This window comes from Bos taurus, chromosome X (genome assembly GCF_002263795.3).
Source record: "Bos taurus isolate L1 Dominette 01449 registration number 42190680 breed Hereford chromosome X, ARS-UCD2.0, whole genome shotgun sequence".
Taxonomy (NCBI): Eukaryota; Metazoa; Chordata; class Mammalia; order Artiodactyla; family Bovidae; genus Bos; species Bos taurus.
Window position 1 is genome coordinate 117,833,214 of NC_037357.1, and position 72,089 is coordinate 117,905,302.

The 72,089-nt window shown below is 41.4% G+C and overlaps 1 pseudogene; it reads left to right on the forward strand.

Moving 5' to 3' along the window:
* The first annotated feature begins 28,975 nt into the window (after positions 1–28,975).
* Positions 28,976–29,347, forward strand: LOC100295855 (60S ribosomal protein L31 pseudogene; annotated as a pseudogene).
* Positions 29,348–72,089: the final 42,742 nt, after the last annotated feature.

The window sequence follows — 72,089 nt, forward strand, 5'->3', positions numbered from 1 at the left end:
CACTTATCTCAATGTGGTCTTCCTTTCTACTTCCTCCATCCAAGGGGCCAAGTAAGATGATCTGATCCCAGGCTCCTTCCTCTCTCCCATGCCCCTCTGGCACTCTCCTGCAGGAAAACCCTCTTACAGCCCCACTGTTGGGAGGGTTGAGGGTTTCTCCTCCTCCTACAGGAGCACCAGTATAATCAAGAGAGCCCACATATTTAGAAAGTCTGGAGACTTCAGGGGTAGGTAAATGACAGGTGCATCCTCCACTACTTAAAGAAGCCAGCTTTGCAGGTAGAAAACATGTATCCAATGGGGAAAAAAAGATGATTTTCATAGTCTTTTGTTCTCTGGAGCACAGCCTCCTTAGGAACCTCAGGGAGGAAGGAATTGTCCAATTATGAATGAAGGCAGAATTCTAGTTTTGCCAATCTCCTTGGCTGTAATGCCATCTAATGAAACCAGGTCGCATCCTTACTCTTCATAAATAAAAATGAGGCCTCCTTTGTGAAGACCACCCTTAGCATCTCCCCTCCCACTAAAGCCTACACCCTACCTGCTCCCTGCCTGCTCCCTTGGACCTTGTGCACATCTTATACTCCAATGTACTTCTTTCTTTTACATGACTATCTCCCCCAACAGACTGCAAGGCCCCCCAGAGGGGGCTACACTGTGATTGGCACAGGTAGGAGCTCTATAGTCTCTGTGAAATATCAACAGAATTGAATTGAATTGATTGTAGTCATGGATAAAATTTCCAAATTTTCAGGGCTTCACTGGTGGCTCAGTCGTAAAGAATCCTCTGGCCAATGCAGGAAGCATGGGTTCGATCCCTGGTCCGGGAAGATCCCACCTGCTGTAGAAGAAGCCCGTGTGCCACAACTCTTGAGCCTGTGCTCTAGAGCCTGGAAGCCGCAACAAGAGAAGGCACCACAATGAGAAGCACACACACTACAACTAGAGAAAAGCCCACTCAGCAATAAAGACCTGGCACAGCCAAAAATAAATAAAATCAGGTTTTAAAAATTCCAAATCTTCAAAACTACAAACAGATATGCTAGTGCAGCTTAGAGCATCTCCACAGGTGAAGGGAATTTGGGCAATATCGCTGGTGCTGCATAAACTACCCAAGAGAAGAAGACTTTCTGGGATGTTCCAGAGAGACTAAAATTCCCCCTCACCTTTCATTTTACTAGAACAAGTTTCTCAGAGAGCGAGAGAATGTGAATGAATGAATGGGAGTGTTTGTGTATAAGAAAATGGATAAACTTTGTGATTAATAAACCCTTAAGGGATTTCCCTGGCAGTCTAGTGGTTAGTACTCTATGCTTCCACTGCAGGGGGCCTGAGTTCAATCCCTGGTCAGGGAACTAAGATCCCGCATGCTGCACGGCATGGCCAAATAAATAAATAAAGCCTTAAAATAAGCCAGATGTCAATGTTCATTAGTGATTTGTCTTAGAAATGTTCCTTTCTGATATCTGGGTTATAAGAGATGTTTTATTTAACTGTGCAAAGGGCATTCCCTGAATAATTTAGATTTTAAAGGTTCATATACTTAAAATTGAAAAAGAAGAATGCAGCTGTTGAGAATTGCCAGGAACAGAATGGATTCATGAATATCAGCGCCAAAAACTCAAGTTTGCAATGACTAAGGCATGAGAAAAAGGGCAAGAAAAGACAAACTACATCCTTAGCATAGAATTCAAATGAGTAAGGAAAATCTCTCAATTCTTACATTAGTTGCAGCTTTTCCATCATAAAAACCACCATCAAATTAGAAAGAGTCAAACAAACTTCATTTAAAGGAAACTGAAGGCCAGATAAGAAGTAAGAACAACTGTAAATGGATATGTGTCTCCAGGCCATAAATAATTGAATGCAGTACAGGGGAGAATGGGGACAAACACTTATTAGGCATGTCCTTCATTCTAGGATCTCGTCACTCTAAATGTGGTCCATGGACCACTAGCATCAATACCACCTGGGAGCTTTTTAGAAACAGAATTCTGGGCCCCATCTCAGACCTGCTGTATCAGAATCTGCATTTCAACATGACTCTCAGGTGATTTTTCATGTACACTAGATTTTAAAATACTGGTTGAAAAACCATGTTGGGAGATTTATATATACCATCTCATTTAAAACTTTATAAAAACCCTATGAGGCAGATTTTAATTCCTTTTATTATAGATAATATATTGAAATATCTTATCTATATCTTTATAGATAAGATATTAAAATATCTTATCAAGCTCAAATAAAATAAGTAATTTGCTTTAGTGTCAGAGTCAGTAAATAATGAGACTAGGATTCAAACCCTTGTGGAGTCTGGCATTTCCAAAGTTCATGTTACAACCAGGACTTTGTAATGTAATGCTTTCCACAAAAATTAAGGCATAGATATAGACATGTAACACTCCCACCTTCAGTTACAGTTTACTCCTGGAAAACATGAAGAAAAGTCCAAATGTGCCCCAAGATGCACTTAGGATTTTCAAGAAGAAAAATGATCAGTTCCTAAAATCCTACAGAATGAAAAGCACAATATCCATTAAGAAAGGGCTGAGAAGAATTATAAAACATTTCTAAGTTCATTCAAAGCTTACTGATCATGTGCCCAGCAGGCACGAATCTAGGTACCTGGGCTACATTAGTGAACAAAATAGGTGAATAGTCCCGTCCTCACTGAGCTCACACTCTATGGGTTGTTGTCAGAGGGGGAAGGGCAATAGACAATGAATAAGTAAATTAAAGCATAAAGCGTTAAAGGGAGAAATCTATGACGGGGGCGGTGGGGGTGGGTGGTGGCAAAGGGAACTGAAGCACAGGAAACAAGGCAGTGGGCAGTTTGCAATAGGAAATAGGATAGAAAAAGGTGGGCATCATTGAAAGGGTGAGATTAAGGGAAAGTGAGGGTGGAAACCAAGGAGACTCCTGGGAAAGAACATAGTTTCAGGCAGAGAGACAGCTCGAATAAGGACCCTGGGGGGACAGCGTGTTCCAGAGACTGCAAGGCAGTCAGTGTGGAAGGAGCAGGGGCCTGGCGAGGGGGACACAGGAAGAGAAAAGGTCAGACAGGTAACCGGGGATAGATCACGTAGGGCTTAGGAGCCATGGTGAGGACTTTGTATTGCATTCTGTGTAAAATACAGAGCCACTGACAGGTTTTCAGCAGAGGAAATGACATGATCTGCCTTCATTTTTTAAAAGTGAATAGAATAACTGGAAATTAGTGCCTTTTGACCCCATTATATATGTCAATAACACCTCAATAAAAATTTTTACATTAGAATTAGCTGTAATATAACACAAATTAATTTTAACAATTAAGTTAATTGTAGCAGCCAGGTTGAAACTATTCTGTATGGAGCATAAACAGAAGCAAGAGGATATAAGTTATTGAGAGAAGAGTCACATCTTATTGGGTTTCCCTGGTGGCTCAACTGGTAAAGAATCTGCCTGCAATGTGGGAGACCTGGATTTGATTCTTGGGTTGGGAAGATCCCCTGGAGGAGGGCATGGCAACCCAATCCAGTATTCTTGCTTGGAGAATCCCCATGGACACAGGAGCCTGGTGGGTTACAGTCCATGGGGTTGCAAAGAGTGGGACACAACTGAGCAACTAAGCACAGCTAAGCACAGCACAGGTTTGAAAGGTAAAAGTTTCAGATCTTTTCACTTGTTTCATCACAACAGAACAGACACACCAAATAACTTGTGTTTAGGAATCACACTGTATGAAAAATTTAAAGAACCAATCTTTGAGAGATTCGACTGTTTCATTATGACTCCAAAGGACCCATTGTTGATGTTGTTGAGTCACTAAGTCACATCCCACTCTCTGCGACACCATGGACTGCAGCCCGCCAGGCTCCTCTGTCCATGGGATTCTCCAGGCAAAAATACTGGAATGGGTTGTCATGCCCTCCTCCAGGAGATCTTCCTAACCCGGAGCTTGAACCCCCATCTCCTGGACTGGCAGGCGGATTATTTACCACTGAGCCACCAGGGAAACCTGGTAAAGGACCCATAGAAGAAGCTATAGGATGAGAGAGCTCAGTTCAATATATGGCAGGACTTTGTGCAGTAAAAGTTTCCTGTCACTAAGAATCTTGGACAAGATTGGACTTAACTCTGTGACAGAGGCTGCTTTATTTATTTATTTATTTATTTATTTTTGGGTTTTTTTGGCCATGCCAAGTGGCATGCAAGGATTTTATTTCCCTGAACAGGGGTCAAACCCACATCTCCTGATTTGCAAGGTGAATTCTTAGCCATGGACCACCAGGGGAAGTCCCAGAGGCTGCTTTATAAAGGGAATTCAGACACGAGTTATACACGATGCCCTTTTCGTTTCCTTCCAACCTTCCAAGTGCGCCATCCTAATCCACAGCTAACTGAGTTCATTTCCAGAGTTCTAACAAGGGCAGAGACACAGGCGATTTCTCACAGAAAACACTGTGCAGTAGTTTCAGGGGATTATTTGAAAGCCATCTCCTCCTTAGAAAATGTACCTTCGCTTCCAGTCCCATGGTAACAAGCTTCTCCCAGGACAACCATTCAAGATAAATAGAAGGAGACAGAAACCTAAGATCAAAGACAGAGAGCTCACAGTCCCTGATGCCCCTTTGTGTGAGAAGTCATTATCTCTGTGCCTCTCTCCTTTGTACTTTTCTTCTCACTCCATCTTGGTTTTCTTGACAAATATTATAATATCCTCATGTCTCAGAGGGAAGAAATCAGGCTTATGGGTATATTAGATGGGTTCACAGTTGAATTAATTGGTAGTTGATTAATGGCTCCTGGCCACATAAAGTCCCCAGGGGCATGCCTATGGTTCCTAGATATGATCAGATCTTTCACAATGCTAGAAGTACATACATAGGACATTCCAACCTTTGCTTGCTGTGAGTGACAAAACTGTTCTTCCTTGGCATGTAAGTGTAAATAGAAGCCCTAACTAACAGATTCAAACTGGCATCTGAACAAGTGAAACATATTCTCTGCTTTCCTCTGTAGCATGATAGTCACTCATCCAAGAGAGGGGCTTTGGGAACCAGTGTGACAGCTGTTTCTCAGTTTCAGAATCCATGATTCTCAGGGGACATCCATTTCTCCCTGAGATCTGTCACCATCCCATTCAGGCAGTAGTTCTTAGCACTCTACATCCATAAACCAAATGATATAATTAACCCTATATGTAAGTGTGGGCTTCTCAGGTGGCTCAGCAGTAAAGAATCCGCCTGCAGTGCAGGAGACATGGGTTCAATCCCTGGGTCAGGAAGATCCCCTGGAGGAGGAAATGGCACCCTACTCCAGTATTCTTGCCTGCAGAATCCCATGGACAGAGGAGCCTGGTGGGCTGCAGTCTATGGGGTTGCAAAGAGTTGAACATGATTGAGCAACCGTAGCAAATACACAAGAGTGAATAAAAGCCAGAACAGTATTAACCTAGCAATAACTAATAATATTAAAATCCAAATATTCCAACTAGTTAAGTGGGAAAAATAACTCCAGGCCTTCATATCTCCAAAGCTCATTCACTGGTCCTCATGCCTTCAACCAGCATCACAGGTGGGAGTGAGAGAGGGAGTGTTTTAAAGGAAGGGGATTCAACTCAACCAAGAGGCCTGAGAATGTGGTAGCATGTTTGCTCCTTTCTGTGGAGATGCTGCTACCCCACTGCAGTCTGAGATTCTGTTTCAGCTTCCCATTACACTGGCAGCTTCTCTCTCCTGCTTTTTTACTTTTGCCAAATCAAGTACAGAACCATCCAGCTAAGCTCCTTCTACATCCCTAAGCCACAGAAAACTGTGAGATAACAAATGTATTTTTTTGGTTTGTTTGTTTGAAGCTGCTAAATTTGTGGGTAATTTGTTATATAACAAAATGTAACTATTGGATTAGGGTTTCAGATGGCCCAATTTGGTCAGAGTTGAAGGAATCACTTCAGATAATAATAAGGGACTCCCCTGGTGGTCCAGTGGCTAAAACTTCAGGCTCCCAATGCAGGGGGTCTGGGTTCAATCCCTGATCAGGGAACTAGATTCCACAGTGAAAGTGAAAGTCACTCAGTCGTGAGCAGCTCCCTTGCTGCGATCTATTTAAAGTCCGCTCTCCCTGGAACCAAGAGTTTGTTGCGCCGCTGCCAAGGCCGGGGAGCCCCGCCGGTGGGCTGGGCCATCCATTCCACCCTTCTTCCCTCTACGGACTCTGCCTGTCCGTGGGCGGCAGTGTCCTTGGGCCCAGTCTCGCTGGCCGCGCCGCCGACCCCGACCCAGTCGAGTGACTTTGCGACCCCACGGACTATACAAGCCATGGAAAACTCTAGGCCAGAATACTGGAGTGGGTAGTCTTTCCCTTCTCCAGGAGATCTTCCCAAACCAGGTCTCCCACATTGCAGGCAGATTCTTTACCAGCTGAGCCACAAGGGAAGCCCAAGAATACTGGAGTGGGTAGCCTCTCCCTTCTCCAGGGGATATTCCTGACTCAGGAATCAAACCGGGGTCTCCTGCATTGCAGGCAGATTCTTTACCAATTGACTACCAGGAAAGCCCAAAGTGAAAGTGAAAGTCGCTCAGTCGTGTCTGACTCTTTGTGACCCCATGGACTTAGCCCCCAAAGCTCCTCTGTCCATAGATTTCCCCAGGCCAGAGTACTGAAGTGGGTTGCCATTCCCTTCGCCAGGGGATCTTCCCAACCCAGGGACTGAACCCAGGTCTCTTGCATTGCAGGCCTATTCTTTATCAGCCGAGCCACAAGTGAAGCTCCACATGCTGAAACTAAAACTCGGCCCAGCCAAATAAATAAACAATTAGAAAAAACAGCATTAGGTTAACAATAAAGGCTAAAAGCCTTATTCCAGGGTATCGAAGGCCAGGCCAAGGGAGTTTAGACTTTATCTGAAGAGGTGGTGAGGATCCTATGAGTATTTTTGAATAAGGGAGTTATCAAAAGAGTGCGTTAAAAAGATTAGTTTAGCAGACCTGCATGGGATAGATTAGAAAAAGAAAACACGAAGGTAGGAAAGATGGATCATTCACATAAATATTCCATCCTGGTCCCATGTGCCATCTAATCATATCAAACTCATCCTGCTCTATATGTTTTTCATAGACTGAGTTAACTTGTGATGGATGGCAGGATTCATGGCCAATTCATTTTTGAATCCTCTGAACCATTTAGCACTGCCTGGCACATAGTAAGCACTTGCTAATATGGGAATCATGGAGAAAGCCTTCCTAAATTTGCTCCTCTTCCCTGCAGACAGAATAATGCCATTCCCTTAATATCTTGTTTATATAGCTAATAGACCACTTTTTAAATCTCAGTATTCCATTACTGATGAGACTTTATTCCTCTGTCTCTCCCCTACAGTGTAAACCCTTTCAAGGCAGTCAGGACCAGCTATATAATTTGCCAGGCCAAAGCGAAATGAAAATGCAGTTTCAAAAGTATCAGAAATTTCAACACAGTGCTGGGGGGTGAGGAGATACTTCTGAGCTGAGAACCCTGTGTACACAGGTCACAACCCAAGAAACTGGCCTTGATGACAATAATTCTGCCTTATGCATTGTTTTAACCATGACTACCATCATAAGAATGTTTGCTAAATCTTGATTCAATACATCAAGTAAACAGTCAAGGTCAGGCGGGTTAGATGGAAAAGAGAGGTTTACTTAGAAGTTTAACATGAGCAGAGAACATGTACAATGGATTGCTAACACATACCAGGAGGGCCATTGGCTGCCACTCCTCCCACTCCCTGCCTGGGCTGCTACCCTGGGTGTCTACACTGCAGGACTTGCTCATACATATCCTCCTATGGAAAAACCATGGCTCTGAATATTCACTGGGAGGACTCATGCTGAAGCTCAAGCTCTAATATTTTGGCCACCTGATGAGAAGAACTGACTCATTGGAAAAGACCCTGATGCTAGGAAATAAAGATTGGGGGCAGGAGGAGAAGGGGGCAACAGAGGATGAGATTGCTGGATGGCATCACTGACTCAGTGGGTATGAGTTTGAGCAAACACTGGGAGACGGTGAAGGACAGGAAAGCCTGGCGTGCTGCAGTCCATGGGGTCGCAGAGTCAGACACGACTTAGCAACTGAACAACAACAACCCTCCTATGGCCCCAAAGTCTGGTTTGTCCTTTGTTAACTCCCACTCTTGGGGTCTCTGACTTCGGTTTGGTTATTTCTTAGATTTCCCTTATGTAATGACAGTGGCAGTAATTTAATACGTAAGAAGCAAGCAGCAGAAGGAATTCTCTAGGCAGAAACAACATATTGACTAATAACATAAGACAGTAAGGGTTGGTACTCATAAAATCAAGAAAACAAGGCTGAGTGATTTAAAACATGCTGCAGACAAATCCTAGTTAAATTTTGGAAAAATAAGAAGGGCAGAAAAATGCATATTGATCACTCTCTCTGAGGAATGGCACAGACCTCAGAGATGCTATAACCATGAAGAACTGTCTTATCTATGAAACAGACAAGACAATTTATTGAATCCCTTCTTACCACAGGTGAGTATCCTACCCACAAAACACAAATGTTTATCTTTGTATCTGAACAGTGCCTCTCTGAGATACTGAGGAAAAGAAGCTACTGAAAAGAGATTAGTCCTCCCATCCTCCCCCTCATTTGAGGCAAGTCGCCATCAGGGCGCCCGAGCTGCTGGCAAAGCTTAGCTATTGTAATGGTGACCCCCAGTGGCAGCTGTTTGCAAGTGAAAGACTGGCACCGTTTCTCTGCCAAGGATGTCAATTTTATTAAAATGCTTTCTTTAAGAAGGATATTGGCAATTTTGTGGAACTGTAATAAAAACTAATTGTGTGTTAGTTCCAAAAAAATCAATATCCTCTCCTCTGCTTTATTGTCACTAGTTAAACCCATGAGTTTTCCTTTCAAAACAGACTCTTTGTAAAGTAAGAAGTACAGTTTCTGCTCAGCAATGGTGAGCTGGCAATTTTCTCCAAGAAAGAGGTGAAAAGGAGGCCTAAATCAGACCTGGGTTCACTCTGAAGGGGTTCAGCAGGAATCTCCTCCAGTGTGCCATGCTGGCTTGTGGATTATTTTGAGCTGAAGACAATCAAGGCCCAGGGACTTTCCTGGTGGTCTAATGGCTAAGACTGCGCTCTCAATGCAGGGGGCCTGAGTTTGATCCCTGGTCAGGGAACTAGATCCCACATGCTACAACAAAGACAGAAGATCCCATGTGCCACAATTAAGACGTGGCACAGACAGATAAATAAATAAGACAATCAAGGCCCAAAAGACTCAGAATTGCTTTTTACCTGTAGCACAGGGCCTGGCTCAGAGAGAGAGCTATTAGCAAGAGAGAACTCTTATCTGAATGACCTATCTGTATGGCAGGACAAACATCTGATTACCAATATCCACTCTTTTTATCATCCTGTGATTTACCCTCTTCCTCTTTGAAACCCCAGGTCCCAATCCCATAAGCATATAAGCCTCAAATGCCTGACTTACTTTTGGTCTCCTATCTTTGGGGAGCCCAAAGATGTACATAATTACATTTGCTTTTTCCCGATTAATCAGTCTTTTGTCAGTTTAATTGTTAACCAGCCAAAGAACATCGAAGGGTAGAAGAAAAAATTTTCCTTCCTCCCCTATGACCCATACCCCTACAGTGGCCACTGGGTTCTGAGAGTCAATCTTAGTGAGAATTTAACCAGCAAATGTTTATGTAAGTCTAACTGAAATTTGAAAAGATAAGTCACCAAGGGCTCTATTAGATGAAATTCACATTAGAGTACCCTTAAGAACTTTAATATGATGTGTAACTATTGAAATTGACTAAATAGATGTGTTTGGTAGACAAATTGTGGTTATCAATCTTTGCTGCATGTCAGAATCACCAGGGAAGCCTTTGAGAGTCTTGAAGTCCAGGCTATAAGGCAGACTAATTACGTCATAATTACTAGGGCAAGGGCACGGGCATTAGTATCTTTCTTTAAAGCTCCCTGATACCCAGCTACTCCCACATGCAGCGAAGGTTGACTGGCTGCCAGTGGAATTGCTGGGTTTTCGGCCAAATTCCATGGACAGAGAAGCCTGGCAGGCTGCAGTCCATGAGGTCACAGAGTCAGACACTACTGAATGACTGATCATGCACGCATTACCTAACAGGTAATTTACTGATCTTGAAAATACTGGGGACTTCCCTGGTTGTCCAATGGCTAAGACTCCGAGCTCCCAATGCAGGGGGCCTGGGTTCAATTTCTGGTAGGGAACTAGATCCCACATCCTGCAATTAAGATGCCAGCACAGCCAAACAAACAAATAAATAAAAATAAATATTTTCAAAAAGAAAATACAAGAGATTTTTTACTAAGAGTCTACTACACTATCACTTGGTGAGTCTCTAACATGTGAAATGTCATGTATGAAACGAGATGCCAGTCCAGGTTCAATGCACGATGCTGGATGCTTGGGGCTGGTGCACTGGGATGACCCAGAGGGATGGTATGGGGAGGGAGGAGGGAGGAGGAATAAAGAGAGAAGAAATTTAAAAAAAATAAATAAATTAAATTAAATTAAATTAAAAAAAAAAAAAAGAATTCCAATGTCCAGGCTGCACCCCTGACTGATTTGATTAGAATTTCTAGGGACTGAACTCTACCAGGACATCAATGTTTCTTAAAGTTTCCAGGCACAGTCAAGCACAGACAAATATAGTCAGGGTTGAGAAATACTGCATACTCAAATACTGAGAAAGAGCAATAAAAAACCCTAACTTGGCAACATTAAATCATTTTAAAGTATTCTTGTTGTTTAGTTGCTCAGTGGTGTCTGACTCTTTGGGACCCCATAGACTGCAGCACATCAGGCTTCCCTGTCCTTCACTATCTCCCAGAGTTTCCCCAAACTCATGGCCATTGAGTCAATGAGGCCATCCAACCATCTGGTACTGGAGAAGGGAATGGCAAACCACTTCAGCATTCCTGCCTTGAGAACCCCATGAACAGTATTTTAAAGTGTAGCATTTGTCTATTACTGACTGTTCTTTGAGGCTACAAGTCCCCAAGGACTTGTAAATACAGAAAGACTGTCTTCTGAAAATAAACACAGAAAGGTGATAAGGAGAGTTTTAAGTTAGTTAACTCTAGGGGCGGGAGTGGGAGACAGTCTTCTCCAATGCTCTAACCCAGTGCTTCCAACTCTGGCTACACATTAGAATCACCTAGGGAGTTTTTGAGATGTGCCAATGCCTGAGTCCCAATCCCAGGGCTTTTGATTTAATTGATTAAATTGATATATTTAAAAACTCCCCAGGTGATTCTAATGTGCAGCCAGCATTGAGAACCACTGCCCCAGGCAAACCAGGGTGCCAAAACTGCAATGCAGACTATGGCACCAGTGCTGAGAGCAGGAAGAGAATGTGGCTATTTACAGAACATCACAATGAAGTATAAATAAAGACGATGGATAAACATGAGATACCAACAATAGGTACACAGTCCTGTCAGAGCAAGTGTTTGCCAAGGGGACTTCAAGTATCCTGATTCCTATAGTAAATAAGTAAGAAGATTTGTTTCTCTATTTTAGTTGAGGGACTTTCCACGACATCATCTTTGGCAAAGAAAACTTGGGATGATGAACTGAAATGATCACAGTTGTGGATGCCGACACTGGGTATTCCTAGGGCTCGGACAGTTATTTCTCATGGGCTCTTAATTAACTGGAATCCTGCAGTGCCTGTCTCCATTTTTTTTTGTGTGCATTTACCTAAAAAATATTCCTGACCAAGGTCATGGCTAAACCCAGTCAACCTTCCCTCCTAAACACTTGGCCACTTCCACGTACAAATTTCAACATTTATAACTGCAGGCTTTTAAATAATGGCTCATGTATTATTCATTATTTTTGAAAAAATATAAATACTAAAGATTCTTATTAAATAAGTCCTTAATTTTATTCCCACAAACATGAATAATTGTTATCAGAAAACCTCCCCCCCCCAAAAAAAAAAGAAATTAAGTTGCAGGCAACTGATAATCTCTGCCCTTAATTATTTTCTATTATCTTTTTCATGCTTTTATGAATTTTTATAAACTCAAAACTTCTTATTTTGTGGAGGGAGTTTCTTTCCTTTCTACTGGCACTCTGATTAATTTTCAGTTTTCAAAATTAAAATTTCCCACCTGCAGATCTGATAATGGTAGCCATGCACAGCTTTCCTCTCAAAAGCATAAACTGGTTGTTTTGAGGGCTCTCATCAAAGCACTCAATCTTACACTCAATGTTGTCCAGCTGCTAGTTGAAACAATGGATATAAATGCAGAATATTTCTTCATATTTTAAAAAAACAATATCTATAATCTTGATCACTATCCTTATAATGTTTCAAAGCAATCACTTCTTTTTAAAATTTAGTTACAGGATCTTTTTCTCTTGTTGAACAGAAATTTCTTTCTAACAGTCATTGAAAACAGTGTCCCTGTTTCTACTGTCTTGTCTTCATTACTGGGAAACACAGAACCCTAGGAATAACTTTAAATGTCTCAGTGATTTGAGGAGTTAATGGTATATAAGGGAGTGAAACAAACAGATATCAGTAATGTCATTATGAAGTTTGGCTCTGAAAGGAAGGAGAGATTATAGTGACATAAAGGGAACAAATGGTCAAGAAAGGGTTTGGGGGTTTTATTGTTTCTAAGATAGGGCACAGGAGAGCAGACAAATATTAGAAAATGTACTTCCTAAGAGGTCAGGAGTCACTGGCATCCAGAGGATGGGTGAAAGCGTAGTTTCAGCTACAAGGAGGTACACCCTCCATTCAGACAGGCCAGAAGTTTTCATCCAACTCAGTGTGAAGCAGAAGCTGAAGAATTTTCCCCTATGAGATGCACAGCAGTAGGCAGACTTATATACAAAGTGAGTGAAGAGATGATGGAGTAGTAAGTTTGAGCAGAGTGCTGATGTACACAGATGCTGAAATGCCAAATGGGAAAGAGTCAATGTGGACAGCCAGCTAAGGATGGAAATCATGAATCTGTAGCAGCACCAAGCTTAAGGGAATGAAAGCACCTCTAGGGGCACCCAGAGGCCCAGATTTAAAGTTCCAATGGCATACAGGGACTTGCCAGGTGGTCCACTGGTTAGGACTCTGTGCTTCCACTGCAGGGGGCATGGGTTCAATCTGTGGTCTGGGAAATAAGATCTTACATGCCTCACAGTTCAGTTCAGTTCAGTTCAGTCGCTCAGTCGTGTCCGACTTTTTGCAACCCCATGGACTGCAGCACGCCAGGCCTCCCTGTCCATCACCAACTCCCAGAGTTTACTCAAACTCATGTCCATTGAGTCAGTGATGCCATCCAACCATCTCATCCTCTGTCATCCCCATCTCCTCCTGCTTTCAATCTTTCCCATGCCTCACAGTGCAGCCAAAAAAAAAAAGGAAAAAAAAGTTTCAGTGACCATAGAGAAGGTTTTTGGGCTTTTGCTTGATTAGTGTGCTTGTTTTATCCTGGTGAATACAATGGGACGATGGTACAAGAAGATCAAGAATATTGGCGAGAGAGTGGAGGAAGTGATAGTCTATGAATCAGGAGCTCTATCACAAGAGGGATGGGAATAAACTAGAAGGGTTTGTGAATCTCAGCGAGATCAAAGAAAAGGGGAGGTGGGAACATGAAAGCAGAGAACTGGAAGAACTATACAGGGTAGGATGGTAAGTTGAGGTATGCAAAAGATTTCAGAAGAGAAACAATTCTAAGTGGGGACAGGTTATCTTCATGAGAGTAGGTAGCTGAATGGGATGGAAGTGAAGTACAGGAGATCAAGATAGGAAGAGAAATCTATTTATCGTGTAGTTCATCCTTGTTCACACAATGAAGACAAGGTAGAAAATCATGCTGTGAGCCTGCCATGAAATAGTCAGTGGAAGACAGTATGGACACAGGTCCAGGAGAGCAACAAGAAAAGCATCAAGTGAGGCAGCAAAATAACACAAGCTCCAGAGGAAAAGGCACAAAAGAATTGAAAAGCCCAGCAACAGAGATCAGAATCTCCACTTAGGAAGCCAATCTCAACAGCCAACCCTTAGTGAGTAGGTAGTTGGCAAAGATACACCCACTAGGGACAAGCAATAGCTCTGGAGGGCAAAATGGATTTGCCAAGCAAGTGCTACCAGTTGTCTATGATGGGGGTGAAGAGATCCCAGTACTTGTGCCCACTGCATCTTGATATCGGAGTTATAAGGAAAGCCATCTAGTCCAGTACTTGATAAAGCAACATCTTGCTCACATAGAGCAGAGACATCAAGGTCAGCTTCAGTAGTGGGTGCCAGTTTCCCATAGCCAGCAGATTCCTCTTGGCTTACAAGTGCCCTTCTTGTGCTGAAGAATGAAGATACAGGAGTGGGGGTGGCTGGGGGACCATGTGATGCACAAGGTTAAACCCAACAAAGAGGCACACTCCGAGTCGGAAACAGAGAAAGATATGCCCAAACAAGGTGATAAGGCCATCGCAAACTACAAGGATGCCTTATCTCCTGGTAAGGAGGTGTTCCAGCCCCAAGGTCCATTATTATGTAGCTGAGTGGAGGCCAAAAGACTGCATGTGTGAAAACTGTACGTACTTGTTTTCCCAGCAAGAAGAAACATTCTGTGAGGAGATAAGAGGATGCGATGAAACAGTGTTTGGAGGGCTTGGAAGGCCACGTGGAAAGGTTTAGACTGAATAGGAGGGATGAGAGCCAAGGGAGAAGACAGCAGTGTGAAAATCACAACAGAGGGAAGGATGGAGCAGAGCAATAGAGGGTATTTGAGGAGCACTGTCAAGTTCCCCCCAACAGTAACTTCATGCTCTCTCCTGATGAAAAAGTGGTTTCTGTACCTATGCGGAAGAGTCAGCTGTGGCCATGATCATGTTTCTGAGGCGAAACTTTTAATTTTCATTCCTGTTATTGACCCTTACTTTTAATATGCCTTTAATGGTAAGCCTTTTCAAGTTCTTTTTGGAAGTATGGTAGAAAATTTTCTTTAAAAAAACAATAGACACTGGAGCAAAATAAAACTTTAGGTAGCTTAAGATTGGGCTTATTTTATAACATTATTGAATATTAATAAGAAGAAGAACAATAAGAGCTGGCATTCCCTGAATCACGCATTGGACTAATAGCTTTACGACTATTGTCTTATTTACTTCTGACAACAGTAGGAGATCATATTTTTATTCCTAGTTTTCAGAAAAGGAAACTAAGACATAAAGAAGTTCTCTAATTTATGGTAAGCCGTGCCCAGGGCAAGATCTACTTATAGGCAATGGGAGAACTTTACAAGGACAGAAAAGAACAGAACAGTAAGTAAGTTCAAAGTGGAATGAGTAATTTCAAGAACAGAGGAGGGGGCTGATGAATAATGACAGCAAATTGGGTAAGTGGTTAAGAATTGGGACCTACCCTCAGAATACTTTAAAGAGTAATAATCATGACAACTATTAAACTAACCATGAAAAGTTGGGTTTATGTGCCTCCTTCCACAGAGCTCAAAGTCCTTGAAGAAATAGCTTTTCTGGAAAGCCCACACTATAGAGCTATGTACCCTGCAGAAATCTGTTTTGAGACTGGTGGTGTCTCCTTACTTAAGTTAGAAATGCAAAGCGTAGAGAATTGATATTACTGCATCTGTTTCGAGGCTGCAAAAATGAGGTCACCTTATCCAACTGGATGGGCTTCCCTGATAGCTTCGTTGGTAAAGAATCTGCCTGCAATGGAGGAAACCCTAGTTCAATTCCTGGGTCAGGAAGATCCACTGGAGAGGGGATAGGCTACTCATTCCAGTATTCTTGGGCTTCCTTTGTAGCTCAGCTGGTAAAGAATCTGCCTGCAATGCAGGAGACCTGGGTTCAATCCCTGGGTTGGAAAGATCCCCTGGAGAAGGGAAAGGCTACCCACTCCAGTATTCTGGCCTAGAAAATTCCATGGACTGTATAGTCCATGGGGTCACAGAGTCAGACACAACTGAGAAACTTTCACTAAGCAGACTAAGCAGAATATCCAACTGGATATCTTGGTAAAAGAGCTGTCTCAAAGGACAAAGGAACAAATGGTGGCCATATTGCTGATGTAGAGGGTCTTCCCCTAATATCCTCCACAGCCATGTTTCTTTGTTTTCTCTACTTATCCCTCAGCTATTTCAAGGAAAAATTAAAATGGAGAGGAATTATTTTTAAAAAATGATATAAAATACAAACAGTAGTTGCAGCAATGTGGTCTTCTCCCTACAGTTAATGGGTGTGTTCTCTGTAGGCTCTGAGTTGGCAGCTTCTAAAGAAACATTAAAAGAATGGCCTTCAAAGACAGAAATACCTGAGGCTTGAATCTCAGTTGTTCAACCTTCTAGATCTTTAATCTTAGGGGAATTTTCCCTCAACTGTCTTGAGTCTTGGTTTCTTCATCTATGAAATGTGAGGCAAAAAATAACTTCCAAAGTTCTTGAAAGATACAGAGGGCCAGAAACAGAGGAGGCATCCATACATGTGAGAGTCTCAGATAAGAGTCTTTCTTCCATCTCCTAACTGACTTTAGAATAACAATTATTGTTCACAGTTGATTCAAACTTATTTTTGTTTTTGTTTTAGATTTGATTTTGCTTGTGGCTTTGCTCACCTCCCTGTCCTAAATTTCTATTATATATTATAAATATGTATTTATCTGATTACCCTAGAAACTTTGCAAATGTAGTTTCTGTCTCTCATTCATTTAGAGCAATTGGACATGTATAATTCCCTATACATGTGTGTGCCTAATTTGCTTCAGTCATATCAGACTCTTTGCAACCCTAAGGACTGTAGCCTACCAGGCTCCTCTGTCATGGGATTCTCCAGGCAAGAATACTGGAGTGGGTTTCCATACCCTTTACTTTAGATTGTGTTCATTATTGACCCAGATTTCTTGGTTTATCCTCTGCCCTCTAAAAATAGTTGCAAGCTTTTTTTTGCCACAGGATCCTATAAACTCTTAAAAACAACTGAGGACCTCCAAAGAGCTGTGGTTTATGTGGGTTATATTTACTAATATTGTTATATTCAAAATTAAAGGGAATTTTTAAAATATTAATTCACTTACTAAGCCCATTACATGTTAACAAAAATTACATATTTTTATGAAGAAAAAACTTAGCGAAAAGAGTGGCATAATTTACACTTTTGTAAATCTCTTTAATGCCTGGTTTAATAGAAGACAGCTGGATTCTTATATGTGCTCCTATATTCAATCTTTTTTTAAAACTTTTTATTTTATATTAGGGTATAGCCAATTATGGGCTTTCTTGGTGTCTTGGATGGTAAAGAATCTGCTTGTAATGCAAGAGACCTGGGTTCAATCCCTGGGTTGGGAAGATCCCCTGGAGAAGAGAATGGCAATCCACTCCAATATTCTCGTCTGGAGAATTCCATAGAGTCGTCTGGCAGGCTACAGCCCACAGGGTCACAAAGTGTTGGAGATGACTGAGCAACTAACATAGCCTATTAATAATACTGCATTCAATTGTTTATGATATCTATATTAGTTGAAGTATACAAAGAAAATACAGCCTCACCCAGATATGTCGTTAGAAAAGGGAGGATTATTTTGAGAATCTTTTCATATCATTGTGGATATTATTCTTTAACCCTATACCAAAAATATAGGAAAACTCAACAGATGGTAGTTTCTTAGACATTAGTTGCAATATGAAACAAAAAACTATACAGCTAAACTTATTTTTACTCTGTTATATTAAAATCCATTAGTCTATCTTGCACTTTGAATGGATATTTTACCTATCTATGATTAATATGTATCATTCATTTGAAAAACCCTGCATCAGTGAATTATACAGATTTTTCAAATGCTGACACATTTTATGATACCATATTTAAAAATTACTCATCTAAAGAGTCTTTTAAGTGTTGGGAAACTATCACCTTAGTGGATAGAAGTTTTCAAAAAATCAAAATCATACTTGAAAGCTCCAAGTTTTCCATTGGCAACAAATCTGTCAGTCATTTTCCTTGAAGTAACATGTTAAGTTCATTCATTTATGAGAAATGGCCAAATACCCAAGTCTGGGTAACCATCATTTTTTCTGTCCATCTTTCTTTCAAGAACAGTCTTCAGAGTAAAAAAAAAAAAAAGTTGTTAGTTCAGGTGGCAGCTCAACCAATAGCACCCATGCTTTTTTTCAAGACAACCACTAGACCTCAGTATGCAGAAAAAGTGTTTTATGCATTCTTCCCAGTTAATGACAATATACTGAATAGATAAGCAATCAAAGGTTGAGACTGAATACACTGCTGTTCTAGAACTTACAATCGATCATCAACAAAACCTACTGAATATTGTCTGTACAATAAAAGTGATGTAAGGGCTGTTACAAAGGCAGCTAGAATTGTTACAACATATTGACACAATCTTATAAGCTCTCAATAAATCTCCCTGTAAACTTCAGAAATGAGTTTGAGGGTCTTCCTAGGGGTCCAGTGGTTAATAATCTGCCTGTTTCTAATGAGGCGGATGAACCTAGAGTCTATTACACAGAGTGAAGTAAGTCAGAAAGAGAAAAACAAATTTTGTATATTAATGCAATACCATCTGGAAAGATGGTTTGATGAACCTATTTGCAGGGCAGCAATGGAGATGCAGACAGAGAACAGATTTGTAGACACAGGGAGGGGAGGAGAGGGTGGGACAAATGGAGAGTAGCAGGGAAACATATACACTACCACATATAAAATAGATATCCAGTGGGAATTTGCTGTATGACTCAGGGAACTCAAACCAGGGCTCTGTGACAACCTGGGGGTGGGGGGTGGGATGGGGTGAGGGGTGGGAGGGAGTTTTAAGAGAGAGGGGACATATATACACCTATGGCTGATTCATGTTGATGTATGGCAGAAACCAACACAATATTGTAAAGCAATTATCCTTCAATTAAAAAAAACAGCAAAAAAAAAAAAAAAGAATCTACCTACCAATGCAGGGGACACGGGTTCAATCCTTGGTCCAAGAAGAACCTACAGGCTGTGAGGCAATCAAGCCCACGAGCCACCACTGCTGAAGCACACCCACTCTGGATCCTGTACTCCACAAGAGAAGCCAAGACAAGGCAAGCCTGTGCACCATAACTAGAGAAAACCCCTCATACAGCAAGGAAGACCCAGCGTAGCCAAAAAACAATAAAAAAATGTCTTTATCCTTGTACCAATTAGGAGGTCTTTGGCTGCAGATAAAAATAAACCTTATTCAAAACGATTCAGATAATCAAGAAAAGTTGTCCTCTCCCAAACTGAGAAATCTCAAGGGAGGTTAATTCGGGGTCTATGGTCCCAAGATAGGTGTCACATTTCCAAAGGATTCATGACTATGCGACGGGTTCAGTGTACAATACAATGCTGCCTTTCCCTATGTGGTAGTCACTCAGTCATGTCTGACTCTTTGCAACCCCATAGACTGTAGCCTGCCAAGGTCCCTTTATCCATGGAATTCTCTAGGCAAGAATACTGGAGTGGGTTGCCCTTTTCTTCTCCAGGGAACTTTTCCCATCAGTCTCTCTATAAGAAGAAAGAAACCTTTCCCAGAGCCCGTCTAGCAGACCTCGTCTCACATTTCATACCACCTTGAACCACATGTGCACGTCTACGCCAAAGAGCAGACACAAGAAATGGGGTCTCCATAAACAGCTAAGATTAATCCAAATTTTTTTAAAAAAGAATGTCAATGTGTGTATAACTGAGTCACTTTGCTGTATAGCAGAGATTGGCACAACATTGTAAATCAACTATACTTCAATAAAAATATGCAAAGTGAATAATCAAAAGCTTAAATAAGAATGCTTCTCTTCTGAATGCCTATGATGACTTGAACCAGCTCACAAATTGGGAGGAGGAGTAATGAGCAATGAACACAGAGGGGCCTCAGTGAATGTTTCTATTCAATTAAGATTGATTCTTCCTGAAAAACCAAAGTGATCCATCTTGAAGATCAATGTTGAACGGTCCAACATAGTGTATTAAATAAAGAATTTATCGAAATAAAACTGCTGATAAAAAAGAAGAAAGATTAATCCAAATTTACCCTTGAGCTTCGGATAAGGCAAACTTCCCTAAGGGGTGAATACATGAATAAAATCAGGTTTCATTCAAGAAAGGAGAAAACAGGAGGGGGACTGGGGGTGTCCAGCCCATGGGCTCTCTTGCCTTTACATGTTAAAGGCTGCTGCCGGCAAGCCTTATAACTCCTGGCTTGAGGGCTTTTTACTGGACCTGGAGCTATAAACCACACACAGGGCAGGCCAGAAGAGTCAGAGAATTCACAGTTCAGGAGCAGCCCTCAAGCAGTGATCCACGGGAGCTGGTGGATAAATATTTGGCTTCCTGGGCACCCATCTGAGATGACTTTGATATGCACTGTGCATTCCCCACAACCAACCAGTGGAATCACTTCTACTGGCTTTCCTGGTGGCTCAGAGGTGAAGAATCCACCTGCAATGCAGGAGACCTGGGCTCAATCCCTGGGATGGGAAAATCCCCTGGAGAAGGAAATGGCAACCCACTCCAGTATTCTTGCCTGGGAAATCCCATGGACAGAGGAGCCTGGTGGGCTATAGTCCATGAGGTCGCAAGAGTCAGACACAACTTAGTGACTAAACCACCACCAACCAGTTGAATAAGCCACAGTGGTAAACACTTAAAATATTGTACTTTTTATTGGATGCCCTCCTGCGCCTCTCTCATTTCTTCTCTTCCCTTAGCAGTGTTTCATGTCATCATCTTCCTAATAGACTAATTGCAATAGCATTCTTGTCTCAGGGTCTGCTGCAGAGGGAACCCAAACCAGAAAAACAGTCCCTCCCTCAAAAAAAAAGTCCTCTACATTCAGAAACTCAGAAGCCCTTTTTCAAGTCTTTGTTCTCAGAGGGTCTTTTTTTTTTTTTTAATTTGATTTTATTTTTAAACTTTACAATATTGTATTAGTTTTGCCAAATATCGAAATGAATCCACCACAGGTATACCCGTGTTCCCCATCCTGAACCTTCCTCCCTCCTCCCTCCCCTACCCTCCCTCTGGGTCGTCCCAGTGCACCAGCCCCAAGCATCCGGTACCGTGCATCGAACCTGGACTGGCAACTCGTTTCATACATGATATTATACATGTTTCAATGCTATTCTCCCAAATCTCCCCACCCCCTCCCTCTCCTACAGAGTCCATAAGACTGATCTATACACCAATACAGTATACTAACGCATATATATGGAATTTAGAAAGATGGTAACAATAACCCTGTGTCAGAGGGTCTTTATTAGCATTCTTCTCCTATAAGAGTTCCTGCTTTCTGTCAAATGCTCAAAAATCAATAAAGAAATACTTATTCTTGTGACTCATGCAAACAAAATATCTGTATTAAGTACATAAAATTGATCATGTTGCCTGCTATACCCAGGGCACCTTCTCAGGAACCAACTTCCCCCAGTCTCTGCTCAAAGGGCAGCCATCTGTAGCTACATTTTGACCCATGTATAGCCAATCCTTTGGCTGACAGTGCCCACGTGGTATGAAAAGGTAAAAGAAGAAAATCCAATTTCCTCTCTTGAAACTTTAAATTAGGAAATACCAATACCAAGAGAATGAGGAATTTCATAGTGTGAGGATGAGTCGGAGTTATGAACAGTTTGTCAGAGCCATAAGGCAAGAAATAGAAACTATAAGGAAACCCAAACTCTGATGGGTAAAGAAACAATACATGACGGAGAGGAAAATAGTAAGCAGACAGCAGCAGTTCCAAAAGAAGTAGGCAGACTAGGAATACTTGAGTTGTGTTAATAGGGAGCTGTGGGATGGAGGAGACGCATGAAGCTGTGTCAAGAGTTGTTTCTGCACTTCTCTCTCCTTGCAATGACAATCTCCATGAGGCTGGGCACTGTTACAGCTACTGAACTGAAAATTCAGGAGATTCTGTCTCCTTATGGGCCATGTCTGTCCTGATACCAGTTCCCCGTACAGGAAGAAGCTTGAGGAAGCATCTAACAACCAATATTATAATCAAAATGCTTTTTTAAAAAAAGTTTAATCACAGAAAGAGTAGGATTGCTTTCAACATACAGTGAGATGTTTCAAACGTGGTCCATGATGTACAGCAACGAGAATATACTTAACCATTGAACTGTACATTTACAAATTGTTATGAAGGTAAGTTTATGTCATGTGCTTTTTACCACAGTATTTATATATCTCTATGAGATAATATAAAGAAAAAATGGGACTTGGTACACAGTTATAAAAGAGCTAAAATAAAGCATCTTGTCATGTGATACACCCACAAAATAATGGTATTTTCCAGAAAAACAGAATGTTACCCCTAAGTTAAGAGTCAAAGAAAAATAACCTATTTACCTCTTCTTAACCCCACAACAAAACTGAGGATATAAAAAGATTAAAAGTAGTGAGAGGAATTTGGGGAAAAAAATTGACTTGCTGTGATGGCTTTTCCCAAACCTAGAGAAAGAAATACATTGAGACCACCTGAGAAGTTTCACCTATTTCTCACAGAGGTGCAGCAACAACTGGATAAGACTCAGACTCCTCCCTAAGTGATGTTCGGGTCCAGCATCTGGCTAGTGCGCTGCTTTAAAACAGGAGTAAAAGAAAGGTCGCTTCACTGTGGGTCACATACCTTCCTGGAATAATTTGGGAGAAACACGTCTATACATGAGAGACTTAGTGTAGCTTCATCTCCCGTCTTACCCAAGAGAGTCCACTGAAGGAACAGATAGAAGCTGAAAGTGCCAGCAGATGACTAGGTGCTAAGGAAGGTGTTGCCGGTCAGCCAAGGGTAATCAGATATGCATTTGCCCTCTCAAAGGAACTGAAAGTGAGAGAGAGCCCCTTCAATGAGATGAAGAGAGGCAAAGGGCCCCAGGGTCTCTGACGAACCCAAGAAGTTGCCCCTCAAAGACTCAGCTTTAAACGCCTGCCAGATTTAGAGAGCATGGAGGCTAGATCACCAAACAGTAGCAGCCAAGCAAAAATATTCCTGTCCTCATTACCCTCTGCCTCTTCAAGCTGTCAGAGGGGTCTGGAATTTCTTTGGGGGAAGTGGGATTAACACACAAGAGAAAAAGAAAGAACAAATCAACCAGAATCCCCACCCACCCACCCACTGGCAACCAGCCTGCAGCAAGCAAACTAGAAGAAAAGAGAAGCTGCACCTTCAAATGTAATGTAGTATTTTGACAGGAAAAATTAATTAGTGACAAAAGGTTGTTTTATTACCTAAAAGTGGACATCAAAATCATTGGACTTCCCTTAAGTTTTCTCAAAGGCTAATGAAAGAAGCAGCCCCAGAGAATAAATTTAAAGAGATACTGGGAGACAAAAATAAAGTTGCTTTATAATTACACCCCATGAACCCTGCTTATTCAATGGAAAGGTTACAGATATTTAATTTTAGGAAACAGGCTGGATAAAAGTAAAAAGGGCTCAGTCTGATCATATAAACTTTACATTTTAAAAATAACCAAGGAAAATACCAGGCTTATTTGGCTAGGGACAATATTTTTTTAGCACAAGCAAAGGTACAAGAAGAATGAAAGAACATATGAGAATATATCTTGACTCAGTATCTAGATAGTTCAAGCAACTGGACAGCATTAGAACATCACACGCTATTCCTCACAGAAAATGTTGTAAATTTCTATTTTCCAAATTGCAGACCCATTATTTTGCAATGTATACCATCACGTTTCAAGGCTTAAGCCTATTCTCTTCTTAATACTATTTAAGTTTGGGTATCTCTTTCTAACATGTATAATGAAGCAGACATAGATTTTAAGCATAACAATAAAAATATTAATAAGAAGTGTCATTTATTGAGCATTCACTCCACATAGGCTTGGTGCTGTATGACTGCAATATATCATCTTCTCGTAGGTAGGTAGTTGCTACTGTTACTGCCATTCTTACAGATAAAGACACTGAGGCAGAGAAAAGTGAAGCACTTTGTCCAGAACCATGGAATAAATAACTGCCAGAGCCAAACCCAGGATCTTCACCGCTAGAGTGTTTTTCACGTTGCTGAGAAAGCATTCAGAATGATGAGAGGTGTTTTACAGTATTGATCTGTCACCAGGCTTTGATTTCTGACCTTGCAGGGGTCCTAGGTTCTTTTTAACACCTATGCCACTTGGACAGGCACAGGGGGTGTGTTTTTTCCTGACCGATAAAATCCCAGTTTCCCAGGGGCCAGCTAGTGAACTCGCTGGAAGTACTTAATCCTCTCAGCTCCCAGCTCTGTCCCTTTAATAAGTCCTAAAATTATTAAAACAAATCCTGTTTACAATTCCCATCAGCAACAAAATTATTAACAACTGAAAATGATTTCTGTATGTTCTTGGCTTCCCTTGAGACAGAATTCAACAATCTATTAAAATTACTTCTGGCCATCAAGTAGAAAAACATGCTTTCTGCAATTCCTTCATTATTATTATTATTATGTTTTGGCTGTACCTCACAGCTTGTGGGATCTAAGTTCCCTGACCAGGGATCAAACCCACACTCTCGGCAATGAAAGTGCAGAGTCTTAACCACTGGCCCCACCAGGGGATTTCCTGTAATTCCTTATTAGCACTGGACCAGTTTACCAAGCACCAAGACCTGCAAACAACCACACAGTTGTCCCCAGTGACAGCATGCTGGCACCATTTGGTCTGCTTTAAAAATAAAAAAATTTAAAAAAAAGGCATCTTCCTCATTACAACCTTGAGGCTTTCCACATTGGTAGATTCTAATATTTTAAAAGTGAACCCTCATACCTGTAGAAAGTGTGTGAGGCTTGTGCTACATCTATAAATAAATAAGATATTCTTCCTCACAGCAAGGAAATAACATACCCAAACCATGTAATCATTCCTATACACGTATTATCTTCAGAATAACATTGTTGCTTCCACTGAGATTTTTGTCAGAAAATCCAATTGGCTGATGTGATCTGCTGCATCCTAATGCGCTGAGGGTCACAGGGAGAAGCTTTCACTTCTCCCCTCACTTCCAGGCTCCAGGGTGCCCCTCTTGGAGGTCATAGCCTGCCCCCTTTCCCTGTGCTTCTCAGTCTTGTGCTTTTTTTCCTTCTCATCATCCTTCCCTGCTTCTCTTCCTTTTCGTGTCCTCATTAACTTCACTGTCCTCATCAGATGACTCAGAGTGATCACAGAGGGATGATTGGGAAATGAATTGCATTAGCAATCAGTTTACTGAAGGCTGACTCTGCCTCCTCATATGTGTGAATTAGGGAATTATAGAGTCAAGGGAATGGAGGTGGGGGGGAGGGGTGGGGAAGGAGAGAGAAGGGTGGGTGGGAACATGACATCTCAGATATTTGTAGCAAGCACTTAGAAGAGATGTTATATAATAAAATGTGTTATGTCATTCTCACTGTGATAATAGAGTTTTAGAAAATAAAAACATATTTTTGAATATATATTATTTATATTATATATGTATATGTGTATGTATAAATAATACATATTATTTTATGTATATATATGTATGTATGTGTGTGTATATATATATATATATGTATAAAATGATGCTTTAGATGAAAGCCTGGAAGAGTTTTAGGAAGAGAAATCTGGAGTTTCTCCTTGATTCTTCTACTCATAATTTTTTCCCCAAGTGATTCTGTCTCAGTTGGTACAGGGTGGAGAGTGGGAAAAAAAATATCTGGCCTTTATTTAATGTGGGTGTAGAAATTCAGGCTGGCTGTCCAATAGGATTGGACTACCTACCAAATGTGTTGGAGTATCTAAAACACTTTTTTAAATGTCTGAGGCACTTCTGGCTTGCCAACCATATGCTGCTGCTGCTAAGTCGCTTCAGTCGTGTCCGACTCTGTGCAACCCCATAGACGGCAGCCCACCAGGCTCCCCTGTCCCTGGGATTCTCCAGGCAAGAACACAGGAATGGGTTGCCATTTCCTTCTCCAATGCATGAAAGTGAAAAGTGAAAGGGAAGTCGCTCAGTCGTGTCTGACTCTAGCGACCCCATGGACTGCAGCCTACCAGGCTCCTCCATTCATGGGATTTTCCAGGCAAAAGTACTGGAGTGGGGTGCCATTGCTTTCTCCATGCCAACCATATGTTGAACCACAAATATTTACATCAATGTGATTCAGGAAAAATAAAATGACTTGAAACAGATATTCTTTCTCTACAGATAAAGTGGCCTAGAGAGTCTTGCATGACGTTGGTGAAAGGTGTGTGTGTCACAGACTGAACTGTGTCCTTTCAAAATTCATATGCTGAAGTCTTAATTCCCCAGATTACCTCAGTAACTGGATTTGGAGACAGAGCCTTTGAAGACATGATTATGGTAAGATTGTATGGTTAATATGACCAGTATCCTTATAAGAAGAGATTACAACACAGACAACCATAGAGGAACACACCAAGTAAAGGCCCAGTGAGAATTCAGTCATCTACAGACCAAGGAGAGAGGCCTCAGTAGAAATGAACCCCACCAATACCTTTATCTCCAACTTTTAGCCTCCAGAACTGTGGGATGACAGTTTTGTTGTTTAAGCCACCCAGTCTGTGATACTTAGAAATGGTAGCCTGAATCAACTCACACAGCATGCTACACAGATCCCAATCCTTATCCAAGTTCCTCAAGCTCAAAGGTCAGAGACTGGGCTTGTTTAACCACAGATATGGTAAGGATATGAATAAACTCTGAAACTGTAACATGTCAATGAGAACAAAGGGTAAACTGATGCACAAATATCACATTTTACTATTCTTTACCAACTCTGATGGTTTTTCCAGTGGTCATGTATGGATGTGAGAGTTGGACTGTGAAGAAAGCTGAGTGCAGAAGAGTTGATGCTTTTGAACTGTGGTGTTGGAGAAGACTCTTGAGAGTCCTTTGGACTGCAAGGAGATCCAACCAGTCCATCCTAAAGGAGATCAGTCCTGGGTGTTCTTTGGAAGGAATGATGCTAAAGCTGAAACTCCAGTACTTTGGCCACCTTATGCAAATAGTTGACTCATTGGAAAAGACCCTGATGCTGGGAGGGACTGGGGGCAGGAGGAGAAGGGGACGACAGAGGATGAGATGGCTGGATGGCATCACCGACTTGATGGACATGAGTTTGAGTAGACTCTGGGAGTTGGTGATAGACAGGGAGGCCTGGCGTGCTGCAATTTATGGGGTTGCAAAGAGTCGGACACAACTGAGAGAATGAACTGAACTGAACCAACTCTAATAATGGGTGGTGAGTTACAGGTTGGGGTCAACAATATTATGAATATTAGAGACCGAGAAAAACAAAAAGCATAGCCTTTTTGTAATTTTGATTTATTTTTCTAGAACACAGAACATGAATTCTGGGGTTCCTTTGGGATTTGGGGGACAAGAACGATAGTTAAAGCATGGAGATGTCCATAGGCAAATAAACTGCCTGGTCTTACAACATGGCCTTCTTATTCCATACCGAATAAATGCCTTCATAAAGAGCAAGTGTAGTAGGATTCCCTGGTGGTACAGTGGTTAGGACCCCAGGCTTTCACTGCCAAGGGCCAGGGTTTAATTCTTTGTGGGGAACTAAGATCCTGCAAGCTAGTGGTCAAAAATAAATTTTAAAAACCATAAGGGTATTTTTAAAAAAGAGCAAATATGTTGCCTGATAAGTCACTGAAAACTGAGAGGAAATCAGGAACAAAACTCTCATTAAAACATCTATATTTCAGTCAAAGAAAGCATGATGCATTATTTTCCAAATCACAAGAGGGTGTTTCAATATTAATAGTTAGAACTCTCCCATTTGGATACAGGTATCTTACTATAAGAATCAGCTTCCTCCATTATAGCCACCTTTGTTTTTTTACTACTACTATAAGTACTTTTACAATTACTTATACTAATTCACATTTTATGGAATTAGCTATCCTTTCAACTTGATGATGTGTTTCATTATAGAAGTCAAAGGCCCGGTATGTGTGTGTGTGTGTGAGTGATTGAGCCTGTTGAAGTGAAAAAGACACTCACAGGAGTTCAGACACTGTGCAAAATAAAAATGATCTATTTGGAGGAATGTGTAACTATCTCAATGAAATTTTAGATTTTCACTAGGGAACAAAGACAAAATAGCTATCCTAAACACTTAGTGGTTTCTTGATGTTTTTTCTTTTCACTTTTCTTTTTCTCCAAGCTGCTTATCTATTTTTAGCTCTTGGCCTCCATTGATCTTTACCGATTCTTAACCTTCTGTAACTCCACTTCATTTCTCTAGAGGCAGGTTTGTCTACAGGCCTCATTTCTATGATTCTGTTGTTATTAGCCTAGTAAGTATTCTCCCTCATGCTCACTGCAAAGTGGTTTTCTAACACCACAAACAAATAAATGAATCAATAAAAAAAATGGGACTTCATTTGAAGCATGCAAGATTTGTACTTAAAAATAAGCAGCAGTTTTTATTTTCTATGCTGGTAAGAAATTTGCAAATCCATCAGGTCAAAATAACCAACACATGGAAAATGCCTGTTACTTACCATCAATTTTATTTTTAAGTGACATTCGAATAGCTAGAAGAATTATCAATCTGTACATTTTCCTTTGATTATATAGGAGACAGCCTGCCATTATACCATAAATAGTTAATATTACAGCAGTAGGCAGCCCCAAAACATACAACTCCTGCTTTCCAATTTGTATTTATTTGAAAAAGGTCTAGGCAGTGTAGTTTATGCCAAATTATTTACGAAGGTGTTGTATGCTTAAAGCCAACTTTTATTACAATCTTAGATTAAGATCTCAGCAATTATAAGATTTCTTTACTGCTAGGAAATGTTTCTTATGTGACTTCTACAAATACATCTGGGCTTTTATTGGTATCTAATATATACCTATGTGCTCACAACTGTTGTAGGACACACACGAAATACAAAGAACCCCTATGCATTTTTAACCTGGACCCAGCAGGATGGCTCTTGCAAAGAAGTGGAGCAGGAAGGGCCATCTTGCAATGAACAAGATAGTGACCAGAGAATACACCATCAACACACACAAGTGCATCCAGAGAGTGGCCTTCAAGAAGTGTGCTCCTGGGGTACTCAAATGGATCCAGAAATCTGCCATGAAGAAGATGGAAACTCCAGATGTGCACACTGACACCAGTCTTAGTAAAGCTGTCTGGCCCAAAGGAATAAGCAATGTTTCACACCATGTCCACCTCCTCTTGATCAGAAAATGTAATGAGCATGAAGAGTCACATCAGCTCTATACACTGGTTAGCCATGTACCTCTCACTACTTTAAAAAACCTACAGTTAATGTGGATGAGGACTAACCAATGACCGTCAAAGTTGTGAAACCTCAAACACACACACACACACACACACACACACACAGAAGATATGATTCTCATATTAAGTTATGTACAATTTAACTGAACAGAAGATTAAGAAACGAACAACGCAAGACTAAATGCAACTACATCCGAAGGATGAGTTCTAAAGAGAGAGGAGGAGGGTTCAGGATGGGGAACACATATATGCCTGTGGCGGATTCATTTCAATATATGGCAGAACCAATACAATATTGTAAAGTTTAAAAATAAAATAAAATTAAAAAAATAATAAAAAAATAAAGAGAGAAACTTGAGTGAGAATGGAAATAGATAATGAAAAGCTCGGAAAGGAGGTTAATGGAACCTAATCTTTGGATCCACTGACTGATGACTTTCTTTCAGAGGACATTATAATTCACATTTTCTAAATTCATCAACTGTCATTCTCAGCCATGCTTCCATTATTTATATGTCACTAGAAATAACTGAAATAAAACTAATGTACTGAGCACATACTATGTGCCAGGTATGATATAAAGTCTTTTACACGGATTTTCTCATTTAATTCTCAGAATAACTCTGCAAGTTATGTTATAGTGCCATCCTTTTTCATAAATTTTTTAAAAATTGGCACTTACACAGGATTAAGTCCCCACTAAAAGAAACTGGAGTTCTTGGAAGAAATGGCTGATCCAGGGTAGAGGAAGGTAAAGTAAAGAGTGTACCTGGAATATTTTCTGAGGCAAGAAAGTAAGGAAGCACACAAAATCTGAAAAGAACATTGGAACCAGATTAAATGGACTCCTCCTGGAAACACTGGGGACAATTTTGGCATCAAAATAGTGTCAGAAATGGTTGATAAAACAACTGAACTTTTCTGTTTGTTTTGAAAAGTCATTTTTTTTAAACTTTTCATTTTGCATTGGGGTATCAGTTCAGTTCAGTTGCTCAGTCGTGTCCGACTCTTTGCGACCCCATGAATCGCAGCACACCAGGCATCCCCGTCCATCACCAACTCCCAGAGTTCACTCAGACTCATGTCCATCGAGTCAGTGATGCCATCCAGCCATCTCATCCTCTGTCGTCCCCTTCTCCTCCTGCCCCCAATCCCTCCCAGCATCAGAATATTTTCCAAAGAGTCAACTCTTCGCATGAGGTGGCCAAAGTACTGGAGTTTCAGCTTCAGCATCATTCCTTCCAAAGATATCCCAGGGCTGATCCCCTTCAGAACGGACTGGTTGGATCTCCTTGCAGTCCAGGGGACTCTCAAGAGTCTTCTCCAATATCACAGTTCAAAAGCATCAATTCTTCAGCGCTCAGCTTTCTTCACAGTCCAACTCTCACATCCACACATGACCACTGGAAAAACCATAGCCTTGACTGGATGGACCTTTGTTGGCAAAGTAATGTCTCTGCTTTTCCATATGCTATCTAGGTTGGTCATAACTTTCCTTCCAAGGGGTAAGCGTCTTTTAATTTCATGGCTGCAGTCACCATCTGCAGTGATTTTGGAGCCCCCCAAAATAAAGTCTGACAGTTTCCACTGTTTCCCCATCTATTTCCCATGAAGTGATCGGACCAGATGCCATGATCTTCGTTTTCTGAATGTTGGGCAATCACAACAGAGTGCAAGCTTGGACTTAGTTAATCAGAGCAATATACAGGCCAAGAGTCAGCCAAACAGAGCAAAGTACGGGTTAGGAGTCACCCAACCAGAGTAAGGTACAGGCTGTGTTGTGTTTAGTCACTCAGTCCTGACTGACTCTTTGTGACACCATGGACTGCAGCCCATCAAGCTCCTCTGTCCATGAGGATTCACCAGTCAAGAATACTAGAGTGGGTTGCCATGCCCTCCTCCAGGGGGTCTACCCAACCCAGGGAGAGAACCCAGGTCTTGTGCATTGTAGAATTCCACCAGGGAAGCCCAAGAATACGGGAGTGGGTAGCCTATCCCTTCTCCAGGGGATCTTCCCAACCCAGGAATCAAACTGGGGTCTCCTGGATTGCAGGTGGATTCTTTACCGTGAACTATCAGGGAAGCCCAATGTACGTGCGGCAAGACATCTAATCAGGGCAACATACTGGCTAGAGTTCAGGCAATCAAGAAAGGTACAGGTTAAGAGTCAGCCTGTCAGGGTTAAGCGCAGGCTCGAAGTCAGGCAATAAGAGAAAATTACAGAATAGGAGTCAGCCAATCAAGGAAAGCTCTTCCCTGGTGGTTCAGACCCTTAAGAGTCTGCTTACAATGAGGGAGACTCAAGGCTAAGAAGCAGGCAAACAGTGCAATGAGGTGCTAGGAGTCAGCCAGTCAGAGCAAAGTATAGACTGAGTCACCCATCCAATCAAAGCAAGTAGGGGATAGGAGTCAGCCAATCAGGGTAAAGTACAAGTTCAAATCAGCCAATCACAGTATGGTACAGTCTAGAAGTCAGCGAATCAGAAAATGCACAGGCTAGAGTCAGAGAATCAAAGCAGAATACCGGCTTCAAGTCAGCCAATCAGTGGCAGATAGAGACATGGAGTCTGCCAATCAGAGCAATATACATGCTAGGAGATAGCCAATCAGAGCAAAGTACAGGCCAGGGGTCAGCCAATAAGAGTAAGTAGAGGGGATAGGAGTCAGCCAACCAACGTAAAGTACAGGCTCAAGGAAGCCAATCACAGTAGGCAGTCTGCTGCTGCTGCTTAGTCACTTCAGTCGTGTCCGACTCTGTGCGACCCCATAGACGGCAGCCCACCAGGCTCCCCCATCCCTGGGTTTCTCCAGGCAAGAACACTGGAGTGGGTTGCCATTTCCTTCTCCAACGCATGAAAGTGAAAAGTGAAAATGAAGACAGTCGTATCTGAATCTTAGCGACCCCATGGACTGCAGCCTACCAGGCTCCTCCGTCCATGGGATTTTCCAGGCAAGAGTACTGGAGTGGGGTGCCATTGCCTTCTCCGAGGTACAGTCTAGGAGTCAGCAAATAGACCAAAGCAAAGGATGGAGTCAGACAATTGGAGCAAAATACCAGTTTCAAGTCAGCCAATCAATGCAAAATACAGACTTGGAGTATGCCAATCAGAGCAACGTACATGCTAGGAGTTAGCCAATCACAGCAAACATAATTCAGAAGTCAGCCAATCAGAGAAAATTAACAGATAGGAGTTAGCCAATCAGAGCAAAGTACATGCTAGAAATCAGCCAATCAGAGAAATGCACAGGCTAAAATCAGCCAATCAGGACAAAATAAAGGTAAGGAGTCAGCCAATCATGAAAGAAAAAGGCCAGGAGTCAGCCAATCAGAGCAAAGGACAGGCCGGATGTCAGCCAATCAGAACAAACAACCGGGTAGGAGTCAGCCAGTCAAAGAAAAGTACTGGTTATAAGCCAGCAAACCAGACCAATATAAAGCCTGACTTAACCAATCAGGACAGCATGCAAGCTCTGAGTCAGCCAATCAGTGCAAAAGTGCAGTACGAGTCAGCCAATCAGGGCAAAGTACATGCTCGAGCCAGCCAATCAGAGCAAGGTTTGGGCTAGGAGTCAGTAACTCAGACCAATGTAGAGGCTCAAGTCAGACAATCAGAGCACAGAGCAATTTCAAGTCAGCCAGTCAGTGCAAGGCAAGGCCAGGACTTAGCCAATCAGAGAAAACTACCAGATAGGACATAGCCACTCAGCGCAAAGTACAGGAGTCACAAAATCAGAGCAATGCACAGGCTAAGGATCAGCCAATCAGAGTAATATACAAGTTAGGAGTCAGGTAATAAGGGCAAACTAGAGCCTACAGTCAGCCAATCAGACCAAGGTACTGGCTAGGAGCCAGACAATCAGCGCAATGTACATGCCAGTAGCCAGCCAATCAGGGGAAAAGACAGGCTAGAGTTCAGCCAATCAGAGAAATATTCAGGTTAGGACTCAGCCAGTCATGGCAAAGTACAGACTCCGGCTAGGCCAATCAGAGCCAAGGACAGGTTAGGAGTCAGTCAATCAAAGCAAAGTGTTAGTTAGACTTCAGCCAATTAGAACAATGTAGTGGCTAGGAGTCAGCCAATCAAAGCAAGGTACAGGCTAGAGTTTAGCCAATCAAAGAAATGTACAGGCTAGGACTCAGCCATTCAGAGCAAAGTACAGGCTCGGACTCAGCCAATAAGAGTAAAGAACAGGTTAGGAGTCATCCAGTCAGGGCAAAAGACTGGCTAGAGTTCAGCCAATCAGAGAAATGTTCAGGTTAGGACTCAGCCAGTCATGGCAAAGTACAGACTCCAGCTAGGCCAATCAGAGTCAAGGACAGGTTAGGATTCAGCCAATCAAAGCAAAGTGTTGGTTAGACTTCAGCCAAAGAGAACAATGTAGTGGCTAGGAGTCAGCCAATCAGAGCAAAGTAAAGGCTAGAGTTTAGCCAATCAGAGAAATGTACAGACTAGGACTCAGCCAATCAGGGCAAAGTACAGGCTCGTACTCAACCAATAAGAGTAAAGAACAGGTTAGGAGTCAACCAGTCAGGGCAAAAGACCGGCTAGAGTTCAGCCAGTTAGAGAAATGTTCAGGTTAGGACTCAGCCAGTCATGGCAAAGTACAGGTTTAAACTCAGCCAATCAGAGCTAAGGACAAGTTAGGAGTCAGCCAATCAGAGAAATGTATAGGCTAGTGTTCAGCCAATCAGTATAAGGAACTGGCTAGGAGACAGCCAATCCGAGCAAACTACCTGATGGGAGTTAGCCAATCAGAGCAAAATACAGGATAGGACTCAGCCACTAAGGGCAAAGTAAAGGCTTGAACTCAGCCAATCAGAGCAAGGAACAGGCTAGGAGTCAGCCAATCACAGCAAAGTACAGGTTAGAGTTTAGCCAATCACAGAAATAAATGTACAGGCTATGACTCAGCCAATTAGGGCAAAGCACAGACTTGGACTCAGCCAATAAGAGAAAAGAACAGGTTAGGAGTCAGCCAATTAGAGCAAAGTATAGCCTAGAGTTTAGCCAATCAGAACAAGGTATTGGCTAGAAGTCAGCCAATCAGAGCAATGTACAGGCCAGTAGTCAGACAATCAGAGCAAACTACCTGATGGGAGTTAGCCAATCAGAGAAAAATACAAGATAGGAGTCGGCCAATCAGGGCAAAATGTATGCTAGAGTTCAGCCAATCAGAGAAATGTACAGGCTTGGACTCAGCTGATCAGAGCAAAGAATAGGATAGAGTTCAGCAAATCAGTCACCTGCTGCTGTTGCTAAATTGCTTCAGTCCGACTCCGTGCAACCCCATAGACAGCAGGCCACCAGGCTCGCCCGTCCCTGGGATTCTCCAGGCAAGAACACTGGAGTGGGTTGCCATTTCCTTCTCCAATGCATGAAAGTGAAAAGTGAAAGGGAAGTTGCTCAGTCGTGTCCGACTCTTAGCGACCTCATGGACTGCAGCCCACCAGGCTGCTCCATCCATGTGATTTTCCAGGCAAGAGTACTGGAGTGGGGTGCCATTGCCTTCTAGTGCTAGCAACCATTAAATGTTTTAACTACTTGATCTCATTTAATTCCCACAGTAACTCTGTGACAGGGATTCTATAATTAATCCCTCCTGGTGGCTCAGATGGTAAAGCGTCTGCCTGCAATGCGGGAGACCCGGGTTTGATTCCTGGGTCAGGAAGGTCCCCTGGAGATGGAAATGGCAACCCACTCCAGTATTCTTGCCTGGATAATCCCATGGATGGAGGAGCCTGGCAGGCTACAGTCCCTGGGGTGGCAAAGAGTCAGACACGACTCAGTGACTAACACTTTCACTTTCAATGGGGAAATGACAAGCAAAGAGTCAGCCAGTGAGAGCAATGCACAGGCTAGCAGTCAGCCAATGAGAGCAAAGTACAGGTCTAAAGTCAGCCAATCAGAGCAAAGTACAGGCTAGCAGTTAACCAATAAGAGCAAAATACAGGCTAGGCATCAGTCAAAAAGAGCTATGTGCAGGCTAGCAGTCAGCCAATCAGGGCAAAGTACAGACTAGAATTAGCCAATCTACGTTAGGTACGGGCTATGAGACAGCCAATAAGAGCAATGTACAGGCTAGAGGTCTGCCAACTAGAGAAATTTATAGGCTAGGAGTCAGACCATCAGGGCATAGTACAGGCAATCAGAGTCAGTCAATCAGAGCAAAGTGATATGGAGAGGAACCCTGAGGTCCTTACCTCCACACACCATGTCCTCTGCCTGCCCTTGGTCTGTGGAAAACTTTAGACAAAGAATAAGTTTAATCAGAAAAATGAGAACATGTGAAAACCAAGGAAAGCAGTCAAAGGAGACCGAATAACAATAATGTATTGATTAAGCATAGTCAAGGACCTTTAAATCTTTCTCGAGGGCTATAGATAATATTCTGAGCCACATCCTGTAAGCTGTCATATAGATATTAAAACACTAGGGTGAAGAAGTTAACTTCATGATGACCAGACTGTTCTCATGACATAAGCTGCCACAATTCTGAGAACTGGCTTCAAAGAAATGGGAACAAATGGACCCTGGAACTGAAGATTAACTGCACTTAAGACAACCAAGATGATTCAACGTTGACTGTGCCTTTTCTGCATATAGTCCCCTCCTTCTATCTAAAAAAGTTCTTGCTTCAGTGGTTGCCAGTGGTGGGGGTGGGGGTGGTGGTCCATCTTTGGACAGACATCCGCCCTCCTACCACTCAGTTGCAGGCCTCTGAAATAAAGTAAACTTTTCTTTACAACAACCTGGCCAGTTTACTGGCTTTTGAGAGGAGAGCAGCCGGACCCCACACACCTTTTGGTAACAGATTTTGGTGCCCATATTGGGGCTGCCTACTGCTGGCCCTTGAGCTTTCATGGCACCTGGTTCTCCTGGGTTTTCCAGGGGAGACCTGTGGCCATGACAATGTATAAGCCTGCTGTTTGTGGCTAGCTAGCCCAGAGTAGGGGATTTCGGGGACGTTCCTAGCAGCTGCCAAAACCATCTGTTTTGAGAATCCTCCCTGTTTCTCCCTTGCTTGGCACTGGCTGCCAACTTATGCTTTTCCTTGGCGGAATGGAAACTTAGACTTGAGACGAGCTGACGAGCTCCAAATCTTGGTTAGTCCACCAGTGTGCACATGGGCGATCTTCTCATTTGTGAGTGCTAGTGCTATTTAGGCACTCTTCAGTTAGTTCTGATGTTGAGAACTGTTTGGGGCTTGAGGTGCTATTTCAGCATTTTGCAAATTGGTTCTGATGTGTGTCTGATGTTGATTGTTTGTGAACAGTGCTATTGGTGCATTGACAATTGGTTCTGACATCTATCTACTATTGAGGACCGTTGGTGAGCACCATGACACTCATGTTGGTGAGTGTCATTTGGGCATTTTGCCAGTTGGTTCTGACGTCGGCTACCACTGGGAATGCTTCATGTTGGGGAGGGGTTTGTCTGGGAATCTGTACTAGTCTCCCTCGGAGAGGGTTTGTGACTGACCTGTTGTTTGGTGCATGTGTGTGTATTCCATTTGTGTCAGTGGCATTGTGTTGCCTTATGCAAAATGGGAAATTCAGGTTCAATTCATTAAGAAAAATTTTAGCCATGGAATCATGACTAACAAAAAAGAAACTTTTTTTTTTGGACAATATATAGCAAAGTATTCTTTAGATTCCTAAGAAAATTGGTTAAGATGAAACTCTTGCAATTCTAAAAACCGTTTCTCTTTGCATGTGCAGTTAGAGAAGGCTAGCTTGATAAAACAATTTTTTCAGACCACACTAAAACAAAAATATGCCTAGAAGAAAGTTGGAAGTTGACTCTCATCGTGTCCTTGAATTACAAACATGTCCACTTTGCCTGAGCCTTCATCTTTGTATTAATAAGTAAAACTTCAAGCCAAAGGGAAGAAAAGAGAAGGCTTAAAATTGCATGTGTAAAATTGGCTATTCTGTTATTCATAAATGGATACATTTAACTGCAAAGTCTAATTCATGAAATGTAAAACGATGAAACCATGAGATATCCATTTGTCTGGAGGTCTGCATGGGCTTTTCACTTTGGATAGTATTGTCGAGGTTAACTTTTAAAGGAGTTCTATTGAATTGGCCTTAAAAAATATAAGCACTTACAAATAAAACAAATCTAAATATATCTACTCTTGTCTTCTTGTAAGAACAGGAAGGAAACTAAAGATGTTTGGGTTTTTAAACATGCATGTTGTATCATTAAAGAAAAATTATGGTTTGATAAAACGAATGTTTTTAAAGTTTATGGAATATGTTCTTTTATTTGCCAATCCGAAAATGTTTCTATAACATTTCAGTCACTTGTGTCTTGGATTTGTTATGCTTTCCAGGGTTAAAACTTGTGATGTGAAAAGTGATAAGGAAACCATTGCAGTGTGTAAAGCAAGTAGGATATGTGTTGTCAGCAAAGAGAAGGTATAAAGAACAGAAATATTTTTGTTGAGAAAGAATGATGATAACACTTCTGTCCTACAGGTCTTTCTTTCTGTATAGGGAAATGCAGGACAAATTTGTGGGGATTTAGGAGATTATAGGAGAAGGCAATGGCAACCAACTCCAGTATTCTTGCCTGGAAAATCCCATGGATGGAAGAGCCTGGTAGGCTGCAGTCCATGGGGTCGCTCAGAGTCGGACACAACTAAGCGACTTCACTTTCACTTTTCACTTTCATGCATTGGAGAAGGAAATGGCAACCCACTCCAGTGTTCTTGCCTCGAGAATCCCAGGGACGGCAGGGCCTGCGGCCGTCTATGGGGTCACGCAGAGTCGGACATGACTGAAGCAACTTAGCAGCAGTAGCAGCATCAGGAGATGATAAAAAAAAGGTTTCTGAAAAAGGAATTTTGAAAAAACGAATTTTGTACCTCGGCAGGATTAAGATTACACTAAATTTAATTAGGCAAATGAATTTTATTGATAGTAAACTGATTCTCGATCTAATTTTTTTCCTTCTATCTATGAAGAGAGCAAAGTTCTAGTGGAATATTGATCTGAATTTGGTAACAGATTTCTAAAGGAAAGTAATTGTCTTGTTTCTAATCATATTTTGACCCCAATGTTCAGGATGGAAATATTGTCCAGTAACGTGGTCACAGAGTATAACTACTTGTGATATGTAGCACTGCTGGCTTTAAGTTTATGACTTAAAGCACATGTACAATATCTGTATGACAATTGGATATAAATGATAAAATGTATGGCCTAGAAAGCATTTCCCTGTGAACATACCTCTGAGCCTGTTCATGATATCTGATTAGTTTTCCCCCAACATGAACAACTAGGCAAATATATAAACAAAAACAAGGCCAAGCACCCAGAGAAATGGATGGACCCAGAGCAGGGAAAAGAGCCACTCTGCCAGCGTCAGAAAAATAATTAATGATCAATGTTTTCTTTGAAAGGAGTTACAATTAAAAGAGGCAAATGATGGAAGAAATTTTCACATACTGAGGTATGGGGAAATAATTCTGGCCTACACATGATTTATCTTGAATTTTAGGCTAACAAGCACAGCCTGTTTGTGGTCTATTAAACATACACTGTACATCTGCTTTAACCATTAAGGAAAAATACATTCAGAAAAAATACAAAGATGCATTTTGATTATTATTCTCATTGTAATGTCTAATAATTTTCAAATGCTTGTCCAGGTACTATGACAAAGTAATATTCCCTTTTTCCTTCTGTACCTGTCCCTATTCATGACTGCAGAGTAATCAAGAAAAGGGAGGTTTGAAACAGAGCAGAACCCTATGATCCTTGCCTTCCTGCACCCACCATGTCCTCAGTCAGCCTTTTGTGTGTGGAAAACTTTAGTCAAAGAATAAGTTTAATCAGAAACATCAGAAACTGTGAAAACAAAGGAAAACAGTAAAGGAAACCAAATAATAATAATGTACTCATTAAGCATAGTCAAGGACCTTTAGTCCTACAGATAATATTCTGAGGTACATCCTGTGATGAGTACAGATATCAAAAACTAGGGTGAAAAAGTTAGCTTCATGATGACCAGGCTGTACCCAACGACATATGCTGCCACAATTGCAAGAACTTACCTCAAACAAATGGGAACAAACGGACCTTAGAACTGAAGATTAAGGGTACCTAAAACAACCAATTTGACTCTGATCAGGTCACCGATGAGAAATCGGAAGATGAATGTCAGAGCTGAATATGCTGTTTCTGTTCGTAGCCCACTGCTGTCCATGAAAGGTCTTACCACAATAGTTGCCAGTGGTGGGGAGTTGGCCTTAGGCCAGACATTCATCTTGCTACCACGGCTGCCAGCGTCTGAAATTAAGAAATCTTTTCTAGCCACTAACCTTGCTTGTTTTTTGGCTTTTGAGCAGCAAGTAGCAGGAAGCCACATATATTTCGGTAACTAAAGCACAGGCTAGGAGTCAACCAATCAGAGCAAAGAACAGGCTAAGAAGCAGGCAAACAGTGCAATGAGGTGCTAGGAGTCAGCCAGTCAGAGCAAAGTACAGACTAGGAGCCAGCCAATCAGAGCAAACTATGGGCTATCAGTCAGCCAATCAGATCAATTATAGGCCAGGAGTCAGCCAATCAGAGCAAGTAGGGGATAGGAGTCAGCCAATCAGGGTAAAGTACAAGTTGAAACCAGCCAATCATAGTAAGGTACAGTCTAGGAGTCAGCGAATCAGAAAAATGCACAGGCTAGAGTCAGAGAATCAAAGCAGAATACCGGCTTCAAGTCAGCCAATCAGTGGAAGATATAGACACAGGGTCTGCCAATCAGAGCAATATACATGCTAGGAGATAGCCAATCAGAGCAAACTACAGGCCAGGAGTCAGCCAATAAGAGTAAGTAGAGGGGATAGGAGTCAGCCAACCAACGTAAAGTACAGGCTCAAGGAAGCCAATCACAATTGGTACAGTCAGCTGCTGCTACTTAGTCGCTTCAGTCGTGTCCGACTCTGTGCGACCCCATAGATGGCAGCCCACCAGGCTCCCCCGTCCCTGGGATTCTTCAGGCAAGAACACTGGAGTGGGCTGCCATTTCCTTCTCCAATGAATAAAAGTGAAAAGTGAAAGTGAAGACGCTCAGTCGTATCCAAATCTTAGCGACCCCATGGACTGCAGCCTACCAGGCTCCTCCGTCCATGGGATTTTCCAGGCAAGAGTACTGGAGTGGGGTGCCATTGCCTTCTCTGAGGTACAGTCTAGGAGTCAGCAAATAGACCAAAGCAAAGGATGGAATCCGACAATCGGAGCAGAATACCAGTTTCAAGTCAGCCAATCAGTGCAAAGTACAGACTTGGAGTATGCCAATCAGAGCAACATACATGCTAGGAGTTAGGCAATCAGAGAAAATTAACAGATAGGAGTTACCCAATCAGAGCAAAGTACATGCTAGAAATCAGCCAATCAGAGAAACGCACAGGCTAAAATTAGCCAATCAGGACAAAATAAAGGCAAGGAGTCAGCCAATCATGGAAGAAAAAGGCCAGGAGTCAGCCAATCAGAGCAAATGACAGACCTGGAGTCAGCCAATCAGAACAAACAACTGGGTAGGAGTCAGACAGTCAAAGAAAAGTACTGGTTATAAGCCAGCAAACCAGACCAATATAAAGCCTGACTTAACCAATCAGGACAGCATGCAAGCTTTGAGTCAGCCAATCAGTGCAAAGTGCAGGCTAGGAGCCAGCCAACCAGAGCAATGTACAGGCAAGGAGCAAAGCAGGGGCTATGAGTCAGCCATTCCGGGCAAAGTACAGGCTCTAGCCAGCCAATTAGAGCAAGGTTTGGACTAGGAGTCAGTAACTCAGACCAATGTAGAGGCTCAAGTCAGACAATCAGAGCACAGAGCAATTTCAAGTCAGCCAATCAGTGCAAGGCAAGGCCAGGACTCAGCCAATCAGAGAAAACTACCAGATGGACTTAGCCACTCAGCGCAAAGTACAGGATCAGATCAGATCAGATCACTCAGTCATGTCCGACTTTTTGCGATCCCATGAATCGCAGCACGCCAGGCCTCCCTGTCCCTCACCAACTCCCGGAGTTCACTGAGACTCACGTCCATCGAGTCAGTGATGCCATCCAGCCATCTCATCCTCTGTCGTCCCCTTCTCCTCCTGCCCCCAATCCCTACCAGCATCAGAGACTTTTCCAATGAGTCAACTCTTTGCGTGAGGTGGCCAAAGTACTGGAGTTTCAGCTTTAGCATCATTCCTTCCAAAGAAATCCCAGAGCTGATCTCCTTCAGAATGGACTGGTTGGATATCCTTGCAGTCCAAGGGACTCTCAAGAGTCTTCTAGCAATGCACAGGCTAAGGATCAACCAATCAGAGCAATATACAAGTTAGGAGTCAGGTAATAAGGGCAAACTAGAGGCTACAGTCGGTGAAGGCAATGGCACCCCACTCCAGTACTCTTGCCTGGAAAATCCCATGGATGGAGGAGCCTGGTAGGCTGCAGTCCATGGGGTCACTAAGAGTCGGACATGACTGAGCGACTTCACGTTCACCTTTCACTTTCATGCATTGGAGAAGGAAATGGCAACCCACTCCTGTGTTCTTGCCTGGAGAACCCCAGGGACGGGGGAGCCTGGTGGACTGTCATCTACGGGGTCGCATAGAGTTGGACACGACTGAAGTGACTTAGCAGCAGCAGCAGCAGAGCCTACAGTCAGCCAATCAGAACAAGGTACTGGCTAGGAGCCAGACAATCAGCGCAATGTACACGCCAGTAGCCAGCCAATCAGGGAAAAAGACAGGCTAGAGTTCAGCCAATCAGAGAAATATTCAGGTTAGGACTCAGCCAATCATGGTAAAGTACAGACTCCGGCTAAGCCAATCAGAGCCAAGGACAGGTTAGGAGTCAGCCAATAAAGCAAAGTGTTGGTTAAACTTCAGCCAATGAGAACAATGTAGTGGCTAGGACTCTGCCAATCAGGGCAAAGCACAGGCTCAGACTCAGCCAATAAGAGTAAAGAACAGGTTAGGAGTCAGCCAGTCAGGGCAAAAGACTGGCTAGAGTTCAGCCAATTAGATAAATGTTCAGGTTAGGACTCAACCAGTCATGGCAAAGTACGGCTCCCGCTAGGCCAATCAGAACCAAGGACAGGTTAGGAGTCAGCCAATCAGAGAAATGTATAGGCTAGAGTTCAGCCAATCAGTATAAGGAACTGGCTAGGAGACAAACCAATCAGAGCAAACTACCTGATGGGAGCCAATCAGAGGTAAATACAGGATAGGACTCAGCCACTAAGGGCAAAGTAAAGGCTTGAACTCAGCCAATCAGAGCAAGGAACAGGCTAGGAGTCAGCCAATCACAGCAAAGTACAGGTTAGAGTTTAGCCAATCAGAAAAATAAATGTATAGGCTATGACTCAGCCAATTAGGGCAAAGTACAGGCTTGGACTCAGCCAATAAGAGAAAAGAACAGGTTAGGAGTCAGCCAGTCAGCACAAAGTATAGCCTAGAGCTTAGCCAATCAGAACAAGGTACTGGCTAGAAGTCAGCCAATCAGAGCAATGTACAGGCTAGGACTCAGCTGATCAGCGCAAAGACTCAGACTCAGCCAATCAGAGCAAAGAATAGGATAGAGTTCAGCCAATCAGTCATCTGCTACTGCTGCTGCTAAGTTGCTTCAGTCGTGTCCAACTCTTTGTGACCCCATAGACTGCAGCCCACCAAGCTCCCCCGTCCCTGGGATTCTCCAGGCAAGAACACTGCAGTGGGTTGCCATTTCCTTCTCCAATGAATGAAAGTGAAAAGTGAAAGGGAAGTCGCTCAGTCGTGTCCGACTCCCAGTGACCCCATGGACTGCAGCCCACCAGGCTCCTCCATCCATGGGATTTTCCAGGCAAGAGTACTGGAGTGGGGTGCCATTGCCTTCTCCACTGATATTTTAACTACATAGGAAAGTGAGTACCTTTACATTGGAGAAATCTGCTGGTAACAGCTTAGCCAAGTGATCCAAGTCAACATTACTACAAATGAAGGAAACAGACATCAAGCGCCTCCAGATGCATGCACTAAGCAGGATACAACATCATTTAGGTGGTATTTTTGACAATCATGAATGACCTGAATCAAATCATTAGAAAATTTTAATCCAAATTGGGTGACAGTCTATAAATGGTCCAGACATTTCGAAAATAGCAATGGCATGAAAAACTCCAAAATTTAACAAAAAGTTTGTTTAGATAAAGTGGAGGTCAATAGACTCAGTTCTAGGTCAAGAGACTAATGAGACATGAAAACTAAAGCCCCATAACATACAATATAATATCCTAGACCGGATTCTACACCAGAAGAAGAAAACTATTACAAAGGTTATTTGTAGAAGACATTGATTATATTGAAATTGAGATTTTTTTATACTAGATGATCGTATCAATATCAAATGTTTTGAATTTGACAGTTGATTATATTTACATAGGAGATTTTTCTTATTCTTAGAAGGTACATAATGAAGTAGGGATGAAAATTGACTCTTAAATGGTTAATAATAAGATTAGAGTATGAGATAAAGCAAATATGGCAAAATATTAATTGTTGATAAATCTAGCTGAGGGATGTAAGAGTGCTCATTGTACTTTTCTTTCACCTTCTCTCTAGGTTCAGGAATTTTCAAAACAGACAGCTAACAAACATGTGAAAAGATGCTCAACATCACTCATTACCAGAGAAATGCAAATCAAAACCACAATGAGGTACCATTTCACGCGGGTCAGAATGGCTACAAGCAATACATGCTGGAGAGGGTGTTGGAGAAAAGGGAACCCTCTTACACTGTTGGTGGGAATGCAAACTCAGACACCCACTATGGAGAACAGTGTGGAGATTCCTTAAAAAACTGGACCCAGCAATCCCACTGCTGGGCATACACACCGAGGAAACCAGAATTGAAAGAGACACGGGTACCCCAATGTTCATCGCAGCACTGTTTATAATAGCCAGGACACGGAAGCAATCTAGATGTCCATCAGCAGATGAATGAATAAGAAAGCTGTGGTACATATACACAATGGAGTATTACTCAGCCATTAAAAAGAATGTATTTGAATCAGTTCTACTGAGGTGGGTGAAACTGGAGCTTATTATACAAAGTGAAGTAAGTCAGAAAGAAAAACACCAATACAGTATACTAACACATATATATGGAATTTAGAAAGATAGTAATGATAACCCTGTATGCGAGACAGCAAAAGAGACACAGATGTATAGAACAGTCTATTGAACTCTGTGGGAGAAGGCGAGGGTGGGATGATCTGAGAGAATAGCATTGAAACATGTATATTATCACATGTGAAACAGATCGCCAGTCCAGGTTCGATGCATGAGACAGGGTGCTCAAGGCTGGTGCACTGGAATGACCCAGAGGGATGGGATGGGGAGGGAAGTGGGAGGGGGTTCAGGATGGGGAACACATGTACACCCATGGCTGATTCATGTCAATGTATGGTAGAAACCACTACAATAGTGTAAAGTAATTAGCCTCCAATTAAAATAAATAAATTTTTAAAAAACTAAAAAAAAAAAAAAAGTGGGGAGAAAAAGGAGTTTAAGCAACTTGCCAAAGAAAGGCAGTGGGTGAGGGGTGGCACTAGGATGAAACCAGACAATGAGCAAAGCCAGCCAGGGCTTTTGACCACACCTCATCATCACAGCAGCCAGAGCTATCATTTCAACACACCCTTCTGCTCCCAACCTTCCTGTGGCTCCCCATTTCACATATGGTCAAATCCAACACCGTTATTTACAATGGTTTATGTGGCCCTGTTCTGCTTCTATTCAGTGTGGTCTGCAGACCTGAAAGAAGTTCAAAATGCAGACTCACACTCCAGACTCACTAAATCTGAATCCATGCTTCAACAACACCCCCCCCCCCCAGAGGATTCCTAAGCCTATCAAAGGACACAGTTGCCTCCGTGACTTTGCCTCATGACTTGGCCTTACTGTGACTTCATTGTCTACCAGACACTCACTCATTTTCTGTCTCTACCTCAGTGCCTTTGCACTTGCTATGTCTCCTGCCAGATACAAACTTTCAATGTGTATCTACCTGGCTCAAGTGTCCTAATTCCTTTAGGATTCTTCTCAATTATCAATGAGCTTCTCCTGATATAAAATCTCAATATTGCCCTAAAAATCTGCATTCCCCTAGAATTCCTGTTCTATCTGCTTTGCTTCTTCTCCAAAGCCCTTTTCAACTTTCTGGCATACTGTGCCTTTGCCTGTTAATCTGCTTATTGTTCTTGTTCTGCTCTACCCTGTAAGTTCCAGGAAAGCTGGAGATTTTGTCTGCTTTATTCTTTGCTTTATGCCTAGTTCCTAGAATAGTACCAGCTTCATATTAGTTACATAACGAATATTCATTAAGTGAATCTATGAGAAAATTATCTCTAATTCTCACACCAGTATTGTAATTGTCTACAATTAAGAGAAAAAGAGATTTCAACAAGTCAAAGAACTTGCCCAAGGCCACTCAGCTAGTAAGAAGTGTAACCACAGGTAGTTACATTTGGTATCTGTGTCCAAATTCTATACTTGCTGCCACTGTTGTACCACTGACAATACCCTGAAGAAGAGCTCACCCTATAGAGTGACTGCACTGGAGCAGGAAGATGGATCTTTCCCATTGATACGGCTCCTCACAGATAGAAAGGAAGGATTGTCACTTATGAATTCACTCTTTCTTATTCTTATTCTTATTTTATTCCACAAGGAGGACTATACTGCCTCATCAGAACCTCTCAGCACCCATGCATCACAAGCTAGCAGAGTCTGATTCGCTTGTTGCCCAGCTAAGGTTCTCCCCTTGATCAAGGAACAGGAAGTTGAATGCCAGTGACTACCTCACACCTGGTGTAATGGCACTGTGAAGTCATTTATTGTTCCTAAATGTGTCTCAGTGGCTGTGACCTGAGCACTAGCTTTCTTTGGTCAGGACTGTGCTGTCTGAGACAGCAGCTACTTCTGTATACAAGTTCCCTTCATGTCCTTACTGTTCTATCACCCAGAAATGTATTTCATTTGATTTTAAACTCAATGACCTGAACTCTGGAAATGCATCTTGGTTAATGACTTCATTTAAAGCATCTGACAGAAATATGTGCATACAAATCAAGGCATTTATACTCTCATGAGAGCTCGGTGGATCTCAAAATTCATTGAACTTTAGAGGCCCTGAAGAAACTTTTTAAAAAAATGTATACTGGTATCTGGGCCTCAGCACAGAAATTTTTATCTAAATAATTTCAGGTGAGTCCCAAGCACCTGTATTTTGTAAAGACCCCAAGTAATTATAATGATTTTCTAGGTTTAAGAACCATTCTAAGACCTCAAGAAAATACACGTGTATGTGTATGTGCCCATACACACACACACACACACACACACACACACACACACACACACGCATCTCAGTCTGTAGCCCCAATAGAGAGGAATACCGAGCAGATGATACAACAAAGAACAAGCTACTGAACTGACCCTCAACAAACAGAACAAACAGTGTGGACCTGACTCAATGACCAGTGAAAGTCAATGAGGTGCCAAGAGTCCATTTACACCATTGATTTAACGGCTCACTGAGCTCTATTTCTTTATTTGCTTTTAGTCCTTTTATAGGATCAGGAAGGTCCCATAGATAGGGGTCAAGCAACCTTGGATATACCAACAACTTTGATTCACCTTCAAGGAACACTTTTTAAGAGATGCTGTAACATGTAGCTGTGTACATAGGGCCCAGTGACCCCAAGTCATCTCCTTCACTGTAGAAGAAATGGGGTTGATATCAACAACAGGCATTATTACATTACATTTCTCTTATTTCTCAATATTGAAGGAGGTTATATTTGTTTCTTCTGTTTGCAATAGTGAAGCATCATGAAAATGAAAAATTAATACCTTGGGGACTAGCATTTTCTTCACAGAGATGCTATCTGGAGGGATAGGAAGCCTTGTTCTCAATAACATAGCAAGAAGATCATTCCTGTAAGGAAAGTCTCACACTACTTCTTAATGATTTAGGTATGTATTTTGATTGTGGCAAAAACAAAATCAAGTTATGAGAACTCTATTCAGTATCATGGTATGAAGAAGGAAGAGGAAGAAAGACCATAACAAGTATTTGATGTGTGACTGCTCCCCAAAACTCCTTCTCATTACCACAAACCCACCAGCCTCTGGTCGCTTAGTTCTCCCTTCCAATTCCAAGTTCATTTCCTTCCAGAAGCCACTCTGAGCACGGTGGTTTGTCAGCTACCTTGCCTTCCTCAAGATCACTCATGATTTGGACTTGGTGTGACACTGTGTCATTAGTTATCTTTTTATGGGCTTATAACTCTTCTCAGTATTTCAAATCATCTTGAAGATAAAAGTTCTATCTTATGTGACTACATTTTTCTCATAGAGACTATACACAATACACACAGCACCCACTAGGTGTTCAGTATACAGAAGTTGCTTGATTTGTTACTAAGTTGCTTATCTATTTTGTGAAAATTAAATTTTCTCCCTAGTCATTTGAAATGTGTTTAACATTTCAAGAGTCCTAATCAGATTAGAATTTTTATTAGTGAGCTTTCAATATACAAGCACACCGAGACCATTTAATAGCATGAGTTTATACTTTTTTTAATGTCAAATTAAATATCATTTTAGGCTTTTCTCTAACGGCATTTGACCATTCCTTGCTTACCTTGAACATAAACTGTGCTCCCACCTCAGGGCTTTTGCACATGCTTTTCAGTTCAGCTAGAACATTCTGTCCTCTCAACTATTCATATCTGCCTCTTACTTGCCATTCAAACCTCAGCTTAAATATTCCCTTCAGAAAGGGCCTCCAAGACCACTCAATTTCAAACAGCTCAGGGACTTCCCTGGTAGTCCAGGGCCCAAGACTCTGCACTCCCAATGCAGGGGGCCCAGGTTTGACCCCTGGTTAGGGAACTAGATTCCACATGCCGCAACTAAGAGTCTGCATGCCCTAACTAAAGATCCTGCACGCCGCAAGGAAGATTGAAAGTCCAGCATGCTGCAACTAAGATCTGGAACAGTTAAAATAAATAAATAATAATAAATAATAAAAGAGCTCAAACACATGCTCTCTAACACACTACCTTACTGTTTTCTTAATTACACTTAAATATCAGTATGCTTCTTCTTTTATTACAGTGAAAGAATCTCATGGATCTATTTGTTTATTACCTAGTTTCTGACATTCAGGTGCATGCTCTCTGAGGGTAGGAAACTTCTCAGTAATGTTCACTCTCCATTCCTGGTGCTCATAAAGTGGTACATAGTAAACACTTGATAAATACTTACTGCAGATACAGATTCTGAATAGACTGAAAGTTGAAGGGCAGCACTCTTTTACTCAGAAACAGGGTAAACATTTGAAGCTTAAAATCAATTCTCATTTACATGTCTATTTCCTATGGGATGCCTAAGTTCTTAGAAGATAGAGATCTAAAACCAGTTACAAGGAGCTGATGGAGGACAGAACTGGCTTGAGAAAAGAAATGGCAACACAGGTTGTTAAGAAAACCTGGGACTCACTTCTCATTCATGTAGCAGTTGACTGCAGGTAATATCAAAATAATCATTATTTGTTGAACTGAAATCAATAAATATTTAAATCAGCCTACCTTGTCAATTATCATTTCTCTCATTTCTCCTTCTACTATCTTGGGATCATTCACTCATGTTTGACAACTCCCTGCCAAGAAATATCAAGTTCATATATTAAATTAAAATAATCCAGAGTATAAATAACACTTATGTGTCTATGAGCAAGTGAGTAACATTTACAGTGCATCACTCAACTTTGAATTTAATACCATCTCTAGCTTTAGTAACCTGGGGATTTTTTTTAATAAGCTTTAGTATCCTAAGGTCAAAGGATATACATATCTTAGGACCATGCAACCTCTTTTCTTCCTTCCTTATCTCTAGCAGAGCTTTTTTTTTTTTGCTCAACCACAGGATGAAATCATCAGGTTTTCTTTATATTCTCTCAAAGCAATTGACACTTCAAGTGACTTTGATGTTCAACAGCATTTGCTCAAATATCTTTCTGACACTGATCCACAGTGTTGTAGTACCTTTCAATCCCAAAGCTTTTGACCAACAGAAAATTGTTTTCTTTACTATTATATATGTCAACAGACTTTAATTCAAATCAATTCCATTTGAACTTTCACTAAAAACATTTTCTTGGCTTTGCTACCTTAGATATGCCCTGATATATACTTTGTCACAACTAGGTGAAGAGCTAGAGTGCTGGAAGGAATCTTTGCATGGGGGAGGGAAGGTTAGTAGCACTAACTGAAATTTAAAAGACAGGGAATATGAAAATAAAACTACAACATTTTTCTAGAGACAAGCAAAATTTCTAAACCATAGGATGCCTTTCCAAAGGAGTAATTGAAATGCAAAAAGCTGTAAAACTGGTTTTAGATGAAATAGTGAATCATCCTAGTCAGATCTTGCCACGTGCCAGCCACTTATCAAGCCTGCTACGTCCTCAAAAGTCCTATTCCTCGCATTCTTGAATGATGATGTTTCTAATGATAGTTCTATATTTGGTTAGCTGTAACCAAAAATTTTGATGAATAATCAGAGTACTATTCAGTAGGATCTGCATGGAAAAATCCATGAAGATCCTCTCTGGTGAGTGACTAGGGCAATGATGTGCAATATTTGGTGTTTATGGCCCTGCCATTTTGGTTTTCCAAATTCCTAACACAGTGTGTTAGGAACCTGAGAGATGCCAAGAAGTGGACTCAGTGATATGATGCTTGCACTCATCATCACTTGTGATCACTGCTTGTCACCTTTCCAGATGCACTCTCAAACATTCTGCATTTGTCTCTGTGCCCTAGAAAGGTGATACACATGAATCACATCGATGGCTTCACTCGTCTCCTGGCTTCTGGATGGGTTTGGCCATTAAGAAGTATCAGCAAGCAGTGAAATGGTTTCCTGAAGGCTGTCTGTGCACAGCACGGCTCTTGTCATGTGGCCCTCTCCACATTGCTGTCTCTGCCTCTGGGTTGTGGTGACCACTGTCCCCACTCACCATCTGGGGCCTAGAGGAGAGAATGCTGTTTCTAACACTAAGGATACCGCATCACAGTTTCCTTCTATCTTCACACAGTTGTAAATCCTCCTTCGTTAAACTCTTCTAAAATGACCCTCCTTAAGCTTCCTTGGAATTTCTCATGAGCCCTTCAAAGTTCACGTGCTTGTCTTTGACGGATTTCCCATGTGGTAGAAAAGAAAAAGATAATATGTTAAGATAGTGATAGAATCAAATTACTCAAGAAAATGACAAAATCAAATATGAAACTATGACATCTCCATGAAATGTTACTGGGATTAAGAGAAATGACAAACTAAAGATGGACCCGAGGAGATTTTCACCTAATGATGGAACTTCAGATGGAGTGGCAAGACAGGGGAATATTTGGACAGTGGAAAAAGACAGTAGATCTTAAACATTTTCACCACATGAAAAACTTGCTAATTATGTAAAGCAGTGGATGTGTTAACTAACTTTACTGTAGTAATGATTTCATTCAATATATACATACATTAAATCACGTTGTAATCTATAACTTACACAATGTTATATATCAACATATCTCAATAAAGCTTGGGGGTGGGCTTCCCTAGTGGTCCAGGGGTTAAGATTCCATGCTTCTACTGAAGGGGGCGCAGGTTTGATCCCTGGTTGGGGAAGTTCCATATGCCTCACAGTGTCGCCAAAAAAATAAATAAATAAAAAATAAAGCTGGGGTGGGTAAGAAAAGAAGGGGTAAAGAATCTCTGCTGGGAGAGTGACTTTGGCAAAAGGATAAAAAGTATTATACATACACACACATAATTTTTACTTCTATAACAGAATGTGAGAGGACAATTAACTGAATGGGTAACTGGTTCATATGATCTCAAAAACCTCCAGTGGAGAGGTAAATTTATGATCTATTAAAATACTGGCATAAACCATCCACTCTGGATCAGGCAACATATGGGTGAATTCCACCCACAGGAATCAAGGTGCCCCAGTGATGATGAACAGAGCAGCCATGGCACCTGACATGGACACACTGAAGAGGGGCTTCAGTTGTGAGCTACTATGTTACCCAAAAGAACAAACTGAGATACGAAATAATCCTTCCTGAGGCTTACACTGTTTTGTTTTGTTTTTTAAGATAGCCTCTGATCAAAGGTTTTTCTGAACTGTCATCACATCAGACATCGCTGCAATGTGAATGGATGGTTAACATCTTTTACATAATCTAGAAGTCCCAGATACACGACACTTTAGATTGGCAAGTAGCAGCATGAGCTAAAGACCCATGCGCTACTTGCCCGTGGTGATCATCGTAACAAGAGCAGCATTTGGTGCTGAGACTCTGAGCCAACACACCCTCAGCTTTTAGTCTATCCTTGTGCACTGTCCAGAAGCTCTGAGTTTCTGGTTTCCGATGGTGGCTAAAATTGCCATGAGGAATAGCGTAGGTAATGTCCATGACAGCACTAGATAAGCTGAATAAAAGGTCATTCAAGTGAGAAATGTTGCTTAGGAGGATGGAGATGGTGGAAAGGCAAAGTAAAATACCTCCCGCAGGGGCTTCCCTGGAGGTCCAGTGGTAAAGACACTGCACTTCCACCACAGGGGGCACGGGTTTGATCCTTGGTCAGGGAACTAACATCCCACATGTCACATTGTATGGCCAAAAAATAGAATAAAAATATCTTCCTCAAATACTTAGCAACATAAATGCATAACTTTGGTGTTCCTCCCATAAAATGATTTAACAGGGTACTAAAGGATTTAAATATCTCAAATCTATGGGCTCCCCAATTTGCTTTAGTACCAATATTATTATATTAAGAACTATATTAAAACGTAACATTGCCTTTTGTACACTGTTTCACAGTTCCTTTCACATCAACTAAGAATGTTTCCCATACTTTGTAAAAACTCTTCTGTCTAGCATTTACTTCAGAGAAGCTTTTGACGACAACTCAGCCATATTAAAATGTGAATCAAGTTTCTCTTGCTTGCCAAAGCAATGTCTGATAGAAGATGTCAGTGAATCACATCAGGAAAATTTCCCTGATCTACTATGGAAACTCACAAGGGTGACCTTCTTTCCCCTGAAGTAACTCCAGTGCCTGCATCTGTGCATTGGAATAATTATAATTATAAAAAAGTTTTTAATTTGTGGGAAAAAATGACCCCCAAAATGAACGTGCCTCTCCCATCACACCAGTTCTCAGGAATGGGAGAGATTAATGAGTCAGAGAGATAGAAGAGACGCAAAAGAGAAGCATAAGGACAGGATTTTAAAAGCTTTTATAGCACAGGGAACTTGACTCAGTGCTCTGTGGTGACCTAAATGGGAAGGAAATCAGAAAAAGAAAGGATGTTTGTGTATGTATAGCTGGTCCATTTTGCTGTACAGCAGAAACTAACACAACATTGTAAAGCAACTATACTCCAATAAAAATTTTTTTTTTTAAGATTTAACTTCTCAAAAAAAAAGTTTTGATGTCCAAAAGCAAAGCTCAAAATGACACTTATTACAGAAGCACTGTATTTACCTAATATTAACTGGTTAACTACTAGTTATACCATCAAAGAAACATTAACCACAATTAATGATACCCTACTTTATGTTACAACAATTATTCACAGAATGGCTTTTATACAAAAATATCATGTGGGTCACTCTTGAAAGAAGGCAGCATCCATGGCATTTCACATCTGTTTGTGCCTATTCTACTGTGGGGAATTGGAAGGTATTTTCCCTATAAAAGAATGCATTTATGGCCATTTTCCAAGCCTATGCTTAAGTTACAGCTTCTTCTATTACAGCTTCTGTAGCAGCAGCTCTTTCATTCCAGAATCCTGGCCATACATTTTATTGCAGTAATAAAGTAGTAAGAACCTAATCTCCTTGGAAAGGGCTTGCAGAAAGGATGAGTGCAAAATTGGCACAGGACAGAGCTTTTGACCTTTCCCCAGTGAAGTACAGATAAAGTAGGTCACAGACCATCTGATTTTTTTCCTAAATGATCTTGATTCCAACATGTCCTTCCATGGTATGCAGAGATCACCAATATTCATGATGATTTCATAATAAGACAGAGTTCATACAATATTGGAGTCAGTTCCACAAGGTTGCTGAATGAACTCTAAGTCTCTTCAGGAGTCCTCAGCTGGATCCCACAAGGCTGCAGCTTCTGGCACACCACAGCTTGTGAAAAATGCTTTTCATCAAAGGGAACACAGCCAATGGATGCAGACAGACTTTTCAGAGATCTCAGAAACCTGTGCCTTTGAGTGAAGGACAGAACCCACATGAAAGGCAGTCAAGTACAGAGCTCCTCCTGGCTCCCACTGCCCTGTCCAGGCCATGTTTCCATGTCCAGACGATGTTTCCATGCCTTGTTCAGATGATGTTTCCACTTGACCAAATCTATAACTACATTATCTGATTATAGTACCCTTATCTCTGTTCTTGTTATATTTTAACCAACTGATTGCCAGAATATTGCTTATTTTGGAACCTAAAAAGTCTTCCTCTTGAGTAAAAGCCCTGACCTGATACTGAAGGTAGAGCCGTACAGTAGATATGAGTGGATTCCAAAACCAGACTCAAACTGTGTTGAAACTAAACCCTGAATAGCTGTACAATTTTAAAGAAGTCAGCTAAACTCACCAAGCTTTTGTTTCCTTATCTATATACCAATGGGCACAATAATGGGGGGTGGGGGAGGCTGTATAAACCCACATAAACTGTTTAATTCAGTGACTGTCATGTGGTAAATGCCCAATAAAGATTTGATGTGATAATCATGACTGGAGATAGCAAAATCCACCTTAAGAAGCCATTCCCAAAACCTCAGCTAAAAGAGGGTACAGTGAAGCAAGTTTACTCTACACCTCCTTTTGAAAACCCTCAAACAGAATAAATGGGAAAATATCCATCTACACGAACCTAGGAAAGAGCAAAGAACCCCAACCCGAAGTTCATAAACACTGTCTGTCAAAAGTCAGTGAATCATGGGCTTCAATGAAGAAGGATGCTGAAAGCCAACACTCTCAATGTTATGGAATCTTGAGAGGCTACACTGAGACTCCTATACTTGAACCAATGAAGACTGTGGATATATGTAGGCTATGAAAGAACTGTAGGGTCCAGTTCTGAGTCACAAAATGTCATGGGAGGCAGGTTGATTGATGAAGGGAGCACGCAATTCTACTTTATTCTTTTCTGCCCCCAAAGTTGAAATTGAAAGAAGTGAGACCAGAAGAAAAGGAAGAACATCAGTTGGTTCTGCATCAAAATTCTTATAAACAAAGGTGAATCAATACCAAACAGTAAAATAAAAGACTTAGGAGCTCAGAAGCTCCACTTTGGTCCATATTGATCTCTTACACAGTTTCTGAGCTCTGTCTCAGAGGAGATATGCTTTCAAAGCAGGATACACATGTGGATAAGTGAAAAAGCACCCTTTAGAAGGTATAAAATAGTGCATGGCATACACTTGTAATAATAAAAATATATTCATTTTCTATTTCAAATGCAACTTTAACTGGATGTCTTGTATTTTTATTTGCTAGATTTGGCAATCATACCTCACTCACAGATAATAAAGAAATAAAGAATTCAACAGGACCTGTATACATAGGTACTAAAAACACAGGGAAATTAGCACAGCAAGCAAAAGATATGAAAGATATACTTCAGATGCACTATTCCCAAGAAATTGAAGAAAAGTTCAGATAAGTATCTTTATAATCTCAAAGTAAAGGGATAAGGACTATTGGAAAAATATTTCAAATAATAAAGTAACAAGAGATGAAGTGATTTGACAAAACTGAGGAAAGGAATTGAAGAAGATAATAAAGCTACTCCAAAATAAAAACAATGAGAAGGAAAATACATTCTGCTAAGAAAGAGCTAACTATGTGGAAAAGAGATGTGAGAAAATAACAAAGTCCAGAAGATAAAGGCAAATGAATGAAAAGCAGAAGGAAAAAAGGTAAAAGAAATCCAATGGCCAGATGGTGATGGTGAACTCAGGTCTTAATCCCTAAGCAAAACTGTCTACCTGACAGGGACATACTCATTCCATGAAATGTCAGTGGTCAACAATCCTATCAGGCATTTCTTCTTTCTCAAATGGCTCCCACATGTTGGGAGTCCAACCCTTCTGATTTTTATTAAATAAAATAACTAATCAGTGTCCCTATAACAAAGAGCATTTGAGAGTCAGGTTGTGATGGAAACTTTGTATCTGCAAATATCGAAAAATAAGTTACAAGATAGTTCTAAAATATGACTGCCTGTAAAAAGAAAACATGATGAGCACTTAGGAAGATTTAACCAACTTAAAAAAAAAAAAAAACACTCTGCTGAAAAAGAAGCTTTATAACCGAAAACTGTAAAATGTAGTCAAGACACAAACTATTCTCTTTGCTGAATTTTATACATTTAAAACATAGAACATTTAATCCCATCAAAATATAGAACTCTACATTGTTTTTGTATATTTTTTGTATATTTTCCTTTGCAGTGAAGATGTGAATTAGAGATTTGTGAATCCTATCAATCAATCAATAAATAACACCTTCCTAGAGGTTTGCCACACTTGACGTGGGTAGTTCATATAACCTCTTTGTCCAAACAGAACCCAGCATTGCTGTTTTCTTTCCCCACATTCAGTATAGATATATGCCCTTAGTTTTGCTGGTTGGCAGCAACCTTATCCTGAAGGTCTTAGTGTCCTTCAATCAAAACGTTATGTGAACTGTTTTCCTGAGTCAGCTTTGATTAGGAATTAATTTGAATTTTCTAGGACTTCTATCAAGAGGATAATTCTCTCTTTTGGTGATGTTATTTTTCTCAAATGAAACATTCTAGACTTAAAGAAACAATAATATTTTCATTCACAAGCCTAGACTTTGGTATACAAACATGTAGAACTTAATTCTTGGGAATTGTGTGGTACCTACATAAAGAGAAAAGTGAACCGGGGACTAACAAAGGTGGCGAACAAGCTTCAAAGAAAATAAAGGAAAAGCACTGTGCTTTTTTCCCCTTCTCCCTCTCATCATTCAGTTAGCATTGCTCTTGTCTCCCAGGTACTCTGAGCAGTTTAGTGTTAGTGATGAGGTTGCTGTCAGATTTTGCAGGTGAGTTGAGATGGATTAGGTATTAAGCAACATAAAGCTCTTTGAAAAAAACAGGGCATGATCTTTGTACTCTTGGGAGAACATAGGCAGAACCTTATAATCGCTTGCTAATTACCCTGAGTAAAGTAATTTGTTTTATCTGTCTGCCATTTGGTTTCCTGCAAAGTGCGAAAAAAACTATTATGGGATTTTGCTCAAACTAATTACTACTATTTTATCATGAAGACTGTTCAAGCGTAATCCTCTTTCCTTGGCTTGCTTTCTCCTTGAATTGAAAGTCTTACGGTAAGCCAAGAAGTAGTTTAAACATCCTAGACTGTAATAGATATTCCTGATTTTTAGCCTCCCACTATAATAACGTGCAATGATATCTCAGTACTCAAAGTCAACAGCTGCTAACAAGTGTTGTATATGGCTTTTTTTGGTAGAAGGTTGTGGAATGGGTAGCAGGTCAATATCAAATGAAATCTTCTTCTAATTTATAACAATGGAGAATTTATAAAAGTCATAGTTACACAGTGCCTTATACTTAACAAAGAGCTGTCATATACATGCATAACTGCATAGACTCCTCCAATCATCATATGAGGTAGTAAAGTAGATTAAATTATTGTTCATAAAGGATTCACTCCCTACTCTTTCCCACATCATAGAAAGAGCAATTCCTCACACCTCAATTTCTCAATATTAACATGTGATGATATCGAGCTTGTGACTTTCTTTGGTCACTGGGATAGTAACAGACATGACAAAACCAAAAGTTTGAAACATGCTTGCACAATTAGGCTTTTCCCACTGCTGTGAGAAGAAAATGTCCCAGGAAGCTGGACTTGGAAGCGTGAAGGACATATGTGTGGAGCAGACCTGGACCCAACATGGAGCCTGGAGGCAAGCCCAGCTGAGCCCAGTCTAGATCAGCTTCACCTCAGCTGACCTGTTGACAAGTAAGCCAGAATAAATGTGTACTGTTGTAAACCTTGGAAATACTGTGGCTGTCTGTTACACAATGAAAGCTGACTGATAAATCGATGCTATTATTCCGACTTTGCAAAGAATGAGAAAATAAGATTCAGAGGAGTAATTACTTTACTCAGAATTTTCCAGAAATTAAGTAATAGCTATAATTGCCTATTTGAAAAACAAAAGAAAAAAGGTCAATGACATTTATGAGGCTGTGTGTGATATGTGTTTTAGGACTATGAAAGATAAATTGACATGTTGCTAGATAAAAAATAACATATATAAATCCTGTTTTCCCTTTTGTCTTAGCTATTCAGGATGAGCTCTAAACATTGTGGCTCTGAGAATGGATACTGACAGTCTCAGTCACAATATTAATGAAATATATTGGCTAATAGAAACCCTGAAGTTTTATATTCTTTATCAAGCCCCATTAAGATGAAATACAGCTCTGGCAGTATTTTCTCATTTGAATGGCTGGTGTGGTTTCCTTGATTGAAATGACTGCTCTGTTGAGTTGAATGAATGGCACTGCTAAAAAGTACACTGTCAAATATTATAGCTAATTAGATGGATTTTATCATAATAGTCAACTGTACTCACACACACAAAAAGAAGAGCTATTAAAGATCTTGACAAGAAAATAAACTGAGCCCCAGAACCTCACTGTTTATTCAAAGCTCACTGCTAAATTGAGTACTCAGAGAAGGAAGATTTGTACAAAACCAATGAATGATAATCCTGGGGATTAAATACATATTTTAAGAAAAATCAGTACTAAGGTTAAGTCTACTATAGACTATCTAAGATTCTTCACCAACTGGATTTTTAGAGGCTCTGGATTCTTCTACTAGTTAGGCTGTTAAAAATTTTCAGGAATAACCTGAGGAAGTTTTTCTAATAAGGAAGTGGTCCAATGACAAAGAAAAAAATTGCTGATACTTGAGGCTAAAAGCAGAGACATTACTTTGCCAACAAAGGTTCATCTAGTCAAGGCTATGGTTTTTCCAGTGGTCATGTATGGATGTGAGAGTTGGACTGTGAAGAAAGCTGAGCACCAAAGAATTGATGCTTTTGAACTGTGGTGTTGGAGAAGACTCTTGAGAGTCCCTTGGACTGCAAGGAGATCCAACCAGTCCATTCTGAAGGAGATCAGTCCTGGGATTTCTTTGGAAGGAATGATGCTAAAGCTGAAACTTCAGTACTTTGGCCACTGCATGGGAAGAGTTGACTCATTGGAAAAGACTGTGATGCTGGGAGGGATTGGGGGCAGGAGGATAAGGGGATGACAGAGGAAGAGATGGCTGGATGGTATCACTGACTCGATGGACCTGAGTCTGAATGAACTCCAGGAGATGGTGATGGACAGGGAGGCCTGGCGTGCTGCGATTCATGGGGTCACAAAGAGTCGGACATGACTGAGCGACTGAACTGAACTGAACTGAACTGAGGCTAAACAAAACACTGTGGGTAATCTTTAAGCCTCGTTGGACAAAGATGTCCATATCGGGTGATGTTTGAGAAAACAATGTGGAGATAAAGAGTACAACTGAGCACAAATAGGGCATAAACTAAATTAGTCTGAACACAAGAAGAAGAAAAAAGGACAATGCTAAAGAACTTCAGTGGTTTCAGGAAGAAATGACCATGGTGCATTCAGTGGAAGTCCAGCCCAGAACTAAAGTTATTAAGTCTGTGATGACCTGGATGTGTGGGGTGGGGGTGAGGGGGTAGGGGGGAGGTCCAAGAGGGAGAGGATATATGTACACATATGGCTGATTCACTTGGTTGTTTGGCAGCAACTAACACAACAATGTAAAGCAATTATCTTCCAATTAAAAAACAAACAAACAAAAACCAAGTCCCAGGGACAGTAAAGGAGGATGGGCCAGGAGCAGGGATACCAGCTCTATGGGGGTAGGAAAGGGGGTTGGTAGATATTCAGATTATTAAATAAATTTCTGTTCTCATAAAATTTGACTTGAGTTAGCATAAATAATTGGAGAAGGCAATGGCACCCCACTCCAGTACTCTTGCCTGGAAAATCCCACGGATGGAGGAGCCTGGTAGGCTGCAGTCCATGGGGTTGAGAAGAGTCGGACACAACTGAGTGACTTCACTTTCACTTTTCACTTTAATGCATTGGAGAAGGAAATGGCAACCCACTCCAGTGTTCTTGCCTGGAGAATCCCAGGGACGGGGGAGCCTGGTGGGCTGCCGTCCATGGGGTCGCACAGAGTCGGACACAACTGAAGTGACAGCAGCAGTAGCAGCAGCAGCATAAATAATAGCATCAATAGCTATTACCCTGACCACTACACTAGACTGAGAGGAATTAAAAGCAGCAATCCCCCCAAAATATATCAACTCATGAAGACATTGAGATGGCTCAGGTTGATACTGTTGCTTCCTCAAAGATTCATGAATTCCTATTGGCAGGTGCTCATGGGTTATTTAGCTAATTTGCAAGATTCCTTTCAACATTCCTTTGTTCACCTTGTTCCTCTCTGCCCTCTGTACTTCCTGCAGGCTGATACTTTTCCAAAGGACAAACAGAGGAATGAAAACAATGTAGTTTAACAAAAAGTTCATGACTGCTTAGACCATGTGATGACAGTAAGAGTAACAACATTAGCTACTATATGTTGAATATGAATATGCTCCATGAAAACTTTTGCTTTATAGTCAAGGAAGAGCAAAATATAGCATTGTCCCTGCCCTCAGAAAGCTTACAAGAGACTCTGTGCTGTGCTTAGTCACTCAGTCATGTCCAACTCTTTGCTACCCCATGGACTATAGCCTGCCAGGCTCCTCTGTCCATGGGGATACTTCAGGCAAGAATACTGGAGTGGGTTGTCATGCCCTCCTGCAGGGGATCTTCCCAAGCCAGGGATCAAACCCAGGTCTCCCACACTGCAGGTAGATTCTTTTACCATCTGAGTCACCAGGGAAGCCCTACAAGAGATTCCAATGATAATAATTAATGAATTAATACTTGTGTGTATTAATTCATGTTATCCTCATAAAAAAAACCTCTGAGATGGGAGCTATTATCATCTCCATTTGATAGCTGAGGAAAGTGAAACCTATAGAGGTGTAAGTAACACACAGAGTTCATACAAGTTCACAGAGTCTGGGTTTACAACCCATGTTCTTAACTTCTATGCTATAATGCTCCTTGTCATATCATAAATAGGGATGAAACAAAATATAACGCCAAGAATGGAGGCATTCTTTTCAACTGAAAGACTGCAGAAAGTGTCACAGAGAAACTAGCATTTGAGATGAATAGAAAGAAAGTGAATTTAAGTCAGTCCACTTGGCTACCCTTAATTAACTGAAGTCAAAAAGAAGGATAATTAAAATGACAGTTGGACATTTCTTCAAGTATCACCCCAATATGCACCTTTAAGATGCCAAACACCCAATAATATATTAGAAGAAAGCTCTTAAAATGTTTAAAATACATGGACCAAGTTACTTCTGGCCTTTTAAAAAACTGTAGAACTTCTATCTTTCAGATCATGGTAACCACATATGTTATTCTTCTACTGTAACATACTGATCCCCCAAATGATTACATTTATAAAATACTCTGCATCATAGATTAGACCAGCAGTCAGCAATTACAGTCCATGAACCAAATCCAGCCTGCAGCCTATTTTTGTAAATAAAGTTTTATTGGAACACAGACATCCTCATCATGTACATATTGTCTATGGCTATTTTTGTACTACACTGGCAGAGTAACTGCTGGCAGAAACCTCATGATCTACAAAGCTAAAATATTTATTATGTGTCCTTTTACAGAAAAAATTTTCTGACCCCCGGATTATAAGAGGACTTAAGAATGACTCCCAATTTCATTAAAAAAAATGTTCCTACCCATATCAGAAACTGTCCCCATTACTCTATTCAAAACCTTCTGTAACATTAAAAGTGACTAGAACGTCAATATCATCTTTTCACAAATAAAGTAAAACCCAATCAAGCCAGATTCATAGCTGCTTGTTCTTTCACAGTTTCTTTCATTTTTTGAAAACAGTTCTAACTTACTGATGCCACAAGAGTTATTCGCCATTTTCAAGTAGTAAGTACCTACAAGTAGAAGGTACTCTCCTGTGAACTATAAAATTGGCTTTATAGGACCATTCTCTAACACTTTATACTCTGACGTGGACAACATGAGCACAAACAGGTGCTATGATAGATTGAACAAAAAAATCCACGAGGGACATAATATATGTTCCTTTTCCCCATATCCCCCTTGAAAACTTCTCTCACATCCCCATCTCCACCCTGTTGCTGATCTAGCCAGCATTTTTCCAGGCTCTCTTATCTGCAAACCAAAGCTGTGGATTGAATGATGGTGTCCCCCAGAATTCATATGCTGAAGCTCTATGAGGTCATAAGGGTGAGGCCCTAATCAGATCAGACTGTTGTCCTTTATAAGGAGAAGAAGAGAGATCAAGGCACGCCCTCTCAGCCCAGTGTGCATATAAAAGTGCCATGTGAGAATAAAGCACACAGGCCACCATCTGCACACCAGGAAGAGAGCCCTCACCAGGAAGCACATCAGCCAGCACCTTGATCTTCCAGCCTCCAGAAGAGTGAAAAACCAAAATTTCTATTATTGAAGCCATGTAGTCTGTGACAGTTTATTACAGTAGCCTGCGCAGACTAAGACCACACAAACCCTAAACATCACCTAGAGATTACATTTCAAAAGGGCATTTTAGGCCTGTCACCTTCTTCTCAAGAACACACATTTTGTTCATGTGATTGTCTGTCCCTGTGTAAATACAGTGCTGTCCGAATTATAGCCCTCAGCCAGCATCCAAAGTTTTCCATAATCTTAGGACCTCTAACTTTATCTCCAACACTAACAAAAGTTAGTGCTTTGCTCACTATGCCTGAATACACCTTTTTCATGCCTACAACTCTACCCTGAAGTGCCAGACACATTCTCATCTTTTTTGTCCAATTTTAAAATCCCCCTTCTTCCTTATAACTTTAGTCTCCTCTGACAACCTATATTGATTCTTCCCCTGAATTAAGCCTACTGCTTTTACTATTTGTTTTGCACTAAACAGATATATATTTTAAAAAGACCAAGTATGTCTTCACATACTTTTTCAATTTACTGGCAATAGTCTTGCCTGGAAAATCCCATGGACAGAGGAGCCTGGTAGGCTACAGTCCATGCTAAAGGTCGGACACAACTGAGTGACTTCACTTTCACTTTTCACTTTCCTGCATTGGAGAAGGAAATGGCAACCCACTCCAGTGTTCTTGCCTGGAGAATCCCAGGGACAGGGGAGCCTGGTGGGCTGCCATCTATGGGGTCGCACAGAGTCGGACACGACTGAAGTGACTTAGCAGTAGTAGCAGCAGCAACAGTTAATTAAAACACAAAACAGAAAAATAAATTAAGTTGATTTTTGCTATAGTAACAGCAAAAAAATGCCTAATTTGTCTAGAAATATTCTTAACCAAAATGTATAGGATCTATAGGAATAATGAATAATGAAAAAATTCTGAGATGGCATATTTTTATATGAACACTGAATAAATATATACAAACATTATAATAAGTACATTTCACATATATGCCAACTGTTTCCAAATTAGAGTAATAAAACAATATCAGAATAACCATATGATCACTTGAATCTTAATAAAAATTAGTTCAAAATTTATCAAGTATCAGTTCAGTTCAGTCACTCAGTTGTGTCCGACTCTTTGAGACCCCATGAATTGCAGCATGCCAGGCCTCCCTGTCCATCACCATCTCCCGGAGTTCACTCAAACTCACATCCATCGAGTCGGTGATGCGATCCACCCATCTCATCCTCTGTCGTCCCCTTTATCAAGTATGCTGCTGCTAAGTCACTTCAGTCGTATCCGACTCTGTGCGACCCCACAGACAACAGCCCACCAGGCTCCCCCACCCCTGGATTCTCCAGGCAAGAACACTGGAGTGGGTTGCCATTTCCTTCTCCAATGCAGTAAAGTGAAAAGTGAAAGTGAAGTCGCTCAGTCATGTCCGACTCTTAGCAACCCCATGGACCCCAGCCTACCAGACTCCTCCATCCATGGGATTTTCCAGGCAAGAGTACTGAAGTGGGGTGCCATTGCCTTCTCTGATGAACTACATAGTTAACTCTAAAAACTGAAATTTAAAAAAATAGATGAATAGAAAGTAAATATATGTACTCTGTGTGAAAAAGTCACTTTTTAAAAAAAATTATTTTAATTGGAGGCTAATTACTTTACAATATTGAGGTGGTTTTTGCCATACATTCACATGAACCAGCCATGGGGGTACATGAGTTCCCCATCCTGAACCCCCCTGCCACCTCCCTCCCCATCCCACCCCTCAGGGTCATCCCAATGCACTGGCCCTGAGCACCCTGTCTCATGCATCGAACCTGGACTGGCGATCTGTTTCACATATGATAATATACATGTTTCAATGCTGTTCTCTCAGATCATCCCACCCTTGCCTTCTCCCACAGAGTTCAATAGACTGTTCTATACATCTGTGTCTCTTTTGCTGTCTCGCATATAGGGGCATTGTTATCATCTTTCTAAATTCCATATATATGCGTTAGTATACTATATTGGTATTATTCTTTCTGACTTACTTCACTCTGTGTAATAGGCTCCAGTTTCACCCACCTCAGTAGAACTGATTCAAATGCATTCTTTTTACTGGCTGAGTAATACTCCATTGTGTATATGTACCACAGCTTTCTTATTCATTCATCTGCTGATGGACATCTAGATTGCTTCCGTGTCCTGGCTATTATAAACAGTGCTGCGATGAACATTGGGGTACCCGTGTCTCTTTCAATTCTGGTTTCCTCGGTGTGTATGCCCAGCAGTGGGATTGCTGGGTCCAGTTTTTTAAGGAATCTCCACACTGTTCTCCATAGTGGGTGTCCTAGTTTGCATTCCCACCAACAGTGTAAGAGGGTTCCCTTTTCTCCAACACCCTCTCCAGCATGTATTGCTTGTAGCCATTCTGACCCGCGTGAAATGGTACCTCATTGTGGTTTTGATTTGCATTTCTCTGGTAATGAGTGATGTTGAGCATCTTTTCACATGTTTGTTAGCTGTCTGTTTTGAAAATTCCTGAACCTAGAGAGAAGGTGAAAGAAAAGTACAATGAGCACTCTTACATCCCTCAGCTAGATTTATCAACAATTAATATTTTGCCATATTTGCTTTATCTCATACTCTAATCTTATTATTAACCATTTAAGAGTCAATTTTCATCCCTACTTCATTATGTACCTTCTAAGAATAAGAAAAATCTCCTATGTAAATATAATCAACTGTCAAATTCAGAACATTTGATATTGATACGATCATCTAGTATAAAAAAATCTCAATTTCAATATAATCAATGTCTTCTACAAATAACCTTTGTAATAGTTTTCTTCTTCTGGTGTAGAATCCGGTCTAGGATATTATATTGTATGTTATGGGGCTTTAGTTTTCATGTCTCATTAGTCTCTTGACCTAGAACTGAGTCTATTGACCTCCACTTTATCTAAACAAACTTTTTGTTAAATTTTGGAGTTTTTCATGCCATTGCTATTTTCGAAATGTCTGGACCATTTATAGACTGTCACCCAATTTGGATTAAAATTTTCTAATGATTTGATTCAGGTCATTCATGATTGTCAAAAATACCACCTAAATGATGTTGTATCCTGCTTAGTGCATGCATCTGGAGGCGCTTGATGTCTGTTTCCTTCATTTGTAGTAATGTTGACTTGGATCACTTGGCTAAGCTGTTACCAGCAGATTTCTCCAATGTAAAGGTACTCACTTTCCTATGTAGTTAAAATATCAGTGGAGAAGGCAATGGCACCCCACTCCAGTACTCTTGCCTGGAAAATCCCATGGATGGAGGAGCCTGGTGGGCTGCAGTCCATGGGGTCACTGGGAGTCGGACACGACTGAGCGACTTCCCTTTCACTTTTCACTTTCATTCATTGGAGAAGGAAATGGCAACCCACTGCAGTGTTCTTGCCTGGAGAATCCCAGGGACGGGGGAGCTTGGTGGGCTGCAGTCTATGGGGTCACAAAGAGTTGGACACGACTGAAGCAACTTAGCAGCAGCAGTAGCAGATGACTGATTGGCTGAACTCTATCCTATTCTTTGCTCTGATTGGCTGAGTCTGAGTCTTTGCGCTGATCAGCTGAGTCCTAGCCTGTACATTGCTCTGATTGGCTGACTTCTAGCCAGTACCTTGTTCTGATTGGCTAAGCTCTAGGCTATACTTTGTGCTGACTGGCTGACTCCTAACCTGTTCTTTTCTCTTATTGGCTGAGTCCAAGCCTGTACTTTGCCCTAATTGGCTGAGTCATAGCCTATACATTTATTTTTCTGATTGGCTAAACTCTAACCTGTACTTTGCTGTGATTGGCTGACTCCTAGCCTGTTCCTTGCTCTGATTGGCTGAGTTCAAGCCTTTACTTTGCCCTTAGTGGCTGAGTCCTATCCTGTATTTACCTCTGATTGGCTCCCATCAGGTAGTTTGCTCTGATTGGTTTGTCTCCTAGCCAGTTCCTTATACTGATTGGCTGAACTCTAGCCTATACATTTCTCTGATTGGCTGACTCCTAACCTGTCCTTGGTTCTGATTGGCCTAGCGGGAGCCGTACTTTGCCATGACTGGCTGAGTCCTAACCTGAACATTTATCTAATTGGCTGAACTCCAGCCAGTCTTTTGCCCTGACTGGCTGACTCCTAACCTGTTCTTTACTCTTATTGGCTGAGTCTGAGCCTGTACTTTGCCCTGATTGGCAGAGTCCTAGCCACTACATTGTTCTCATTGGCTGAAGTTTAACCAACACTTTGCTTTATTGGCTGACTCCTAACCTGTCCTTGGCTCTGATTGGCTTAGCCGGAGTCTGTACTTTACCATGATTGGCTGAGTCCTAACCTGAACATTTCTCTGATTGGCTGAACTCTAGCCTGTCTTTTTCCCTGATTGGCTGGCTACTGGCGTGTACATTGCGCTGATTGTCTGGCTCCTAGCCAGTACCTTGTTCTGATTGGCTGACTGTAGGCTCTGCTGCTGCTGCTGCTAAGTCACTTCAGTCGTGTCCAACTCTATGCGACCCCGTAGATGACAGTCCACCAGGCTCCCCCGTCCCTGGGGTTCTCCAGGCAAGAACACAGGAGTGGGTTGCCATTTCCTTCTCCAATGCATGAAAGTGAAAGGTGAACGTGAAGTCGCTCAGTCATGTCCGACTCTTAGTGACCCCATGGACTGCAGCCTACCAGGCTCCTCCATCCATGGGATTTTCCAGGCAAGAGTACTGGAGTGGGGTGCCATTGCCTTCACCGACTGTAGCCTCTAGTTTGCCCTTATTACCTGACTCCTAACTTGTATATTGCTCTGATTGGTTGATCCTTAGCCTGTGCATTGCTAGAAGACTCTTGAGAGTCCCTTGGACTGCAAGGATATCCAACCAGTCCATTCTGAAGGAGATCAGCTCTGGGATTTCTTTGGAAGGAATGATGCTAAAGCTGAAACTCCAGTACTTTGGCCACCTCACGCAAAGAGTTGACTCATTGGAAAAGTCTCTGATGCTGGTAGGGATTGGGGGCAGGAGGAGAAGGGGACGACAGAGGATGAGATGGCTGGATGGCATCACTGACTCGATGGACGTGAGTCTCAGTGAACTCCGGGAGTTGGTGAGGGACAGGGAGGCCTGGCGTGCTGCGATTCATGGGATCGCAAAAAGTCGGACACGACTGAGTGATCTGATCTGATCTGATCCTGTACTTTGCGCTGAGTGGCTAAGTCCATCTGGTAGTTTTCTCTGATTGGCTGAGTCCTGGCCTTGCCTTGCACTGATTGGCTGACTTGAAATTGCTCTGTGCTCTGATTGTCTGACTTGAGCCTCTACATTGGTCTGAGTTACTGACTCCTAGTCCAAACCTTGCTCTAATTGGCTGGCTAGAGCCTGTACTTTGCCCGGAATGGCTGACTCATAGCCCCTGCTTTGCTCGATTGGCTAACTCCTTGCCTGTACATTGCTCTGGTTGGCTGGCTCCTAGCCTGCACTTTGCACTGATTGGCTGACTCAAAGCTTGCATGCTGTCCTGATTGGTTAAGTCAGGCTTTATATTGGTCTGGTTTGCTGGCTTATAACCAGTACTTTTCTTTGACTGTCTGACTCCACTACCCAGTTGTTTGTTCTGATTGGCTGACTCCAGGTCTGTCATTTGCTCTGATTGGCTGACTCCTGGCCTTTTTCTTCCATGATTGGCTGACTCCTTGCCTTTATTTTGTCCTGATTGGCTAATTTTAGCCTGTGCGTTTCTCTGATTGGCTGATTTCTAGCATGTACTTTGCTCTGATTGGGTAACTCCTATCTGTTAATTTTCTCTGATTGCCTAACTCCTAGCATGTATGTTGCTCTGATTGGCATACTCCAAGTCTGTACTTTGCACTGATTGGCTGACTTGAAACTGGTATTCTGCTCCGATTGTCGGATTCCATCCTTTGCTTTGGTCTATTTGCTGACTCCTAGACTGTACCTCAGAGAAGGCAATGGCACCCCACTCCAGTACTCTTGCCTGGAAAATCCCATGGACGGAGGAGCCTGGTAGGCTGCAGTCCATGGGGTCGCTAAGATTTGGATACGACTGAGCGTCTTCACTTTCACTTTTCACTTTTATTCATTGGAGAAGGAAATGGCAGCCCACTCCAGTGTTCTTGCCTGAAGAATCCCAGGGACGGGGGAGCCTGGTGGGCTGCCATCTATGGGGTCGCACAGAGTCGGACACGACTGAAGCGACTAAGTAGCAGCAGCTGACTGTACCAATTGTGATTGGCTTCCTTGAGCCTGTACTTTACGTTGGTTGGCTGACTCCTATCCCCTCTACTTACTCTTATTGGCTGACTCCTGGCCTGTAGTTTGCTCTGATTGGCTATCTCCTAGCATGTATATTGCTCTGATTGGCAGACCCTGTGTCTATATCTTCCACTGATTGGCTGACTTGAAGCCGGTATTCTGCTTTGATTCTCTGACTCTAGCCTGTGCATTTTTCTGATTCGCTGACTCCTAGACTGTACCTTACTATGATTGGCTGATTTGAACTTGTACTTTACCCTGATTGGCTGACTCCTATCCCCTACTTGCTCTGATTGGCTGACTCCTGGCCTATAATTGATCTGATTGGCTGACTGATAGCCCATAGTTTGCTCTGATTGGCTGGCTCCTAGTCTGTACTTTGCTCTGACTGGCTGACTCCTAGCACCTCATTGCACTGTTTGCCTGCTTCTTAGCCTGTTCTTTGCTCTGATTGGTTGACTCCTAGCCTGTGCTTTAGTTACCGAAATATATGTGGCTTCCTGCTACTTGCTGCTCAAAAGCCAAAAAACAAGCAAGGTTAGTGGCTAGAAAAGATTTCTTAATTTCAGACGCTGGCAGCCGTGGTAGCAAGATGAATGTCTGGCCTAAGGCCAACTCCCCACCACTGGCAACTATTGTGGTAAGACCTTTCATGGACAGCAGTGGGCTACGAACAGAAACAGCATATTCAGCTCTGACATTCATCTTCCGATTTCTCATCGGTGACCTGATCAGAGTCAAATTGGTTGTTTTAGGTACCCTTAATCTTCAGTTCTAAGGTCCGTTTGTTCCCATTTGTTTGAGGTAAGTTCTTGCAATTGTGGCAGCATATGTCGTTGGGTACAGCCTGGTCATCATGAAGCTAACTTTTTCACCCTAGTTTTTGATATCTGTACTCATCACAGGATGTACCTCAGAATATTATCTGTAGGACTAAAGGTCCTTGACTATGCTTAATGAGTACATTATTATTATTTGGTTTCCTTTACTGTTGTCCTTTGTTTTCACAGTTTCTGATGTTTCTGATTAAACTTATTCTTTGACTAAAGTTTTCCACACACAAAAGGCTGACTGAGGACATGGTGGGTGCAGGAAGGCAAGGATCATAGGGTTCTGCTCTGTTTCAAACCTCCCTTTTCTTGATTACTCTGCAGTCATGAATAGGGACAGGTACAGAAGGAAAAAGGGAATATTACTTTGTCATAGTACCTGGACAAGCATTTGAAAATTATTAGACATTACAATGAGAATAATAATCAAAATGCATCTTTGTATTTTTTCTGAATGTATTTTTCCTTAATGGTTAAAGCAGATGTACAGTGTATGTTTAATAGACCACAAACAGGCTGTGCTTGTTAGCCTAAAATTCAAGATAAATCATGTGTAGGCCAGAATTATTTCCCCATACCTCAGTATGTGAAAATTTCTTCCATCATTTGCCTCTTTTAATTGTAACTCCTTTCAAAGAAAACATTGATCATTAATTATTTTTCTGACGCTGGCAGAGTGGCTCTTTTCCCTGCTCTGGGTCCATCCATTTCTCTGGGTGCTTGGCCTTGTTTTTGTTTATATATTTGCCTAGTTGTTCATGTTGGGGGAAAACTAATCAGATATCATGAACAGGCTCAGAGGTATGTTCACAGGGAAATGCTTTCTAGGCCATACATTTTATCATTTATATCCAATTGTCATACAGATATTGTACATGTGCTTTAAGTCATAAACTTAAAGCCAGCAGTGCTACATATCACAAGTAGTTATACTCTGTGACCACGTTACTGGACAATATTTCCATCCTGAACATTGGGGTCAAAATATGATTAGAAACAAGACAATTACTTTCCTTTAGAAATCTGTTACCAAATTCAGATCAATATTCCACTAGAACTTTGCTCTCTTCATAGATAGAAGGAAAAAAATTAGATCGAGAATCAGTTTACTATCAATAAAATTCATTTGCCTAATTAAATTTAGTGTAATCTTAATCCTGCCGAGGTACAAAATTCGTTTTTTCAAAATTCCTTTTTCAGAAACCTTTTTTTTATCATCTCCTGATGCTGCTACTGCTGCTAAGTTGCTTCAGTCATGTCCGACTCTGCGTGACCCCATAGACGGCCGCAGGCCCTGCCGTCCCTGGGATTCTCCAGGCAAGAACACTGGAGTGGGTTGCCATTTCCTTCTCCAATGCATGAAAGTGAAAAGTGAAAGTGAAGTCGCTTAGTTGTGTCCGACTCTGAGCGACCCCATGGACTGCAGCCTACCAGGCTCCTCCATCCATGGGATTTTCCAGGCAAGAATACTGGAGTTGGTTGCCATTGCCTTCTCCTATAATCTCCTAAATCCCCACAAATTTGTCCTGCATTTCCCTATACAGAAAGAAAGACCTGTAGGACAGAAGTGTTATCATCATTCTTTCTCAACAAAAATATTTCTGTTCTTTATACCTTCTCTTTGCTGACAACACATATCCTACTTGCTTTACACACTGCAATGGTTTCCTTATCACTTTTCACATCACAAGTTTTAACCCTGGAAAGCATAACAAATCCAAGACACAAGTGACTGAAATGTTATAGAAACATTTTCGGATTGGCAAATAAAAGAACATATTCCATAAACTTTAAAAACATTCATTTTATCAAACCATAATTTTTCTTTAATGATACAACATGCATGTTTAAAAACCCAAACATCTTTAGTTTCCTTCCTGTTCTTACAAGAAGACAAGAGTAGATATATTTAGATTTGTTTTATTTGTAAGTGCTTATATTTTTTAAGGCCAATTCAATAGAACTCCTTTAAAAGTTAACCTCGACAATACTATCCAAAGTCAAAAGCCCATGCAGACCTCCAGACAAATGGATATCTCATGGTTTCATCGTTTTACATTTCATGAATTAGACTTTGCAGTTAAATGTATCCATTTATGAATAACAGAATAGCCAATTTTACACACGCAATTTTAAGCCTTCTCTTTTCTTCCCTTTGGCTTGAAGTTTTACTTATTAATACAAAGATGAAGGCTCAGGCAAAGTGGACATGTTTGTAATTCAAGGACACGATGAGAGTCAACTTCCAACTTTCTTCTAGGCATATTTTTGTTTTAGTGTGGTCTGAAAAAATTGTTTTATCAAGCTAGCCTTCTCTAACTGCACATGCAAAGAGAAACGGTTTTTAGAATTGCAAGAGTTTCATCTTAACCAATTTTCTTAGGAATCTAAAGAATACTTTGCTATATATTGTCCAAAAAAAAAGTTTCTTTTTTGTTAGTCATGATTCCATGGCTAAAATTTTTCTTAATGAATTGAACCTGAATTTCCCATTTTGCATAAGGCAACACAATGCCACTGACACAAATGGAATACACACACATGCACCAAACAACAGGTCAGTCACAAACCCTCTCCGAGGGAGACTAGTACAGATTCCCAGACAAACCCCTCCCCAACATGAAGCATTCCCAGTGGTAGCCGACGTCAGAACCAACTGGCAAAATGCCCAAATGACACTCACCAACATGAGTGTCATGGTGCTCACCAACGGTCCTCAATAGTAGATAGATGTCAGAACCAATTGTCAATGCACCAATAGCACTGTTCACAAACAATCAACATCAGACACACATCAGAACCAATTTGCAAAATGCTGAAATAGCACCTCAAGCCCCAAACAGTTCTCAACATCAGAACTAACTGAAGAGTGCCTAAATAGCACTAGCACTCACAAATGAGAAGATCGCCCATGTGCACA